The 72,089-nt window shown below is 38.0% G+C and overlaps 3 protein-coding genes and 1 long non-coding RNA gene across 8 annotated transcripts; 1 reads left to right on the plus strand and 3 right to left on the minus strand.

The window, feature by feature from the left end:
* Positions 1 to 6,120: 6,120 nt before the first annotated feature.
* Positions 6,121 to 17,076, plus strand: LOC110865096 (G-type lectin S-receptor-like serine/threonine-protein kinase At1g34300). 2 transcript variants are annotated; one of them, XM_022114301.2, is made up of 5 exons: positions 6,121 to 6,297; positions 6,547 to 7,231; position 8,224; positions 11,821 to 12,019; positions 16,775 to 17,076. In XM_022114301.2, exons 1-5 carry the CDS (start codon positions 6,162 to 6,164, stop codon positions 17,074 to 17,076), a joined length of 1,323 nt encoding a protein of 440 aa, XP_021969993.1. In that variant the 5' UTR covers positions 6,121 to 6,161. The 2 variants fall into 2 exon arrangements, with proteins under 2 accessions (XP_021969993.1, XP_035830361.1); XM_035974468.1 differs by lacking the exons at position 8,224; positions 11,821 to 12,019; positions 16,775 to 17,076 and having other exon boundaries at positions 6,121 to 6,270; positions 6,547 to 7,359.
* Positions 17,077 to 21,222: 4,146 nt separating this feature from the next.
* LOC110865097 (riboflavin biosynthesis protein PYRR, chloroplastic) lies at positions 21,223 to 24,882 on the minus strand. 4 transcript variants are annotated; one of them, XM_022114303.2, is made up of 10 exons: positions 24,465 to 24,881; positions 23,371 to 23,505; positions 23,174 to 23,273; positions 22,966 to 23,091; positions 22,550 to 22,866; positions 22,362 to 22,481; positions 22,024 to 22,269; positions 21,749 to 21,874; positions 21,603 to 21,635; positions 21,223 to 21,529 (listed from the first exon to the last, which is right to left on the minus strand). In XM_022114303.2, exons 1-10 carry the CDS (start codon positions 24,810 to 24,812, stop codon positions 21,452 to 21,454), a joined length of 1,629 nt encoding a protein of 542 aa, XP_021969995.1. In that variant the 5' UTR covers positions 24,813 to 24,881; the 3' UTR covers positions 21,223 to 21,451. The 4 variants fall into 4 exon arrangements, with proteins under 4 accessions (XP_021969995.1, XP_021969996.1, XP_021969994.1 ...); XM_022114304.2 differs by lacking the exon at positions 21,603 to 21,635; XM_022114302.2 differs by having other exon boundaries at positions 21,223 to 21,635.
* A 17,190-nt stretch (positions 24,883 to 42,072) lies between these two features.
* On the minus strand, positions 42,073 to 42,753 carry LOC110944576 (proline-rich receptor-like protein kinase PERK14). The gene has a single exon (XM_022186234.2). The coding sequence runs from the start codon at positions 42,751 to 42,753 to the stop codon at positions 42,073 to 42,075; it is 681 nt and encodes a 226-aa protein (XP_022041926.2).
* Positions 42,754 to 64,684: 21,931 nt separating this feature from the next.
* On the minus strand, positions 64,685 to 66,259 carry LOC118479744. The gene is made up of 2 exons (XR_004860376.1): positions 66,152 to 66,259; positions 64,685 to 65,173 (listed from the first exon to the last, which is right to left on the minus strand). It is a non-coding gene; the product is annotated as an uncharacterized LOC118479744 (long non-coding RNA).
* Positions 66,260 to 72,089: the final 5,830 nt, after the last annotated feature.

Consider the following 72,089-nt stretch of genomic DNA (forward strand, 5'->3'; position numbering starts at 1 on the left):
TAAGAATCTCGTGTATATGATTTGAGCGAAAATGGATGGTAGAATAAGAAGTACGTTTGATAAACAATGTATTTTGAAATCGGTATAAGTAGGTATTTTGAATAATGATAAATGATTTAGGTATAAAACATGATCGGGTTTGCATAATAAAATATTTTGAAAGAGAAGTTTTGGGTAACGGTCACCTAAGTAAGGGAATCACCCCTAACTCGTTGGTGATGTCGTTTTTTTTAAGAAAAAGGGGAGTGGAGTTAGTCGTCAAGGTAAGGAAATCACTCCAATCTTAATGATATGTCTCCACTCGTCGTTACAAGGAATATGAAATTATATTATATGAAATCTTGCATATATATAAATGTATGGAAAAGGTTCAATATGTTGTGTGCATGAAAAGAGAATATCGAAAGTATACTCGAGTTTGAAAGATTGCATCGTATAAAATAAATATTAGGAACACATGTTGATCAAAATTTGGATGGTTCCAAAACGGAACTTTGACTAACCAAAGTGGTCGAAAAGTCTTTTGAATTTGAGGAGCATGCTTTGGCCTAATAGGTAAAATATTCTCGCCGACAAGTCGGTTAACGGTATTTACCCTTCCGGTTACTACATGTCCCAAATCAATCGAAATTTCGAGACTTGGCGGGATTTATAAAAAAAAATACCAAGGAGTGGAACTAGTCGACAAGGTGCGGGTTTCACCCCTAACTTGACGATTTCGTATCCTAAGTGTGGTTGGTACTCGTCGGGTCAAAATTTAATTTCGACATGTTGACGAGGGTCCACTAGAATTTGAAATTTGAGTTTTACCATTAAGATGTGGATTTCACTCCTAGCTTAATGGCGATATCTCGTGTAAAAAAAGAATATGTAGATTGAGTGTCGTTCACCAAATTGTGGGTTTCACGCCTATTTTGGTGAATTCGTCTCGAGTGTTTACGGATTTAGAATAGTCGAGTAAAATGCATGAGGGAAAGAGTATGTTAAAGGAATAAACAACAAATATAAACTCACAATGAAGCATATTAAGAATAGCACATAATGAGTGGGACAATAAAACATGTATTAGCACATAATAAAGCAAGTATAGCATGTCAAGTGTTAACACATAAGCGAAATATATGCTTAAAAGATCAAAAGAGAATAAATAAGAGCAAATAAGGTAGCATGCAAGTAGTTTCAAGTAAAACATAAGAATAAGCCTCTAAAACTATAGACTAGGCTAAAGCATTCCTACTTTTCCTAATTCCCTATAGTTATGGCTCTGATACCAATCTGTCACACCCCAACCAATGGCGGAAACATCGGGATGAGACGAAGTGTGAAGATTGCTAGAGACATCATAACGCTATTTGTGACAATATTTAGAAAATCCAAATTTCATTTCATTTCATAACTTCAAATAGTCAACATTACAAGAAATTCAAATACAACAAGTTTAACGAAACAACATGATAACATAACAAAATTTGATACAACATATTAAACCCTAACGTCTATATGTGTATCTAGGCATCAACGCTATTTCTTTTCTTAGCATCGTCCTCATCAACCTGTAACATGTTTAAAATAATTCAATGCAAAAGCAAAGGCGAGTATACAAGTTTGGTACATACATAGCATAAGATAAAAGTGTGAACAATTCCTCATAGCAAGCATGCGATTCAAGATAAACATTAAATATGGCATGTGTCTAACATATCAAACCAAGAAAACGCAACTTGCTCATGACATAACCAAAGTTTCAGTAGAGGCGGGTCGTTAATCCTATAGCGCTACATATGTCAAGGTTTGGCTCGTACGAAGTTAATGATAAGTTCAACACATAAGAATCACCCAAATTTAAAGTATCAAGTCATCACATATACAAGCATGTTATGGGAATGTTCATGTGTTTAGACAAAAGTTCATGTGTAAGTTTCAATAGGTAAACATGTTATACCCCAAAAGTGGTAAAAGTAAAAAGTGGGAAAGTACGAGTATACTCACAAAGTTTGCATATGTTTTCCGATTATCCAATTGTTGACGAGTTGATGAGGTTAGAAGGTTGAATGTGTAGGGTTAAAGTTCATGTATGCTTAGAGTCGAGATTCGGTATTTAAAAACAGCATAAAAGTAAGATATGAGAATAGCATGTGAAAGTAATCATCTTCAACCCATAACACTTGTATGACACTTGGTAACCACAAGGGTTATGATAATATTTTCATAAGTTGAACACCCATAAGAATCACAACAAGGTTTAGGTCTTAGGTGATGTTCTACTACTTTAACATATAAACATGAGTTCAACATTAAAGGTTCGAATGAGTGTATATATATATCTAGGTTAAGTACTACATATTATTTAGTCCAATAATTCAAGTAGGAGGTAGAAGATTAGAATCTTCATTTAGGCACCTCGTGTTATCATAGATGTCATGTATGGGGTAGGAAGGACATGCTTCCATTTAGGAACCCCTTGAATGTTCACCACTTCACTTGGTGTAACAACAACCAAGGAGGGTCACGAACTAGGATTTGCACAATAACATAAACAACCTAACTATTGAGAAATCATCAAATCATGTGAGGATTGTATGTAGGACAACCCAAGTTGTTCCATAATCACTCATGTATCAAAGGCTATGTTTGACATGATTTGTGGGTTGAAACCCTAAACAAAACACAAAGTTTATGAGGTTTAATCCTCTGATTTTAAATGTCTCAACCTTGTTTTTAAGCTTAACCAACCATGGGATAATTTGTAAGCATTAGGACATAGGTATGAGATGTGTTGAACACAAGTTACATAGGTTTAAACAAGTTTTTGATGAACATAAAAACAAACAGAAAGTTTATGGACGATTTCGGGGCATTTCCAGGTCTGATTTCTCCAAGGAGAAGTCTAGGAATCGAACCCCATGATTATAAAAGCAAGTAGGAAAAAGAATCGAGTGAATCGGATAAGAATTGAGTGAGTTATGCTCATTTTCGTGAAGGGGTGTCAATCTACTCGAACCCTTGCTTTCAGCTACGGTTTGGTGGATGTTTTGTGAGTTTTTAAGGTTGCAAAAGTGGTAGGGAGGCTGGTTATAAGTGGTATTTATAGGGGGAAGGATTAGGGTTTCAATGGGTTAGGCTTTGGAAGTGTTTAGAAGGGGTTACACCTTGAAACTAGCCCACAAAACCCAACTATATGGGGCTGAATTTTGCTGAATTGGGGCTGCCATATTTCTTTATTTTTTTATTTTTTTAAAACATTATAATGAGTAATTTTGTTAATTAAGTTGTGTAATTATATGCAACAATGTTTCCCCTAACTTGTAACAAGGTGAAATATGAAATAAAACATTATTTAACTGGGTAAAAAGTGTAATGTACAAGTTTTATTTACGAAGCAAGTTCCGTATTTTACAACGATTACGATGAAAGAATGGTTATAAGAACACAATATTTCCAAAGATAGAATTTCACGTAAGGTTTCTAAATGTAGGATGTTTGAAAACGCAGGGCGTTACATAAGGCTTGGGCATGGTCTTACGCGGCCCGTGTCAAGGTTGGCTCCGGTCAACAAGTTTGCAAATATTGCATTTTAGGTCCCTGGTCCTTCTAAACTCGTTTTTAACTTGTTTTAGTGCACTTTTGGCCCTCTAACTTGACTTTTAAGGACCCCAAGTCATAAACCAACTTTGTTAAGTCCCCGGTTATTCATATGATCACCGAAAAGTCTTAAATACCAACGTTGACGCTTTTAACCCCTCGTATACGGATATTGTCATAACTTTCTCATACTTTATCGAAACCTTGTGAAATTTTTATCACTTATTCTCGTGAGTATAATTAATCATTACAAAGCTTCGGGTTTGCTAAAAGTTCTCTCAGAGGTATACTTTAAACATGTTGACACATTTAACCCCTGTAGTTTGTAATTTCTCACTTTCTTTCACAATTAGCTTCGTATGATCCATGATTTATTCGTTTAAGGGTATAAATATCATGTGGGGCTATTGTGAAGTATATTTATTCATTGTTGACATTTTGAACCCTTATATTCACATGCTTTCTTTGTTTGTCAACTTTAGTCCTTCATAAGTAATCTTTTACACGTTTAAAGCTCATGACACGTGTCGATACTTAATTGGACATAAATTTTCGAGGTGTTACAATAGCTTTATATATTAACCATCTTAAATTAAATAAAACTAAAACATTTATATGATAAACTGTTGTCTTTTAACATTTTTACACATTTCAGACCACTTTTTATTCAACTTGATTGGTTTAAAAGTTGAATAATTTATTCAAAAACATTTGTCAAGTCTGTGTGTTATAACAAAGATTAAAAAAGCTCATTACATAAAAGTTGGATTGTACAAAAAATACTTTATGTTCACTTAAAAAATAATATAAAAGATAAAAGCTAATGATTGTAATTAATAATTAAAAATAAAATAAAAATATTAGGTAATTAATACTTTGGGTAATTAATGTCAACCTTTTTTTTTCTCCTGTCCACTATTCTCTCTTCTGAAAGGTTGACTTTTGGTATATTTAACACAACCTTAAATATTTTGTATTCTACTTTTAAACCTTCAATTTCGCTAATATATGTTTTTAACCTATTTATTATCAAAAAGCTTTCTTTTTATTAGTTAACATTGTGTAAATACGTGCTTAGTCACTCTACTTAACTTTGGTAGTATATATGTTTAGCCTCTCTACTCTTATTTCTTTTAGTATTTCATCTTTTAGCCTTTTTCCCTTGCTACTATGACGAACCAACTTGGGTAATAGTGACTGTTTACTATTTGTGGACAAACGTTGCTACTACTGGACTTTAATAAAGTTACTCTATAATTCCTAAACTTAGTTAAAAGAAAATTATGTGACGCTCATATTTTTTATCCACGTATTAATGTATATTTAGATTGTGTTATGAGTAGTATGCACAAGTATCCGAAACACATGCACACATGTTATCAAACTGAGAAATATTCAGCTTACCGCCCCACAACACGAGCGGGGCACAAACCTAGTATATTAATTTATGACAAAAGATCAAATACAAATACCCTTATCATACGAAACGTACGAATATGGTGAAAAGGTAAAAAAAATGCGGTGACATATTCGTAATTATTTACTCGTAGAGTAATTATCAAAATTACCTTTTCAAATGATCTTGTAGGGTAATTTTGTAAGATGTTTTTGTAGGGTAATTTTGATCTTGTAAAGTATCATAATTACTCTATAAATGATGTTGTATGGTAATTTTAATCTTGTAAGATAAATTTGACCTTGTAGGGTAATTTTGTAGAGTATCATAATTACTCTACAAGTGTATCAAAATTACTCTGCAAGTTTCAAAATTACACTATAAGAATATTTTACAAAATAACCCTACAAGATCAAAATTACTCTACAAGAACATCTTACAAAATTACTCTACAAGATCAAAATTATCCTATAAGATCATTTGTAGAGTAATTTTGATAATTACCCTACAAGCAAATAAATACAAAAATGTCACCGTGTTTTTTGTTTTGTTTTTTCATGCCTTTCGTACGTTTTGTACGATAAGGTTGTTTGTTCGTGAACTTTTTTTTGAACGGCAAGGAACGACGTGCCAACCACCGTGACACCGGGCGCTATGACCAAGGTCGACTACTCGACCGCCGCCAGCCCCTTGGATCTCTCAGATGCGCGGAAACCCGACCTCCACCCGCTCGAAGGCACGACAGTGGAATAATTGGTAAAACCTTGCCTCCAATCTAAGACGAACCGGCGTCACCCGTATTCGCCCTTCACCTGGATGCCGCATAAAATAATAGGAAGAGTGAGAGTCAAACCTCGGTCACAAGTAAAATCAAGTCTTTCACCAACCACTCCACCCCTGCCTCATTGTCTTGTACAACTTAACTCTTAATTGGTGATGAATCCTGATGTGGTCCTCCGGATGTGGTCCAACGCGCCTTAATAAATGAATCAAAAAAGTATATGATTCTTGCCTTCTTGGCAATGCATCAATGCATGGTCTCTAATTAGTGACGACTTCACCAGAGTTGACGTGAAAGATTTAAATGACACCTTTCTTAATTAAACAACATGTATTGCTTCGAAACACTCTATAAAGAAGTTTCCTGTTTTGTAATTGTTTGCATTTCCAAGTTCTTACTATTATGTCTTATTCTCCTTCTCCTTCTCCTCTTCCTGGCGATTTATATGATAACGTAGATGATGTTTATACTCTAGATTCTTCTTCTCATGATCCTATTTGGCTCATTGTTGGTATGTTTGGTTTTATTCTATTGTTAGGTAAGTTGGATCGTACCATCAGGTAAAAAATATAGAGGGAACCATACTCATTGAGATATGTATTAATATATAATTTTAAGTAATAAATTTACATCGAGATAGATGGTAAACGGGCAACAAGCTGCGCCTCTACCCTAGCTTTTTTGAATAGCAAAACTAAGTCTTTTAAAAATTACGTCCATAGATCTCGGGGTCTTTACATTACTATACAGTATTTATAATTTAGTGATATCTCATTGATCTATGCAGTATGTTGTCTGTTCTCATCAAATGCAAACTCCACGGAAAAGAAGGCGGAGGAATTAGAGAATGATGAATCTCGGTTTAATTCCCTGGCCATGGTCCAGTTCCTTGATGACATTGAAAAGGAAAAGCCCACCCGGTTCACCTATCAACAACTAAGAATAGCTACAGATAACTTCAGCATCATGCTAGGTTCAGGGGGCTTCGGGACAGTTTACAAGGGAATCATTAGCAACAACAAGTCTGTAGCTGTGAAAGTACTAAATGGAGCCTCTAACAAGCGAATAGAGGAACAATTCATGGCAGAAGTAAGTACTATGGGAAGAACCCATCACTTTAATCTTGTTAGACTTTATGGGTTTTGCTTTGAATCCAGTTTAATAGCTCTTGTATACGAGTTCATGGTTAACGGCTCGTTGGATAATCACTTGTTTAAAGCGAACAAAGGAGATATGATGGGGTTCGACAAGCTTCATGAAATTGCGGTGGGAACTGCGAGAGGCATCGCGTACTTGCATGAAGAATGTGCTCAAAGAATAGTTCACTATGATATTAAACCAGGAAATATACTCTTGGATTCAAAATTTTGTGCAAAAGTAGCCGATTTTGGTTTGGCCAAACTTTGCAATAGGGATAAGACCCATATAACTATGACAGCAGGACGAGGTACCCCAGGCTATGCAGCTCCTGAGTGTTAGACATAAATATATTATAAGCTAGATAGTATTAATATTATTATTATTATAAGTTTTTTTTTAGTGTAAGTCAGAAAGAGCGGTTACCACCGCTCAAAGTGTTCGATGTATATATTCTGTATAACAACATTCTCGTTTTTTATCAATTCATTTTATGAACAAAACCTTCATCGTTCCCAGAAACCCTAAATTCAGAATTCTAGAAATCTAACAAAGTGGTATCAGAGCCACATCGATCGTATCCGCGAAATCACAAAGTTTGAAACAATCAAGTATGAATCAGGCACAAGGGATTCAAACGCAAATTCCCAAACTTACCGGCCAAAATTATTATCATTGGCACATTCAAATCAAAGTTTTATTCGAATCACAAGAACTGTGGAATATCATTGATGAAGGAATTAAAGAACTGGGCACAAATCCAACAGACGAAGCGACTGCAACATACCGAGAATCAGTCAAGAAGGATAAGCGGGCATTACATATTATCTATCAGTCAGTAAACGACACGATATTCGAACGAATTGCACTTGCAAAGACATCGAAAGAAGCATGGGATATCTTACACAAATCCTACAGAGGAGAAACTCGGGTAAAAACAATCAAACTTCAATCTTTACGTTGTGAATTCGATGCACTTAATATGAAAGAAGGGGAATCGATTGAAGAATATTTTAATCGAACGATAACAATAGTGAATCAGTTACGAATGAATGAAGATAATATTAGTGAACAACATGTAGTAGAGAAGATCCTGCGTAGTTTGACTCGAAATTTCGAGTCAGTAGTGATTACGATAGAGGAAACGAAAAATCTAGGGGATGTTTCGACCGAAGAATTAATGGGAATTCTTCAATCTCATGAACTGAGATTAAAGCGTTATGATGATGCTCCAATAGAACATGCATTCCAAGTCCAAAACTCTATCCAAGATAGATATACACAGACTCGGAATGAAGGAGCAGGGAGGGGACGCAGTAAAGGAAAGGGTCGAAACTGGAATTCTATTAGATGTTACGCTTGTCAAAGACTTGGACATACAACCAAGTTTTGCAAGCGTAAGGATGAGAGTGAGAAGCCTGATAATGCCTTGATACATAAAGACGGTGATATTGTTGAACATGAAGATACAATGTTCATGATCTTCAATGTGGAGGAAGCAGTCAAAGAGGATTGCTGGTATCTTGACAGCGGCTGTAGTAATCATATGACAGGAAACAGGGATCTATTTATAAATCTGGATGAATCGCTTAAGAAAGAAGTGAGAACAGGCGATGATAAACGGCTGGAAGTAATCGGTAGCGGAGAGGTGTCAGTTTCTATCAAAGGACGGACTCGGAAAATACCCAATGTATTTTACGTGAAAGGCTTAAAGCATAATCTTTTGAGCGTAGGGCAACTGATAAACAAAGGGTATACGATCTTATTTCAAAAGGATCGATGTATCATAAAAGATGCAGAAAGTGAAGTCATCGGAGAAATTAGAATGACGAGTAATAAGATGTTCCCTCTTCATCTCGACAGCGATATAAATTTTGCAATGACTATGACAACAAAAGACACGTCAATCTTGTGGCACAAAAGATATGGTCATGTGAATGTAGACACGCTAATTAACATGGAAAACAAAGGTCTTGTCTTCGGATTGCCTAAAATTATGAAACAAGAAAGCTTATGTGAGGGATGTATTTCAGGAAAGCAAACAAAGAAAACATTTCCAAGAAAAGCAATGTGGCAAGCTAGTAAACCTTTACAATTGGTGCACTCAGACATATGTGGGCCAATGAGAACTGAGTCGATAGGAGGATGCAGGTATTTTATCACCTTTATCGATGATTACACAAGGAAATCATGGGTATATTTTTTAAAGTATAAGTCAGAGGCATTGAATTATTTCAAAAGGTTCAAAGCATTAAACGAGAAACAATCAGATCACTTAATTAAAACACTAAGATCTGATCGAGGTGGAGAGTATTGCAGCAATGCATTTCAAGAGTATCTGAAAGTAAATTGTATACGGCATCAACTCACCAATAGTTATTCCCCCCAGCAAAATGGGGTAGCCGAGAGAAAGAACAGAACACTTATGGAACTGAGCAGAAGCATGATGAATGCAAAGGAGTTACCAAATTGTTATTGGGCAGAAGCCGTGGCATGTGCTACTTACATTTTAAACCGAACAGTAACAAAGACTAGGCCAAATATTACTCCCTATGAAGCTTGGAATGGGAACAAACCGAATGTGGAACACCTTAAGGTATTCGGTTGTCTGGCATATGTTCACATACCTAAGCAACGTCGTGATAAACTGGATAAGAAAACAGAAAAAACAGTTTTCGTTGGGTATAGCGAGAATAGCAAAGGTTACAAATTGTACAATCCACAATCAAATAAGATCATCATCAGTCGAGATGTAGTATTCGATGAAAACAAGAGATGGATTTTAGATTCTGAATCAGATGTCATTCCTGTTATTGTAACCGACGATGAAGAAAGCCAAACGCAAGCTCACAATGATCCTAATGATGCCCAAGAAGAAACTGTATCGACTGAACAATCACAACCGAATGTCTCAACACTCCAAGCTAATGAAGAACTGAATCCAGGAGAGAATCAGAATCAGCACAATGAAGAGTGTTTGGCAGCCGAACATGCGCATGAGCATGACATCAATTCATCATCGTCAGACTCGGAAAATGAGGTTATTCGCACCAAAAGTCTTAACAATGTATATCGAAATTCTAGAGCATTGACTGAAGAAGAAGTGCGGCAGAAATATAAAGATAATCAAGTCGTAAACTTTGTTCTCTACACAAGTGCAGACCCAACGTCCTATGAAGAAGCCAGCAAAGACTCAAGGTGGACGGAGGCAATGGACAAAGAAATAGAGTCGATTCATAAGAATCAGACTTGGGAACTTGTAGATCCTCCGATACATCAAAAACCTATTGGTGTAAAGTGGATCTACAAAACAAAGTATGATGAAAAAGGGAATGTAGACAAGTATAAGGCTAGATTAGTGGTGAAGGGATATAAGCAGAAATACGGGATAGATTATCAAGAAGTATTCGCTCCGGTAATCAGGTTTGAAACGATTAGATTAGTATTGGCTCTTGCTACTCATCATGGATGGCACCTTCACCAAATGGATGTCAAGACTGCTTTCTTGAATGGTAAATTAGAGGAGCAAGTTTATATTGAACAACCTCAAGGTTATATTCAAAAAGGAGAGGAGAAAAAGGTATGTCATCTCAAACGGGCTTTATATGGTTTAAAACAAGCCCCAAGAGCATGGTACAGTCGAATAGATGCTTATTTCATTCAAAACAAGTTTAAGAAATGCATTTATGAGCATACACTTTACATCAAGGACACGAATGAAGGAAAATTAGTAATATGTCTTTATGTAGACGACTTAATTTTAGCAAGTAGCTCAATGAGATTAATATCAGATTTCAAGGAATCAATGAAGAAGGAATTCGAAATGACAGATATGGGCTGTCTACACTATTTCCTTGGCATGGAAGTTTCCTATGAAAATGGAAATATCATCCTTTCACAGAAGAAATACATGAGAAGCCTATTAGAGAAGTTTAGAATGACATCATGCAACACAGTCTCCACACCGATGGAGTATGGATTGAAGTTATCTAAAGATGATCCGGAAGATTTTGTTGATGAGAAGGTATATCGTAGTCTAGTCGGAAGTTTAATGTATTTAACAAATACGAGACCAGACATTATGTTCGCAGTCAGCAAAATAAGTAGATTCATGGAAAATCCTAAGAAAAGTCATTGGGAAGCAGCAAAGCGCATACTGAAATATATCAAAGGGACTCAGCAGCAAGGAATTACATACTCAAAAGGAGGAAAGAAACAGCTAGTAGGATTTAGTGACAGTGACTATGCTGGGAATATCGATGATAGTAAGAGCACTTCTGGATATATTTTTCATTTAGGATCTGGTCCCGTGTCATGGCAATCAAAGAAGCAAAAGGTGGTAGCTCTATCTTCAACTGAAGAAGAGTATATGGCTTTGTCTCTAACTGGATGTCAAGCATTATGGATTAAAGGGATACTAAATGATTTGGAAGGGAAACAAGACTGCTCCATCCCAATATTTTGTGACAACAAGTCGACTATCTGCCTGGCCAGAGATCCTGTATATCATGGTAAAAGTAAGCATATTAGGGTCAAGTATCATTTTATCAGGGACTTGATCAAGAAGAGAGAAGTAGCAGTCATTTTCTGTGTAACGAAAGACCAAATGGCAGACATCATGACGAAAGCTCTACAGCCGAAGGACTTTATTCGTTTGAAAGGTCTACTGCACATGAGCTTGGAATGATCTAGCTTACGGGAGGGTGTTAGACATAAATATATTATAAGCTAGATAGTATTAATATTATTATTATTATAAGTGTTTTTTAGTGTAAGTCAGAAAGAGCGGTTACCACCGCTCAAAGTGTTCGATGTATATATTCTGTATAACAACATTCTCGTTTTTTATCAATTCATTTTATGAACAAAACCTTCATCGTTCCCAGAAACCCTAAATTCAGAATTCTGGAAATCTAACACTGAGCTCTGGACACCTCATCCCATTACACAAAAATGTGATGTTTATAGTTTCGGGATGCTACTTTTTGAGATCATCGGGAGAAGGAGAAATATGGACGTGTCTCTAGGTGAGAGCCAACAATGGTTCCCGATTTGGGCATGGGGCAAATATGAGAAAAAACAATTGAAAGATTTGATGATAGTTTGTGGGATTGAAGAGAAGGATCAACTGTAAGATAGTATAAAACCTTGGGTATTATTCATCACAATGTGTTACATATATACCGGAGTACAGCTAGATAAATAAGGCAACTAACTAAATTAGAGGAATACAAAATATACACAGATATGGCCCGATGTCGGTTGGGCATAATTGTCGGCTAACACGCCCCCGCAGTTTGAGCCGTAGGAAGACGAAGGCATAAACTGGAGCGGAATCGTTGAAACAGATGTTTTGGAAGACCTTTGGTGAAGATATCCGCATACTGATAATCGGCAGGGACGTGGAGAACTTTGACGGTGCCAAGACGAACTTTCTCTCGGACGAAATGGATATCCAGTTCAATGTGTTTTGTGCGTTGATGATTAACCGGATTTTCAGCAAGGTAGACAGCCGAGATGTTGTCACAGTAGATAAGAGAGGCATGACGAACAGGCACCTGCAATTCGAGCAAAAGATTGCGAACCCAACTGAGTTCGGCAACGGTGTTAGCAACTGCTCGGTATTCGGCCTCAGCGCTTGATCTGGAGATGGTGGATTGTCGTTTGGAGGACCAGGAGATCAAGTTTGGACCCAAGTAAACACAGTAACCGGAGGTGGATCTTCTGGAGTCGGGGCACCCGCCCCAATCGGCATCGGAGTAGGCAGTAAGAGCTGTTGAGGATGATGGTGAAAGCAGTAATCCTTGATGAAGGGTGCCCTGAATGTATCTGAGGATTCTCTTCAAAAACTGAAAGTGAGGTTCACGTGGAGCATGCATGAAGAGACAGACTTGTTGAACAACATAGGCAATGTCCGGCCTAGTGATAGTGAGGTACTGAAGCGCGCCAGCTAAGCTTCTGTATAAAGAACCATCTTCAAAAACCGAGCCACTATCGGCACTTAGTTTGGAGCCGGCTTCGACGGGGGTGCTGGCAGGTTTGCAATTTGACATCTTTGCTCGAGACAAGATGTCAGCGGCATAGGTGGATTGAGACAGTAGAACCCCGGAAGCTTGTTTGGTTACAGCAATCCCTAAAAAATGATGCAGAGATCCCAAATCAATCATTTTAAATTCAGCGGTGAGGGATTTAATAATTTGCTGTAGGAGAGTGTCACTTGAAGCAGTCAAAATAATGTCATCCACGTATAAAAGGAGATAAGCCATTTGATTCCCGCGGTGATAAATAAACAACGATGTATCACAGAGACTGCCCTTGAAACCGCACTTGAGTAAGTACCCTGCAAAACGTTGATACCAGGCTCTTGGAGCCTGCTTCAGGCCATACAAAGATTTATTTAGTTTGCAAACATGTTTAGGGTATGTAGTGGACGTGAATCCAGGCGGCTGGAACATGTAAACGGTTTCCTTCAGATTGCCATGAAGAAAAGCGTTTTTGACATCAAGTTGGTGCATGGACCAACCTCGTGAGACGGCTAGACTGAGAACTGTGCGTATGGTAGTGGGTTTAACCACTGGGCTAAATGTTTCGTCACAGTCAATGCCAACAGTTTGACTTTTTCCATTTACAACCAAACGAGCCTTGTGACGTTCGAGGGAGCCGTCGGCGTGGAACTTGTGCTTAAAAAGCCACATGCATCGAATAACAGGCGCATCTGGTGGGCGGGGGACAAGTTCCCACGTGTGATTAGCCAATAGAGCTTCATATTCGTCGACCATGGCAATCTTCCAGTTTGGGTCAGTTAGGGCAGTGAGGTGAGATTTCGGAAGGGGTGAGGGGGTGGTGGGGGTGGTCTGAGTGTGAAGTGAGAAAGGAATTTTGGGCTTGAAAATGCCAGCACGGGACCGGGTTTGCATCGGGTGGGTCGGTTGAGAAGTATTTGATGGTTGTGTGGCGGCTGGTGGAGTGGGTGGTTGGTGGTTAGGCGCTGTTGGGCTGGGTGGTTGTTGGGCTTCGGATTGGGCTGGAGGGGTGGTAAAAGGTGAGGTTTGATGTTGGGCCGATGGTAGAGGCGATGGATGTTGCTGGGCCGAGGGAGGGTGAACCGTAGGTGGAGAGGCAAACTGAGTGGGGTCGAAGAGTAACGGGTTAGGGTCGAGAAAGGAGTGATCAGGTCGTGGGGTGGAGGGGTTGGCGTGAGGAAAGACTCCCTCGTCAAAGGTTACATGACGGGAAAAAATAGTTTTTCCAGAAGCAAGGTCAAGACAACGGTACCCACGGTAGTTGGCCGGGTAGCCGAGGAAAAGGCACGGAGAGGCACGGTGGGTAAGTTTATTTGGGCGGGTGGCAGAAGTGTTAGGGTAGCAGAGGCTTCCAAACACTCGGAGGTGGTCATAGGAAGGTTCCCGAAGGTACAAAAGAGAAAGAGGGGTGCGATTTTGATGAGTTTTAGTGGGTAAAATGTTGTGGAGGTAAGAGGCAGTGTGGAGCGCCTCAACCCAATAGGATGAGGGGAGAGATGCATGAGTGAGAAGGGTGAACATGATTTCGTTTAAACGACGAATCATGCGCTCTGCTTTGCCATTCTGTTGGGAAGTGTGAGGACAAGAAAAACGGAGTTGAATGCCATTCTGAGAGGTGAAGGTATGAAAATTAGTGTTGTCAAATTCGCCGCCCATGTCACACTGAATAGCTTGAATGGGTAGACGGAACTGAGTGGACACAAACTGGTGAAAGTGGGTGATTTTAGAAAACGTTTCAGATTTAAAACGAAGTGGGTAAACCCAAGTGTATTGGGTAAAGTCGTCAATTATAACTAAATAATATTTGTAACTAGCATGACTCAAAACAGGAGAAGTCCACAAATCACAATGTAATAAAGAGAAATGACATAAAGTTTGAGTAACAGAATCGAAAAATGGTAATCGTTTATGCTTGGATAATTGACAAGCATGGCAAAGAGATGAAGCCCTTTGCTTATTACAAGAAATAAAATTGTTTAAACGAAGATAATCCATAGTGGGTTGCCCCGGGTGACCGAGGCGATGGTGCCAAAAAAACGAGTCTTGAGTGGCGGCAAAGCAAGCGGTAGCGGAAGCATTGGGTGTGAGCGGGTACAGGTCACTCGTACTGTTGTGACGGCTCAGGATCGTGCCATCCTTGAAATCCTTCACAGAAAAACCATATGGGTCAAATTCAATAGATGTGTTATTGTCAATATTGAACTGTCGGACAGAAATAAGGTTTTTCACTATATTGGGGTTAAAAAGGATGTTTTTAAGGTATAAAGGTTTAGAGGCAAAATTAAGGGTGGAATTTCCCGAACCCAAAACTGGAAGTTTATTGCCATTGCCAACAATTATTGACGCTATTGGTGCACATGTAGAAAACAAGTCAATATTATTTTGAGATAAAGAAATATGAGAAGAAGCACCTGTATCGAAGTTCCATTGCGAGTCATCATTGCCTGAGTCCACAGAGAGAGCATGAACCGCATCAGCGAGCTGTGTGGGTTCAAGAGGGTCTACCTCAGTAAGATTAGCCTGTGCCGACCTTTGATTGCCGCGGTGTTGTTGGTTATTGGGTGGGGCCGAGGGGTAGTAAGGTGGGGACCAAGCTTGGGTTGGGTAAGGGCAAGGTGGAGGTGTCCAATATGGAGGAGCCCAAAAAGGGGGGGTAAAAGGGTGGCTGTTGGTTGTTGGATGGGAAAGGAGGTGAGGGACTGTAGGAGCGGTTGGAGGAGTTGCGAGGTGGGGCTTAGGGGTTTCGGTTGTGGTAATGGTTTGGGCCACGGTTGGAATTATTACGGGAGTTTGAGCGGTAATTGTTTCGGTTATTGGGTGGGCCACGGTTGGAGTGATAGGTGGGTGGGTATTGGGCCGAAAAGGTGTGTGGGTCAGAGTTCTGTTGGGGCTGTTGTGGGTCGGCAGTGGGGGTTTTAGAGGGTGGGATGGCAGCGGCTATGGCGGGAGTATGAGTGACAGCATCTCGGGTTTTTATTCGACCGGCTTCGGAGATTAGTTGTTCAATTGCATCCTCCCAAGTAGGTAACGAATTGTTCAAAATGGACGAGATGGTGTCATACTCCTTGGGTAGGCCCTTGACTAGATGAAGGACACGTTGTTGGTCGTTCATGGGAAAGTCAAGGGCGTTAAGTTGGTCGGTTAAATCACGTATTTTTTGACAATACGCTTCAAGGTTCGGCATGGAGGCAAGGGTGGTATTAGCTAATTCATGTTGAAGGGCCTGTGACCGTGGACCTTTGTTGTTAACAAAAAGGCGTTTGACACGGAGCCAAGCTTCATGGGCGGTGGACTCATCGGTTAAGACCCGAACAAGAAGAGCGTCCGAGAGAGTGCCATAGATCCATTGTAAGACAATGGAGTCGATGTTCTCCCATTCGGCAAAGTCGGGTGTGTCTTTTCCGGGTGACGGTGTACCGTCTATGTGGCACAGCACCTTGTACCCTTTGGCGTGAAGCGTAAACAACTTGACCCATGATGCATAAGATACGTTGGTGCCATCTAAAACGCGAACTTTGTGCTGAATATTACTTACCGTATACACGGGATGGAGAGGCTTGTGCACGGCGGCATCCGAGGATGCAGATGTACCTTCTTTATCAGTCATGACAGTTGACTGTGAGTGACAAAGGGCTGTTCGAAAACGGCAGTAGAAGGAAGGACGGCAGGGTGTTCGAGAACAAACCCTAGGGTGATACCATGTAAGATAGTATAAAACCTTGGGTATTATTCATCACAATGTGTTACATATATACCGGAGTACAGCTAGATAAATAAGGCAACTAACTAAATTAGAGGAATACAAAATATACACAGATATGGCCCGATGTCGGTTGGGCATAATTGTCGGCTAACATCAACAAGTGGTGGAGAGGATGCTAAAGGTGGCTCTTTGTTGTGTTCAATATAGGCCGGAGGCTAGGCCGGTGATGAGCATCATCGTTAGGATGTTGGAAGGTGTGTTAGACGTCCCTGAGCCTTTAAATCCTTTTACATATTTGTTTTCAGGGGCTGATGAACCTAATGATTCTTTGGCTCGAATGGCGTGGAATGTGGGTGGTTCAGACTGGTCTTCGTCTGAAGTTGTAACAAGATCGGTTGGAGTCATGGAGACACCACTTATGAAGAAATATGAGATTACAATGGCATCTGAATAAACCCTGAATAAACATGACATTAAGTTGAGATGGCAAACCTACTTCCACAATCTTTTCAACCATGGCAGGGCATACCAACAAGATAGCAGCAATCCCAGGATTCAAAGGCGACAACAGAATAATTGCTACTGCAGGAGGATCACACATGACGAGGTGAGGATGGCACTTATGAAGATGGGAAGAGGAAAGGCAGTGGGTTTGGACAACATACCGATTGAGGTGTGGAAGTGTTTGGGGGAAGAAGGAGTCCAATGGTTAACACTTTTGTTCAATTGTATTTTCAAGACTGGAAAAATGCCAGATCAGTGGAGGAGTAGTGTCGTGGTGCCTTTATACAAGAATAAAGGAGACGTTCAATGTTGTGGGAACTACAGAGGAATCAAACTGCTAAGTCACACTATGAAGCTCTGGGAGAGGGTAATTGAAACTAGAATTAGAAGAGAAACTCAGGTTTCAGTAAACCAATTTGGATTCATGAAAGGGAGGTCAACTACAGAAGCGATACATATTCTAAGGAGGTTGATGGAAAAATATAGAGCGAAGAAGCAAGATTTACATATGGTGTTTATCGACCTAGAAAAGGCATATGACACTGTCCCACGACAACTGATTTGGGATAGTTTGGAGGGTCGAGGTCTACCGGGGAAATATATAGACATAATCAAGGATACATACGATAGAACGGAAACTAGTGTCCGCGCGCCTGTAGGAGACATAAACTTCTTTCCTGTGGAGGTAGGACTCCACCAGGGGTCTGCGTTGAGCCCTTTTCTTTTTGCGGTTGTCTTGGATGAGCTATCCAACTTGATTCAGAAGACAGTCCCGTGGTGCATGCTTTTTGCTGACGATATTGTGTTGATTGCAGAGACTAAACAGTGCCTGAACGCGAGGGTAGAGGAGTGGCGAGTAGCCTTAGAGGGCAAGGGCCTAAGGATTAGTCGATCTAAGACGGAGTATCTACACTGTGATTTCAGTGGTGTAGCCGATGACGATGACACCCAAATCACCATTGAGGATCAATTGGTTCCGCATGTAACTAGATTTAAGTACCTGGGGTCGTTTGTACAAAGAGATGGTGACATAGATAGTGATGTAACCCATCGCATACAGGCTGGCTGGTGTAGATGGAGGGCAGCCAGTGGGGTATTGTGCGATAGGAGGTTCCCAACTAAATTAAAGGGGAAATTTTATAGGGTAGCAGTCAGGCCCGCTATGCTATATGGAACAGACTGTTGGGCTATCAAGAAGACACAAGCGCGCAAGATGGAGGTAGCAGAGATGAGGATGCTGAGGTGGATGTGTGGACACACGAGGTTAGATCGGATAAGAAATGAGGTTTTTAGAGAAAGATTAGGAGTGGCTAGTATATCGGAGAAGATTAAGGAGGGGAGATTGAGATGGTTTGGGCATGTGAAGCGGAGGGAAACGACGGCACCAGTTAGAGTAGTGGAAACTCTTACTGTCGAGGGGAGGAGAGGAAGAGGCAGACCCAAACTGACATGGGATGAGCAGGTTAGGCATGATTTAGTAGAGTTGCATCTCTCTGAGGACATGGTCCAAGATAGGACTTCGTGGAGGCGTAGGATTAGGGTTAAGGACTTCTAGAAGATATTGCACTAAGGTCTTAGGTGTATTTTAAGGAGATAGGTTTCTCTTACTCTTTAAGGGACTTTTCCGCTGATTGCCTTCTTGTGTTTATGCCAAATGATATTGTATGCATGCTATTACACATGATTTACGTTATATTGTGTCACTCGGATCAATTTCTTGGTACGAGGGACTTCTTATTTCTATATGCTTTGATGTGGTGTGTTGGTTTGTTGTTCATTTTCGAGCCGAGGGTCTCTCCGGAAGCAGCCTCTCTATCCCTATGGATAGAGGCAAGGTCTGCCTACATCCCACCCTCCCCAGACCCTATAAGTAGCTTCGCTATTTGTGGGATTTACTAGGTATGGTTGTTGTTGTTGTTGTTGTTGAAATAACAGCAAAACATCATATATTGTTTTGAAAATATTAATGTTTCTCATGGGTAAGTTGTATTTAGGATTGTAAGTGCAGTGCAAACTACTCTCTATTTGAATATATTATATTTTCTTTCGGATGATAAAGTATCAGTAGCATTTTTGGAGTTTCTGTGCAGTTTACATCTAGTTACACTTAACAAGTTAAGATGAATCCGAGCGGTGCGGCGGGATGTTGATTACAAATGTATTTGGTATATCACTATATCATATTCTAAAAGTTTTACGTTTTTTATAATTTCTTTTACAAATTTTATAATTTCTTGATTAGACTATAATATATTACGTTCACACTGATTGTACATAATTCATAAAAAATACCAAAACGATATCATAGTACATTCATCCCCACATCTCTCACAATAATCTCGTAGGGGAGTTCATCGGCTTGGTTTTAATCGGTTCCGATTTGGTAATCGATCTAAACCGAATATTGAACACCCCTACGACTAGGCATTAGACTTGCATTGATGAAGTGTGTTGTGAAGTCATTTTTATGATTCTATGATGTAGAAAGATTTCTCTATAGATGTTTTACGACTACGTTCAACAGAGGCTACGAACGCTCCCTTCTCTCCTCCTTGTCGACGCCCTTGTATACAGACATCCCATCCCTCCCTCTCTGCTCTACATCAGCTACACATCATTCACATCGGTCTACAGACCACTACAAATGGCCCAGTTGTGGACGGCCTAACAACGTATCTTAAAGTATAATTAACAATATACCCCTATGGTTCATTTTCATTTTTATTCAATGTAAATGTAATATTGTGCTAAACAATAATCGATTTGTATATCATTCCAGTGAAAGGTAAAGAGTTGATAAATATGCATCTCAACAACACAAACAAAAATTGATAAAATACAGAAAACATCTAATCTAACTTCTAATATAGGATTCCAAAGAATGACACGTAGCAATACCATCTCCTCCTTCAAACAATATAATAACTAAAAAAATTGTTCAGAAGTAACCTTGCCTGGTCCTTCATGCAAATGGAAATCAAGCATAACCATTGTCAATGGTTTGAAGCGCTAAGTACTTGCAGAATTGGTGGTTAAAGACGAACCAATGTTTTCCATTTGCATACATAGTTACATACATGTATTTCTAACCTTTTTCTATTCTATTTTCTTCACATTTTGCCAGATTCTTAAGCTAACTATTGTAGTCAGTCATGTGACTTGGTTAGTGTTTTGGAGTTTTCCCTCAAAATCATAGGGTTTATGTTCTTTGTTTGTTTAGGTAATAAGTTCGTATTAGAATGGTGGATTGTTTGTTAACACACTATGCATGTATCCGTACGTATACTACCCTGTACAAAGCCTACAAACAACTCAATCAAGTGATGTGGATGTGGCCATGTTGATGTAATAAAGTTACCACAACTGATGGAGTTAGATCCTGACGGACCTCCAAATTATACTAGCATCTTTCCAAGAACAATATTAATATCTCGTCATTGCAATCATTTTTTAACAAAGAGGTAAATTTATGTCACATTTGATCTTATAGATTGATTTAGGTATTACAAGCCAACAAAGAAGTAGATTTATAGTCGCCCAAACAAGAATAAAACTTTAAACACCCTGGATCATCTAAACACACCTTATCAACAAGCACTATAATCACCCCTGGACCATGTCTTAGTCAAACTTTGAGTTCAGTAAAAACTCTATCAACTCATCTAACACACACCTTATGAACTTAAATGTTGTTTATTGCAAATAAAAGATAATATTTTTACCTTCCACGGCCGGAGTTTGCACCAAAAAGCAAAGATTGAAAACCATTTTCATTGATTCGGCTGAATCAGGCTGTCGGTTAGGTCGATTGGGGACGACTGCAGGTGTCGGATGTTGGTGGTTGCAGCCGATTGGAGTGGAGAAAAGAGAAACTTGGTGGGTAAGGTATGTTATCTAAAATTTGATGTTTTAAACATGTCGTGAATTAGAACAAGTAGGTTTTTAATATATATGTGCTTATATATATAATTGCTTATAAAGACGAGCATAATTGTTTGATTCGTACACAATGCGGTGGGGAAATCCTAGTTTAAAAAATCAATTAGTAAATAAGAAGTGGAATACTATTTACTAGTTATGATTAAAAATGTGTTAATTGTATCTGAACTGCAAACAAGTATTCAAGTATAACATCTGTTTTCGTATACATTATTCATCGGTGTAAATACAATGCAAAAGAAAATACTAACTTATGTTAACAACACAAGAAACAACACCAATTTAAATGTTTATATTGTTGAAATTCTCAATACCCTGCAGTATCTCAAGCTTATGTGTGTCATCATCACCTAGAAACTCAGATCTTAACTTCATAAGTAACCGCCCTAAATAGTTGAGACCTTCACCATCACGGCCCCTACCCCAGAAGAGATCATGAGGCGAAGCTTCGACCAATATAGAACCTGACGTTGATAAAAGCATTGAATTCAAGTGTGGGTAAATTGAGAATTTGCATTTTAATGCTTTATACATCACCTCTCTTTTCATGCTTTCCCAATCAGCCCTTACCTGCATGCATGCCCAATGTGTTCTATTAGTTGACTTTTTGTTATCCACTAATAGTGTTCGTATGAAATTGTCGAAAAACTCGGATAGCATCGTTAACTAAGTGAAGGGTATACCATATCTGGGTGCTCCCTTTGTGTTCTCCTTCCCATCTGCGCCGCTTCTTCAGGACTTTTGGCTGAACGTATTACTTCAATGTAATTTCTTGCATTAGGATTGCATGACCCCACAAACTTTTGTGCCTGCATTTTGTGGGAAAATTATATCTCAGATCACACCATATGGATCATAACTAGAGTCTAGATGTTTTGACTTGTTACCCAAACTGTATGACCCGCCCATTTTACCTCACATCATAATGTGGGAAGCTACAACCAGTTCAAAAAATCACCTGATAATAGTGCTGTACACTTGACCAAGTGACACAGTCACCATTCTCATCAGGTAATCTGATTGGATGAGATGAAAAGTTGGAGAAACTCCCATATGGGTCCCATGTCTTGTAGAAGAATATGATTGGTGAATCATAAGGAGATAAAGATGGATCAATGGCCAAGGTTTCATCAACCGACGGAATCACAGGCGTCATATCAGGAATAGGTTGCAGATAACCACTTATAAGCACATCAGATCCTATCTACCATTGTAGTCAACATGATGCGAAAAATTAGATTTTTGAATGTATACTTTATAATTATAACTTATTGATCAAGTATATTTTTTACGAACCTGCTCATAAGAAACATCAATCAACTCCAAAGCCTGTGTCATTTCAACCATTCCAAGCTCCCCAACAGGCGAAGGCGCATTCTTTCCACCAATTATTTTCGGAGCAACAAAAGCATGCACCTGCATAAACAAACCTTGTATTTTTAGGTGGTTTGCAATCAGAAACACAAACACAAACACAAACAGACCTTATGTATGACACCAGCTGAAATAGCGGATGCAGATAATGCCCCGCCACATTCCCATAGAATTGAAAGATATCCAAGATCATAAAGGTAATCCATCACATCTTTGGGATTCAGGCTATCAAACTCCACTACTTCAACACCTTTTGATGCAAGAAACTTCTGGAAACTTCTTCTTGCACCTCTCTGAGTGGCGACTATTGTCGGTGCTTCTCTGACATCCCAAAGATTTGCAACCTCAGGAAGATCAAGAGTTTGTGACATGACAATTCTCATAGGTAAATGTCCACCTGATCCATGTCTTGGAGTTAACCGTGGATCTGTATTTACATATGAAGCAAGGTTCAGTAAAAAAAAATGAATCCATAGTCTGCAGAAATTATACAGTTAGCAGACAATAAAGACATAAAGTTGCATACTATCTTTGCGTACGGTACTTCCTCCGACAATAACTGCATCACTTCTACCGCGTAACTCAAAAACATGAGATCTTGATTTTGTGCTACTTATCCATGTTGAGTGCCCACTAGTAGCAGCTATTTTTCCTATCAGAATATGAAATAAACAACGGATACTTTTAGCTTAAGATAAAATTCAATATAATTATAAGTGCATCATGATACTAACCATCAAGGGTCATTGCATACTTGAGAACAGAGAATGGGACTCGACAAGCTGATCTATATAGCAGAGGAGCATTGACAACGAGACATGATTTTAGAGCGTCCTAGAAAAGTATAAAATATAGTTAACTAACAGATGCATACTAAAATATCACATGTTTCAACCTGAACCAGTTTTGCCAACTACAATTCAGAGCATACCTGGATGGAGATACTTGGAATATCTTCCCCAAGAACATCAACCTGCAGTCCTTGAGTTCTTAATGTTTGAATAGCTTTTCCCCGAAGATGTTGTAAAGGATGTCTGATCCCGACAACAACTCTAGTGATTCCTGCCTAAGGATTAAGCCTCAGTTGCATGTACATTTGAAGTCAATTTTCTCATTAAATTAACTTCATTTGATAATAAAATAATCCACACAAACCTATTATTTGTTGGGGAAATTTCAGAAACCGGATGATCAGAGAGCCGTGTAATCACTCTCAGATCAAATTATTTCGGTGGTTCACCCGAATAATTCAATCGGATACAACTCTGATTTTGAGAAATTGAACCAGTGTATGTTGTTTTGTGGGAAAATGATGAACCAGTAGATTGTAACCAAAAACTGTCTACGAAATTGGTTTTTGGGGTTGTAACTGCCTCATGGCAGTTGCCTCTATTTTTCAGACAAACAATAGCCAAAAAACTGTCGTCTTTTATCATTTCGAAAATGATAAAAATTCCAGAAAATAAAAATTTCTGATACAGTTTCATTAAGGCAATTTAATGAAAATAAAATTTTTCCAAGCTGACCCCAGCCAGGGGCTCTGCCCCTTGGAACCCGCAAGGGGCTGCCGCCCCTTGGACCCTGCTCCCAGGGGCGCTGCCCCCGGACCCCCGCCAAGGGGGCGCTGCCCCCGGACCCCCGCCAAGGGGGCGTTGTCCCCTTGGAACCCCCGTAGTGTACTTCGAATAATAACTCAAACAAACGTGCACTCCCGCACCTCCTAACTTGCTTGATGTGTATTATTATTCGCTTTGATCACCAAGTCAATCCCCGATTACACTAAAATATCTAACATTATTATTATTCTATGCAGTTAATATTGGTGATATATCGGTTATATCAGTCATATTGGTCCCCTAGTTAAATATCGGTGTCAAATATCCGTCACAATATCGTTACCGATAATATCATTATCAGCGATATTGACCAATATTTGTCAATATTTGACCGATATTTTACCGCATTACTACATAGTTATTATTATTATTATTCAAATAAATTAAGTAATTAAACAAACGCAAAAACCTTTATAAAAGCAGAAACAGCAGTAAAATCGCCATGACAGTCTCCAGGTTCCATATTAACATACGCAGTGGCGCCACGGCAGTACTCTCCGGCGGCCTCAACCGCCTGAACCTCCGCAGGCTTCGTACCTTGCGCGTAAAGGTAACCTTCTCCGACGACGTTTCTGGCGGTTGCTATGACGCAACCGAAGTTAGGGTGTGGCGAGGTGAAACAGGCGGACTTATCAGATAAATCGGCGGCGCGTTTGACGTAGGAGGCGTCGAGCGCGTGGTGATGGTTGTAGGTGCAGTTGATGATGGAGGTTGGGTGGCGCGTGAATGAGGGAGTGAACCACATTGCCGTCGTCATGGCGGATTAGAGGTTCTGTGGCGATCGGAGGGAATGTCATAAGCATGCCCTTTTATTTATGTTTATTTTTTTAAGGTTTTAACGGCTAAAATGACATGAATCATGCCTTTTAAAAAGTTTAACTACATACATATTTATGTTTATATTTTAGGGTTTTCTAACGGCTGAAAAGTCATGAATCATGCCTTTTAAAAAGTTTAATTTAGTATTTACTTTTATATTTTAGTGTTTTTTTAACAATTAGATATAAAACTACTTTATTTTGAAACCAACTTATGAAAATTATGTCGAGATTAGGGGTATTTAAAAAACTCGTGACTCGCAACTCGCTCGAAAAAAGCTCGAAGAAAGCTCGACTGTTAACGAGCCAACTCGGCTCGTGAGCTGGCTCGATAAGGTTTACATCCTTCATTTTTTTTGTCCCACATCGCTTAGAAAACAAAAACTAAGGGAGTATTTCCCCTATAAAAGAAGGTAACGATATTGTATAAAGTAAATTAACTATTTATACTTGCATATTTAGTCATATGGTTAAATTAAATGGCAATGATGACCCTTAATCTATGAAGAAATTCATTTTTATTGGTTTTTAAGTTTTGTGGTTTTTTATTAGTTCGAGCTAGATCGAGTCGAGCCGAGCTAGCTCGAGTTCTAATCGAGTCAAACTCAAGCCTCAAATCTCAGCTCGATTCGAAATTCGAGCTCGAGCCAAGCCAGCTTGAATCGAGTTCGAGCTCGAGCTGGGTCTAGCTCGGCTCGTTTACAGCCCTAATCTTTACTACCTTATATAGCATAATATGTGGGTAAAATTGTAATTTACTCTTCGCTTTAAAACGCTTAATACTAATTTTGCTTTGTAGAGTACAAGTGTTATATACAATAATTTATAATTTATCGAGCCAAACTCGAGCTTTAGAAACAAAGCTCGAGCTTGAGCTTTCGTAAGTTAAATTAAACGAGCTTGGCCTCGGCTCGTTTGCACCCCTAGTAAAGATACAGATAACCTAATTTAATTATTTAAATTTGTCATAACCTAATATATCTTTAACTATATGTAATATTTAACATTTAGAAAAAACAAATGCCTGGTTTTGTTTATTATTTTTATATCTCGGGCTGACACTCGTCACCTTCAGACGTATTTTCTATAGTTTACCCTTTTGGTTTTAAAGTAAAAGATATATGGATGGGATTAGAGGTGCACAAAATCGAATTTTTTTATCTGGTTTCAAGTATGGATCTTGGTACTGGTATGACCGGGTATGCAAAAATCGAATATTGACCATAACCGGGTCGGGTTCAGGTATTGACTTGAAAAACCATACATTGTGTCACCGGTTTCCTGATAGGGTATGACACCAGGAACCCTATACCCGAATATTTTAAGACCCTATATTCGGGTATACAAAAACCTTATTTTCTAGTATAGATCGGAGTTTTTAAGGGACTGATCATCTTTTTTTTTTTCCGAGTTCATTTTTTACATGAAAATATGATAAATATAAATAAATAACATAAAAGTGCATGTCTATTAGAAAGTAAAAAATATTACAAAGATACAAATTTTAAAAAACATATAAACATATATTTATAAATCAGGCCTTGAAAATATCTAGTTCGGGTATGGATAAAACCCAATTCTGGTATGGACTCGTAACTAGTTACCAGCTATGGATCGGGTACATGTTTTTGTATAGTATTGAAACTAGATTAGAACCCCGTGTATTACACGGGTTGAATAAATGTAATTTTATATATTAAATAATAAAAAGTTATATCTTTATGAATCCCGTATATTGTACGGGTTAAACAAAAGTAATTTTATATATCAAATAATAAAAAATAGTTATATCTTTAAAAACCATGTGTATTACACAGATTAAATAAATGTAATTTTGTATACTAAATACTAAAACGTCGTATCTTTAAAAACCCCGTGTATAGTCGGGTTGAATAAATCTACCAAATAATAAAAATATTACATCCTTAAAAACCCCATATGTTACACGTGTTGAATAGATCTAAAGAAGAGTTATATCTTTAAAAACCATGTGTATTACACATATTAAATAAATGTAATTTTGTATATTAAATATTAAAAACGTTGTATCTTTAAAAAACTCGTGTACAGTCGGGTTGAAAAATCTACCAAATAATAAAAATAATTGTATCCTTAAAACCCCGTGTATTACACGTGTTGAATAAATCTAATTTTACATAGCAAATGATAAAAAGTTATATCTTTAAAAGCTTTGTGTATTACACGTGTTATAGAAATGTAACTTTGTATAGTAAATAATAAAAAAAAGTTATATTTTTAAAAACCCCGCGTTTTACACGAGTTGAATAAATATAACTTTGTATACCAATTAATAAAAAAGTTATATTTTTAATTAATTAGGATAACATTTAATATTAATTTATTATTTATATATTTAATATAAGATAAGTAGGAAAAGAGAGGTAGTTGTTTTAAAAATATATTAAATTAATAATTAAGATTTAATGATAATATTTTATTAAAGTATGATAAGATTTAATATTAATTTATTATTTATTTAGTTAGTTAATATAAGATAAGTATAGATTTGAGAATCTATCTACTATAATAAAAGAAACCAATAAAGGGACACTTGTCGTTATTCTAGACCATCTTTAATTGTAGATAATTATTATTTAATTTAAATTATTAAATATTAATTAAATTAATATAAATCTTATCAACTCTAAATCCTTGGCATAAATAAATACTTAATATTCGTATTTTCTTTCTTATCTAAAAATTACATTATCCAAAAATATTTCATAATCAAGGATTATGTATTCTTTTGTTATCATTTACTTTTTTTAAAATCCAATTAATTATTATCATATAAGATCTAACCGCATTAAATATAAGCAATTATTATATTAAAACTACATCTAAAACATATAACTAAATTATGATTTTGGTCCCTGTGGTTATATCACTTTTACCCTTTTAGCCTAAAAAAGAATTTTTTAACATCTAAGCCCCTAACGTCTTTTTTTCTAACCCTTTTGGCCCTTAACATCTTTTTTTCTAACCCTTTTGGCCCTTAACATCTTTTTTTCTAACCCTTTTGGCGCCTAACATTTAATGAATGAGGTTAGTGTTAGGGGCCAAAAGGGTTAAAAAAAAAGACGTTGGGGGCTCAGATGTTTAAAAAATTCTTTTTTTTAGGCTAAGAGGGTAAAAGTGATACAACCATAGAGGCCAAAATCGTAATTCTCATCTAAATATTAACATCATATTAATTTATCCAAAGTTATATTAAAATTAAGAGTAAATTATGATTTTGGCCCTTGTGGTTATATCATTTTTACCCTTTTAGCCCAAAAAGAAATTTTTTAATATCTAAGCCCCCAACGTCTTTTTTTTTTCTAACCATTTTGACCTCCAACGTCTTTTTTCCTAACCCTTTGGCCCCTAGATGTTGAAAGATTCTTTTTTGGACTAAAAGGGTAAAAGTGATATAACCACAGGGGCCAAAATCATAATTTACAATAAAATAATATAAAATTGAAATATATGTCATTTGCATACATTATGAACAAAACCTATTAATACAAAATGTTATTACGATAATATTTGACAGTAGATAATCGTAAAGTCTTATATAAACTAAAAACTTTTCTTCTTCTTGGTGCATCAAACGTAAAACTGTGTTATAAACATGACATAAAGTAGTTAAACGAGTTGTATTCATTTTTAATACATGTGTTACACGCGTCGTTAGAGACCTGTTAAACCTGACAAGACACGATTTGCCAGCCCTACTAAAAAGCATTGTATCACTTAACAGTAGATAAATATGCATATTATTTATTGTTAATGTTATTATTATTAAACTATGAAAAATTATATTAAACAACATATTAATTAAACCAAAAATTTAAAATAGTATTAACCTAATTTAAAAAATAATAAAAAATCCATTTTGATTTAGAAAGATTTTTTTTAACCATAGATAAACCCGTGTAATACACAAGTTTTTTAAAGATATAATATTTTTTATTATTTGCTTTATAAAATTAGATTTATTCAACCCGTACAATACATGGAGTTTTTTTTTTAAACATAACTTTTTTATTATTTAGTATATAAAATTACATTTCTTCCACCTGGGAATACACAGGTTTTTTTTACATATAACTTTTTTATTGTTTGGTATATAAAATTACATTTATTCAACCTATACAATACACGAGGTTCTTAAAGACATAATTTTTTTATTATTTAATATATAAAATTATATTTGCTCAACACGTATAATAAATGAGGTGTTTAAAAATATATTATTTTTTATTTAGTATATAAAATTACATTTATTAAACCCGTGTAATACACGGGGTTCTAACCTATATATGAATGACACGTGTCCAAAACTTGGTTTCTTTTATTATAGTAGATAGATGTATACCCTATGTGTATCCTATAGGTAGTGTCGAGGACGGGTACCCATTATCCGGGTATGAAAAATATCGGGTTTCAAGATTTTTTTATCGGGTTCGGGGTATTTTTTGCACCACTAGATGGGATGAAATCAAATGAATTAAAAGTTCATTTTCTAATCCATTTAAGTTGACATGATATTTCTAGCCCATGGACAAGAAAAAGAAGCCAGGCCCAAAAACAATATTTTAGTAGCCAAGAAACAAAAGAAAACGAGGGCAACGTATTTGAGGGTGGTAGACTGGTAGTTTGAACTTTGAACCACATTAGTTTTAATAAAAAAAATACCTTTAGTTTTTGATCATAAATTTTATTGGTTTTTATACTTTAAATGTGTTCTTAATATTGATTAAAACGTTGAATTGTGTGGGATTATTGATCATAGCATGTTGAGAAACCCCTATGTGTTGATAGCTTCATTATTACGCTGCATTCCTTCGCAGCTCTAAGGCAATTGACTAGGAATGATGGTTGATGAATTTAAGGTTTTAATCGTTAAAATGTGCTTCCATAGACATAAGTTTGGAAGAACCATTGTTACTATATCATTTAGGGTTGTAATCGAACAGAACGAGTGTTCGTTCGCTAAGGGAATTAACATGTCGCGAACTGTTCACTACGCATACGAAACATAAATTTATGTTCTTGTTCGTTTGTTAAGCAAATTTAGTTGTTCACGAATAGTTCATGAACATTGATCTTGAACACAAATGAACACATACAAATAAAAATAAACGTAAAGAATATTTAACTTGAAAATAAAAAATTAAAACATTGTTAACCTTAAACTTTATACATAAAAACATTAGGGATGAGTTCATTTCAACTTTATACATAAGTAGTTTAAAGGCGAATTGGTTTTAAATAATCTCAAATTTCTCAATTTGACCGATGATAATCCCAACTCAGTTATTTGCCGATAATAATCTGAACTGGTCCACTTTTGGCCGATAATAGTCCGCCGTTAAAATAGCTTAACGGAGTTAAGTTTTTTTCCAAATTACAAACCGATGTTTTAGGGGTTTTGATCAGAACGAGGATACGATTCGATTTATGTAAAACTTACCTCGAAACGGTGGTCCAAACAACTTGATTTTTGTTAATTGGAAGTTTATACACTCGCATTGAAGAACTGTTTTCATCATTTGGGGCAGTATTTCGAGGTCAATTTTACATAAATCAACTCGTATCCTCGTTCTAATCAAAATCCCTAAAACATTGGTTTGTAATTCGGAAAAAAAAACTTAACTCCGTTAAGCTATTTTTAACGCAGACTATTATCGGCCAAAAGTGGACCAGTTCGGATTATTATCGGCAACTAATTGAGTTAGGATTATTATCGGAAAAATTGAGAAAGTTGGGATTATTTAAAACTAATTTGCCTAGTTTAAATACAACCATCAAATAATAAAACAAAACACAAGAAATCTACTACAACCACCAAGCGATGAATCAAGTTTAACTAACTTAGACATGATTATTCCAAGTTTAACTAACTTAGACATAATTATCCCAAAAAATGTGTTGCATGTCCAAACTTTAGCTAACTTAGAAAAAAAAACAAGGTTTCAAGTTCTCAATATGTTTAGATAAAAAGTTTATTATTTATTATTTTTTAATATAATCAAACGAACACGAACAAACGCAACCGAATATATTACCAAACGTTCATGAACACGGTCGAACGAACGAGACCTTTGTTCTTTCGTTCGCTAAGCTAACCGAACATAACTTTTTGTTCGTGTCCGTTCGTTAAGCTAATCGAACGAACATAAACGAACTGCCCGCCGAACGGTTCACGAACTGTTCGCTGATCGTTCGGTTTGTTTACAACCCTAATATCAGTATTTATTTGAGTTGTGGTCTATTTGATAAGTTTTTATTCAAATACTGTTGGAAAATCAAGCCTTCGATCAAACGGTATTGAACGAACTTATTCGACTTTTTATTATAAACAATGAAAGCACATACAAATTACAATGAACCTAACCATCTATTTATATTAAACTTAAATTTAACCCTAACACAACTCAAACACTATTAAGTAAATAAATAAACTCCTAGATAAACCTTATTAACTCAAACCAACAATTATCTATAAATAAATAATTCACCAAGAATTATCTATAACCCGTTTAATATTTTTCTTCCGAATTCAATATTAACGTCTTCATTGTCCCCTTTAATCTTGAATTAGACCCGTTTCTTCACATCCGCATCATTATCGACAACTTCAATCCCTTAAACAAATTTGACATCCCTCCTCCTGGGTCACCAGAAATACACCGTTCTTGACCACCGATCAAAGAAAAAACAAGCTCCAAGCTTCTACCATTTTCTTCTTCCCTTGCAAGACATGACAAGATTCAAAGTACCCCATTTTGACGAATCTTTTTCCGTTTGTCTACTCGCAAGTCCGATCTCTTACTTCTGCCAAAAGAACAACCTACACCGTTACTCCGTTCTTATTCTCGGTAGGAAGGACCGGGTCTTGATGTTACCTGGATTGAAAGTTACTAATGCTATATAGTTTATCACCACTTAAACGAACTGAACTGATCACCTGTCATCACTGTCGTCCCAATGGCACTTCCCCGTGACACCCACTGATCCGAACCACCATTCACTTTAGTTTATGTAAAACAGGTTGAACCCTTCTTTGATTGTGTTTTAGCACCCTGTCTGACTCCTCCTTGATAACCCCCCTCAATATCAATTACCAACAAAGACAACAACCCACCGATTGATCATCTTGCGGTAGATAAAATAGCATCATCTATAGGATAAGGTTACAAAGCTCCTAACTATCATGCTTTAAGGGTTAATCTGTTGAAACAGTTGGGCTAATAATAGATTCATATAGAAGTGACTGGGTTGAAAGTGGTTGCACGACTATGAGTGATGGGTGGCAAGATATTAGGCATCGAGAATTGATTAATTTCTTAGTTTATTGTGAGAAGGGAATTTCATTTCTTAAATCTTTAGACGCATCTGATATTGAGAGCAATACTGTGAATTTGTGTAATTTGTTTGCTGAAGTTGCGGAAATGGTTGTGGTTAAGAATGTAGTTCAGATAGTTACTGACAATGCTGCTAATTATAAGGCAGCTGGTAAAAACTGTCACACCCCAACCGATGGCGGAATCATCGGGGCATGGCACTGAGCGAAACAGATTGTCCAGAAGTTTCCACAACAACTATCATTACTATTGAGTTTAAATAACACGTCCCATACCGTATCCCAAATAGTAAAATAAATTATTACAGATAACAACTAGTCAAATATTATGTTCCGACAACTCAGATTCAAATTTAAATAAAAAAATTGTTCAATTGCCTCTAGAGACTCGATCTGCAAGATCTACAGACAACTATGCTCTAGACGCTTATTCTAAGCTCGCCTTCCTAGCAGATAAGCATCCTAATTTCCTGTCACATACGTTAAAATAAAGTCAATACATAAAATGTAAAGGTGAGCATACAAGTTTGATAATAGCATATAGAGTTCGAAATAGTTTACGCATAACCAGCACGTACACAGAGGAAAACGAAGCATGTTAATTATCGATACCAATGACTGCGGGTTGACTGCCCGAGGCAGTTCGCAATACATGATTACCACCGTAATCCATGCAAGTAATTGTCCTTAACAACCCCCGTGTGAACGGGTGCTGAGTCCAAACTATAGTACTATCGTCGTTAAGGCAGGTAGATAGCATTCCACATGTAAACATAACAACAAGCATTCATTTAGTCACGTAATACATGCAAAACGATTAGCGTTTTAATGTCACACCCCAATATTCCACGTATTACCGGTGGGCCCGGCGGGGAGTATCGTGACGTGGTTGATATCATCATTGTCAACACACACAATAATATAGCACAGCGGAAGGCTGGGTAAATAAACTATTACAAACCATACCGTCTGTCGCTGTTCGAGTACATGAATAATACAGACTGGAATGTAATAAGATCCACAGGCGGATCATAATGTACAAAGAAACAAAAACTACAGACTTCGGGTATCTATTGGATTTGCAAGATCCTCTATAACACCCTATAGCTCCAGCCTATTTCGTGAAGTACCTGTCAATCAGTCTTTAGGAAAATACGTCAGTATACACTGGTAAATACAATTTAACTGACACGTTTTGAAAACATTTAAGAAAATTGATTTAAGTGCTCATGGCACAAATCATTTATAACTTGGGACAATCTTTATTAAGATCCTGTATACAGTTTTACATGTTTGTCATACATGTGGGGCCGGTTTGGAAGCCGGACATGATTAACAGACTCACCACTTTAAAACCCACAAAGGAGTTATCCCCAACATGTGGGTTATTTAGCATTTGCATCTATCAGGTGTATGCCTACACCCCGTGCATAGGTCGTGGCCATTTTCAAATGAAATGAGCCGAGGATATCCAGGACACGGTCGTATTAACCCCCAATGCTTATGTTATCAAACAAAACAGATTAAAACGGGTTATGCGGATTTATTAAATCACAATCCGACAAAATAATCCCATACCCGACCAAGCGGTATTAATATACCGTATCCCAAGCCCGTATAGGGAAAATAAGTTAAAAGTATTTACCTGGTGGTAGCAGTAAATTCCAAAGGTTCTTGAAAGGCACTTTTTACCGGAAGCTATTAATCTGTATAGAAGGTTCAATTAGCCTATTAGGATGCTAACGGGTCTTTAATTAAGTCAAGGACTTAGACCGGCTAGCTAGAAGGAAACCTTACGGATCTAAACGCTAGATTAAGCGGAGACCGGGATAGAATGTGATTTAGACCCGACAAGCTTGGATACTTGTATAATATGGGTAAACTAAACATATTCTGGAAAATGAGGATTTAATGATAAGGTTAAGCCCGTTTCGGCTATTTTACGTAAACTAGTCACGTAAACCGATCCGAACGCGTAAAATGCGTAACGGGTAACCGAATAGATTATATACAGCTCTTAATCATTATTATGCTCAAAATATGTTAATATATATGTAATATATTAACATTTATGCCTAAAAGCAATTTAAACCAAAATAAGTCCCATAAGGGTATTTTGGTAATTTTAATGCCCATAAAAGAGTTTATTTATAAAACTGAGTTCCAGGTCTGATTATATTAGTAAAAACATGTACTTTAATGAGTTACATGAGTAGGATACTTAATATATGAAAAATATACCTTTTATTACCAATTATGCACTATAGGGGTATTTTGGTAATTTTACATAGGCTTATAAAGGTTAAAACAGGTTTCTGAGTTTAAAAACTTTAGCTTACTGTAATATTATATAAATTAGCTTAAAATATCAGTAGGTAATGAGTTTTATATGTCAAATCTAGTTTTGACCCATACTAAGTGCTATAATTGCATAAAATGCGATTTAAAGGGCTATTATGGTAAAAATAGGAAATCTGAGATTTTGGTCAGTTTATAAAGTTCAAAATGTTATATTTATCATACAAAATCAGTAGCAAAAGTTTGGCATTAAAATGTTATGTAAAACTCATTTTATGGATGAAAAGGGTAAAATCGGTAATTACCGAAATTAGGCTATAATCCTATGTTATGCTCAGCCTAAAAATAAATAAAAATCTTTAAAAATCCCAAAATATTATTTAACATCAGTAGGTAAAAAGTTTGGTGTCAAAAATCGGGTTTAGATAGGCTTTATGCTAATTGCGCCTTTTAAATACTAAAAAGTTCCTTAATTACGCTATTGAGCATAACTCTCATTCCAGACTTCAAACTGATGTCAAATTTTCGGAACATATCTAAATATCAGTAGCAAAGGTTTTAGTTCATTCACATTGCTAAAAATCTTGGTTTTATGCAAAAAGGGCGTTTTAGGCACTAATGAGCATAATTACGATCAAGAGCATATATTACAAACGATTAGGCACCATGCAATATAACTTCATAGGGTTATACTGCAATGTAATGTGGTCCTAATTGAAGCTTAAAACATGGAAGAATTAAGCTTGAATGGGTCAGAACTGAAAGTCAAAGCAAAAGTCAAGCTTTTGTGACTTTCGGTTATAAACTGCCCTTAGACTATTAATTGTCGGATTAGGACTGATAAAACATGATTAAATATTAATTACCAAGTCATTAGAATGTTAAAATATAATTTAGAACCTCTGGTTTATTAATTTTAATCAAATTTGCAATTTCAGTCCAGTTTGACTTTTTGTCAAACTACTTTGACCCGACAATTAACTGGTCAAACGAGATAATTAGGAGACACCCTTTTAAGGGTTAATCACCTATACTAATGTGGTTTCATAACCACTTTCAATTTGATCAGTGGTTAAGCCACATGTAATTAAAACGAAAGTCAAACTGATTTTACTAAAAGTTTGACTTTATAGTAATTAAGCTAAATTAAACAACTAAACAAGTAATTAGAAGCTTACTAATGGTCCTAGCAATCTTTTCTACACTTGTTACTGATGAGAGCTTCAGAGCAAGTCCCTTAGTGAGTTTGTTGCAAATGTGTTTATGAACACAAGACCAAGCTTTCTTATATAGTGATTTCCATGGATTTAGATAACTTCCAGGTGTTTTAGGAGGCCCTGGGATCATCCCAGGTGTCCTATCTAATGTAATAAACCGACATATAGACCTCCAGATCGATATAACCAAGAATAAGGCGGTGGAACAGATTAACCCACACCTGGCAGCAGGTTTCTGTATCTGGCAGTCTCTCGCGGGCCGCGTAAGCCATAGAGAAGGCTTACGCGGGCCGCCTGGACCAGCTTAACTGGCAAAACAAGTTTCCTTGTTGGCAGATTCAGTCCCTGGACGTTTTTAACCCTTTTTAACTTCGTTGTTGACATATGAGGCCCTTGTAGTTAGTATATTAAGACTCCATGATAAATAAACTAACTTCGTTAGGCTTGGGTTTGTTAAATTTCTTCATGAAAGCAAGTTTCATCAAGTTGACGCTTTTAACCCAAAGTTTGAAAAACATGCTTAACGATCTCGGAATTACGTGAAATTTTTACCACATATTCTCGGGAGCATATTTGAATATTTCAAAGCCTCGGTTTCATTAAAAGGTCACTCAGAGGTCAGAATTGACATATTGACACTTTCAACCTTTGTAATTTATAATCTCTTGATTATTTTCACAAACGGCTTCTTATATCCAATCGATCACCCATTTAAGAATATTTTCTTCACGTGTGGTCATTCAGAGGCCCAAGTTTGGCATGTTGACACTTTTAGTCCTTTCGTTTGCATATTTTCACTCGTTGTCAGCTTTAGTCCCTTAAACTCAATCTTTTGCATAATCAGAGTTTAGGACACGTGTCTATGTATAATTGGACACGTTTTTACGTGGTGTTACATCCTCACCCCCTTAAAAGAAATCTCGACCCCGAGATTTACTAGAATAAGTGAGGGTACTTCTGTCTCATAGTGGACTCGACTTCCCACGTATACTCGGGACCTCTACGAGCGTCCCATTTAACCTTTACTATAGGTACATACTTTCTTCGGAGCTTTTTGACTTGTCGATCCTCGATCGATATGGGTCTCTCAATGAACCTCAAGCTTTTATCCACTTGCACGTCTTTATGAGACATAGCTAAAGATTCATCGGCTAAACATTTCTTGAGATTACAAACGTGGAACACGTCATGAATTCCACTCAACTCCTCTGGAAAGTTTAGCTTATAAGCTACACTGCCGACACATTCGATGATCTCGAATGGTCCAATATATCTAGGGCTCAACTTGCCCTTTTTACCAAAGCGCATCACACCTTTCCAGGGTGGCACTTTCAATAGAACTTTATCGCCTATTTCAAACTTTAGAGGTTTCCGCCTCTTATCAGCATAACTTTTCTGCCTGTCCCTGGCAGCTTTTAGGCTATCGCGAACCTGGACAATCTTGTCCGTTGTCTCAAGGACTATATCAGGTCCTGATATCTGAGCTTCTCCCACTTCTGCCCAAGAGACAGGCGTTCTGCATTTCCGACCATATAATGCCTCAAAAGGCGCAGCCTGAATGCTGGTATAATAACCATTGTTATAGGAGAACTCAATCAATGGCAGGTGGTCATCCCAACTACCACCCAAATCAATAACACATGCACGAAGCATGTCTTCCAAAGTTTGAATAGTACGCTCACTCTGACCATCAGTCTGAGGATGGTAAGCAGTACTAAAATTTAAACGTGTGCCCAAAGATTATTGGAAACTTTTCCAAAAATGAGAGGTGTATCTAGTATCTCTATCAGAGATAATAGTCACCGGTACTCCATGAAGAGCTACAATCTTATCAACATACAACTGGGCTAACTTATCGGAGCTATGAGTCTCCTTGATGGGTAAGAAATGAGCTGACTTCGTCAGTCTATCAACTATAACCCATATAGTGTCATTTCCGTGCCTTGTTTTAGGTAACTTGGTTATAAAATCCATGGTTACCATTTCCCATTTCCAAGTGGGAAGTTCCGGCTGTTGTAGAAGACCTGACGGCTTTTGATGTTCAGCCTTAATCTGGGCACATGTCAGGCACTTAGCTACATGGGTGGCAATAGATTTCTTCAACCCTATCCGCCAATAATTTGCCTTTAAGTCTTGATACATCTTGTCACCTCCCGGGTGAACCGAATATTTAGAATTGTGGGCTTCCTGAAGGATCACATTCCGAAGTCCTCCTTGAATAGGAACCCAAATTCTACCGTTCATTCTAAGAATTCCATCCTTTCCAGGTGTTAACTGTTCAGCAGTTACACCTAACTTTTCATTTGGAAGATTAACTTCCAATACAACATCTTTTTGTGCAGCCAACAGCCTTTCATTCAAATTATTCTTCAACTCAATGCTCTTGGCATTGATTCTAATCGGTTTAACTCTTTCCTTTCGGCTTAGAGCATCCGCAACCATATTTTCCTTACCTGGATGGTAGTGAATCTCGCAATCATAATCATTTAAGGTTTCCATCCAACGGCGTTATCTCATATTGAGCTCTTTTTGACTGAACATATGTTGGAGACTTTTGTGATCCAAATAGATCACACATTTAGTTCCATATAAATAATGTCTCCACAACTTTAGTGCGAATACTACAGCGCCCAGTTCTAAATCATGGGTGGTGTAGTTCTTTTCATGTACCTTTAACTGTCGAGATGCGTAGGCAATTACATTGCCCCGCTGCATAAGTACACACCCCATGCCGGTGTGTGAAGCATCACAGTAAACAACAAAATCTTCAACTCCTTCCGGTAGTGATAATACCGGAGCATTGCTTAATCTTTGCTTCAGGATCTCAAAGGATTCCTGCTGCTTTGGACCCCAGTCAAACTTTACATTCTTACGGGTCAAAGAGGTTAATGGTGCAGCTATTCTTGAGAAGTTCTCAATGAACCTTCTATAATATCCTGCTAAACCCAGAAAGCTGCGAATTTCCGTAGGTGTCTTAGGTATTTCCCAATTCATAACAGCTTCCACTTTGGCAGGATCTACTTGGATACCTTGTTCACTGACAACATGTCCAAGGAACTGGACCTTATGCAGCCAACATTCACACTTGGAGAATTTGGAATACAACTTCTCTTGTCGAAGTAGTCCTAAGATACACCGAAGGTACTTTTCATGTTCCACTTGGCTACGGGAGTAAATAAGTATGTCGTCTATAAAGACAATGACAAACTTATCCAAATACGGCTTGCAGACTCTATTCATGAGATCCATTAATGCTGCAGGCGCATTAGTGAGCCCAAAAGGCATCACTAAGAACTCGAAATGTCCATACCTCGTTCTAAATGCTGTCTTCGGAACATCTTCAGTTCGAACCTTGAGTTGATGATACCTAGATCTCAAATCAATCTTTGAGAATAACTTGCTCCTTGGAGTTGATCAAACAAGTCATCGATCCTGGGTAAAGGATAACGATTCTTGATCGTTACCTTATTCAGTTCACGATAATCAATGCATAGGCGCAACGATCCGTCCTTCTTTTTCACAAACAAGATTGGAGCTCCCCAAGGCGAAGAGCTGGGCTGAATGAAACCCTTTTCGGCTTTTCCAACAAATCATCCAGTTGAGTTCTGAGCACTTTCATTTCCGTAGGCGCTAGACAATACGGAGCTCGTGCAATAGGCGCAGATCCAGGGAGGATGTCTATCCTGAATTCTACTTGCCTCTCAGGAGGTAATCCAGGTAATTCGTCAGGAAAGACATCTGGATACTCTGAAATGATTGGAATATCTTCAATCTTCGGCTTCGAGTCATTGACAGTCACTTGACACATCCGCCCTTCAAACACTGAGATACCTTAAGGATAGACATATTGCTGGGCAAACAATACTGTGTGTCTCCTTGGATAGTGACTGATTCACCGGAGGGGGTTTTGATAATGATAAGCTTTTTATCACAGGCAATTTGGGCTTGGTTATGCGACAACCAATCCATGCCTAAAACTATATCAAAACCAGCCAATTTTATTGGCAGGAGGGACAGCGGGATAGAATGGTTCTTAATGGATATGGAACATCCATCAAGAAGAGTTGAAGCTAATTCTAAGGTACCATCAGCAAGTTCTACCTCATACTTTATGTCTAGAGTCTTAATAGGTAAATTCAACAACTTACAAAACTTATGATCTACAAAAGACTTATCAGCACTGGAATCAAATAAGACTCTAGCATAAATATTATTGATGAGGAAGGTACCTGTTATGACATTATCATCGGTCACTGCTTCCCGTGCCTGCATCTGAAACACCCTGGCATTGTTTTTCTTAGCCTCCTCAGGCTTCTTCGCATTCTTGGGGCAATTGGTCTTGATGTGCCCCTTTTCATTGCAACCGTAACAGGTTGCATCCTTAATATTCTGGCACTCGACAGACTTGTGCCCCATCTTCTTACAAATCCCACATGGTTTAGCCTGTGGGTCTCGGTTGCACTTGCCAAAATGCCTTTTGTGGCAAGTCTTGCACCTGGGCCTATCGCCTGATTGCCCTTTCTTGGAACCAGAGTTCCCCTTTCCCTTCTTATTCGACTGGGAGGACTGATCATCCACTCTCTTCCTCTTTCCTTCATCTGTAGTCTTCTTCGCCCTACTCCTCACAATATCCAAAGTGAAGGATAAAGATAGATCCATAGCGGATCTATAGGTGGTTGGCTTTGAAGCCTTAACATTTCCCTTAATTTCAGGGGCCAGACCACCAATAAAATGCGCAATGCGCTTGGGCTCAGGTGTGACTAGATACGGTACAAGTCTCGACATGGAATTGAAACTAGTCACATAGGACCTACAGTCCAGATCCTTCATCACAAGGGTGAGGAAATCAGTTTCTACACGCTCGACTTCATGTTGAGGACCATAAGCATCCTTAACCAGATCAACAAATTTCTCCCACGAGAGATTATACAGATGAACTTTCCCGGTGGACTGTACTAACGCTTTCCACCATGTAAGGGCATCGCCCTTAAAAGATTGGGAGACAAACATGACCACGTCCTCTTTAGCACAACCGCTAATATCTATCACCGTTTCCATCTCATCTGACCACTTCATACAGTCTATCGCCCCTTTTTCTCCTGTAAAGTCTCTTGGCTTACAGGAGACAAAATATTTGTAGGTACAACCCTTGGTGTGCCTAAGGGTAGGCTCAAGAACAACCTGCTTCTTGGGTACACTACCCTGGTTAGACGAGTGCAGGGACTCACTTTTCCTGTGAGTATGTGGTTGAGAATGGGTTCTCGAAATAGTTTGAGACCGAACAACACTCGGCTCCTTAAACTTTGCCTCTACCGCTTGAGAAACTGCAGCGATGATTAAAGCTTGCAGTTCGGCACCAGTAATATTGATTCTGGTGTTGCCTTCTGCTGGATGACTATTTGCTTCCTCTGAGCCAGTCATTTCTGAATGCTATAATATAGACAATAATAATATTTTAAATTACATATAGATTCATCGCATTGATGATCCAATGGCCATGGTATTATTACACCATTTAGACCATTTCAAATCATAATTAAAAGTTAATAGAATACATTATTCTATACATTTTTAGACAAGGAAAAATAGAATTTTCACAACTGCCAATGTCATAAAAGCATTTTTATTTATCATTAAACTCGTTTCGAAGGACATTAAAATAGCTTAGAAAGCTTGTCACAAGAACAAGTTAAGATCTAACTAACGATCTTAAAGATCAGTGATCTTTTAAGGTTTGAACGAAGTTCGTCGCCTTTTTGACAAGAAGTTTATAGATTGAACTTTCATTGTCATTTTTACGCCTTTGCTTAAAAGCATGCATCTCAAATGGATGTCTTGGCGTATACATCATATAGATGTTTACTAGCCATGATTCGCATTGATCATTTTGGCTTTATGTGACTTGGGAAGATCCAAGTACCCTTTGGAAGCTTGTGTGGTTTCTCGTACCGCACAGGTGGGAATGTTAACATGTTTTCAGATGTTAACAGAGATTTGCTATCTTAAAAGGTTGTACCATCATAGCCAATTAATACTTTGGCTAGGTTATACCTCTAAGAATTTCTTTGGCAGATCAATTATAAATTGAAAAGAGATAACAGGGTGTAATAAAATACACAATTAAAAACCAAAGTTGAAACTTCATTAAGAGAAAACAAATACAACTGCCCTAAACGGGACTTAGGAAAAGACAAACTACCCGCGCAGGGGCATACAGAAAGGAAAATAAGTCTACGCAGGGACTTGATACAAAACTAAACAAATGTCCACGCAGGGACACGATTACAACAAACAAGAAAATAGAACAATCCTCTACTTCTTCTTCCCTTTGATAAGGTTCGCAAGGCCTTTCATGAAACTAGTATGCCTTTCCTTGTTCTTCCTAGCGTTGTTTTCAACCTTATCTAGCCTCTCCAGAATTTCTTGAGTTTGTTGCTGTTGCTGTAGCTGCTGGGGAGGAGGTGGCTGGTACGACGGGTACTGGTAACCCTGAACCGGGTATCCAGCTGGATGCATAGGAGGGTAAGTAGAAGGATAAAGGTGGTGATACTGCGCAGCCGTAAGGTACGGGTCTTGAGATACATAGTCCAAGGGGTACCCCGATGGGTTCTCATAAGGATTGTACCCGGAAGGACCTGGGTACGTCGGAATTGGGTTATCAAAACCCACAGGCGGCTGAGGTAGTGCATAAGAAGCTTGCGGAGGATTAGCCTCCGGTGCCGCGTTTGAGGGCCCACCCATCTGGGGGTCCTCTGGAATAGGGGGATAGGAACTCGAACCATGAGGAGAACTGAAATGGGGTCCTCCTCTCACGGGCATGCGTGCGTTCCTCCTTCGCCTCGGAGGCTCGGGAGGTGGCTGCAGTGGCTGCTGTGGTGGCTCCTCTACTGGGAGTGGTGGTGGTGAGACAGCTTGGAGTTGAGGTTCTTCCAAAGGTGGTTGGGCTGGAGAGCTATGGTAAGATGGGGTAAAGAGCCAATCATATGTAGCCATTTTCTCCTGGAAGGAGTCGGGCCCACGGTATGGGGATCCCTGAAACGGAGACCCACCAGATATGCTAATAGGGTGGCCGGGGTTCCTGTTTGCATCTCCGGGTCGGGGTCATCATCCATTTCCATTTCCTGAGAGAAATGGTCCTCAGGGCCCAATGGGTTGTAGCCAAGAAAATCGTTAACATAATCGGCTGGGTTGAACTGTCCCGGGGAGTAGGGGGAGTCAGAATGATGAAATGAATGGGAATGCAAAGAGTTATGAGACGGGTAAGACTCATGCGAATGGTGAGATTGTTGAGAGTGGTGAGAGTGTTCGGGCTCGTTTGGAGCAAACGGTCTGAAAGACGGATGAAAAGAAGGCGAAGAGCTTAGCGAGACTGAGTGTCTTGCCGGCTCGTAAGGTTGACCCCACATATCGTGAGAGTTGGAGGAGGATAGGGACGCCGATGGAGTTTGTCTGTGTGATGGTCCAACTGATGACGGTCCTCCACGCATGGGACCCTTGCCTCGTCCTCTTACTCTTGGAGGCATGTTGGTAAATTTCCTGTTGAAACAAGAAAACAAAAAAATAAAACAAAACATAATAATCAGCAAAGGAAAAGTAAAGATGCATCCTTGGTCATTTGCCTAGACTCGAGAGTCTAAGGAATGTGCTTATTGTGTCATTGAGATTAAACACAAAAGGTTAGTGTTTAATTCACTCAATGTTGGCTCTGATACCAACCTGTCACACCCCAATACTCCACGTATTACCGGTGGGCCCGGCGGGGAGTATCGTGACGTAGTTGATATCATCATTGTCAACACACACAATAATATAGCACAGCGGAAGGCTGGGTAAATAACTATTACAAACCATACTGTCTGTCGTTGTTCGAGTACATGAATAATACAGACTGGAATGTAATAAGATCCACAGGCGGATCATAAAGTACAAAGAAACAAAAACTACAGACTTCGGGTATCTATTGGATTTGCAAGATCCTCTATAACACCCTATAGCTCCAGCCTATTTCGTGAAGTACCTGTCAATCAGTCTTTAGGAAAAAACGTCAGCATACACTGGTAAATACAATTTAACTGACACGTTAAGAAAACATTTAAGAAAATTGATTTAAGTGCTCATGGCACAAATCATTTATAACTTGGGACAATCTTTATTAAGATCCTGTATACAGTTTTACATGTTTGTCATACATGTGGGGCCGGTTTGGAAGCCGGACATGATTAACAGACTCACCACTTTAAAACCCACAAAGGAGTTATCCCCAACATGTGGGTTATTTAGCATTTGCATCTGTCGGGTGTATGCCTACACCCCGTGCATAGGTCGTGGCCATTTTCAAATGAAATGAGCCGAGGATATCCAGGACACGGTCGTATTAACCCCCAATGCTTATGTTATCAAACAAAACAGATTAAAACGGGTTATGCGGATTTATTAAATCACAATCCGACAAAATAATCCCATACCCGACCAAGCGGTATTAATATACCGTATCCCAAGCCCGTATAGGGAAAATAAGTTAAAAGTATTTACCTGGTGATAGCAGTAAATTCCAAAGGTTCTTGAAAGGCACTTTTTACCGGAGGCTATTAATCTGTATAGAAGGTTTAATTAGCCTATTAGGATGCTAACGGGTCTTTAATTAAGTCAAGGACTTAGACCGGCTAGCTAGAAGGAAACCTTACGGATCTAAACGCTAGATTAAGCGGAGACCGGGATAGAATGTGATTTAGACCCGACAAGCTTGGATACTTGTATAATATGGGTAAACTAAACATATTCTGGAAAATGAGGATTTAATGATAAGGTTAAGCCCGTTTCGGCTATTTTACGTAAACTAGTCACGTAAACCGATCCGCACGCGTAAAATGCGTAACGGGTAACCGAATAGATTATATACAGCTCTTATTCATTATTATGCTCAAAATATGTTAATATATCAGTAATATATTAACATTTATGCCTAAAAGCAATTTAAACCAAAATAAGTCCCATAGAGTATTTTGGTAATTTTAATGCCCATAAAAGAGTTTATTTATAAAACTGAGTTCCAGGTCTGATTATATTAGTAAAAACATGTACTTTAATGAGTTACATGAGTAGGATACTTAATATATGAAAAATATACCTTTTATTACCAATTATGCTCTATAGGGGTATTTTGGTAATTTTACATAGGCTTATAAAGGTTAAAACAGGTTTCTGAGTTTAAAAACTTTAGCTTACTGTAATATTATATAAATTAGCTTAAAATATCAGTAGGTAATGAGTTTTATATGTCAAATCTAGTTTTGACCCATACTAAGTGCTATAATTGCTTAAAATGCGATTTAAAGGGCTATTATGGTAAAAATAGGAAATCTGAGATTTTGGTCAGTTTATAAAGTTCAAAATGTTATATTTATAATACAAAATCAGTAGCAAAAGTTTGGCATTAAAATGTTATGTAAAACTCATTTTATGGATGAAAAGGGTAAAATCGGTAATTACCGAAATTAGGCTATAATCCTATGTTATGCTCAGCCTAAAAATAAATAAAAATCTTTAAAAATCCCAAAATATTATTTAACATCAGTAGGTAAAAAGTTTGGTGTCAAAAATCGGGTTTAGATAGGCTTTATGCTAATTGCGCCTTTTAAATACTAAAAAGTTCCTTAATTACGCTATTGAGCATAACTCCCATTCTAGACTTCAAACTGATGTCAAATTTTCGGAACATGTCTAAATATCAGTAGCAAAGGTTTTAGTTCATTCACATTGCTAAAAATCTTGGTTTTATGCAAAAAGGGCGTTTTAGGCACTAATGAGCATAATTACGATCAATAGCATATATTACAAACGATTAGGCACCATGCAATATAACTTCAGAGGGTTATACTGCAATGTAATGTGGTCCTAATTGAAGCTTAAAACATGGAAGAATTAAGCTTGAATGGGTCAGAACTGAAAGTTAAAGCAAAAGTTAAGCTTTTGTGACTTTCGGTTATAAACTGCCCCTAGACTATTTATTGTCGGATTAGGACTGATAAAACATGATTAAATATTAATTACCAAGTCATTAGAATGTTAAAATATAATTTAGAACCTCTGGTTTATTAATTTTAATCAAATTTGCAATTTCAGTCCAGTTTGACTTTTTGTCAAACTACTTTGACCCGACAATTAACTGGTCAAACGAGATAATTAGGTGACACCCTTTTAAGGGTTAATCACCTATACGAATGTGGTTTCATAACCACTTTCAATTTGATCAGTGGTTAAGCCACATGTAATTAAAACGAAAGTCAAACTGATTTTACTAAAAGTTTGACTTTATAGTAATTAAGCTAAATTAAACAACTAAACAAGTAATTAGAAGCTTACTAATGGTCCTAGCAATCTTTTCTACACTTGTTACTGATGAGAGCTCCAGAGCAAGTCCCTTAGTGAGTTTGTTGCAAATGTGTTTATGAACACAAGACCAAGCTTTCTTATATAGTGATTTCCATGGATTTATATCACTTTCAGGTGTTTTTGGAGGCCCTAGGATCATCCCAGGTGTCCTATCTAATGTAATAAACCGACATATAGACCTCCAGATCGATATAACCAAGAATAAGGCGGTGGAACAGATTAACCCGCACCTGGCAGCAGGTTTCTGTATCTGGCAGTCTCTCGCGGGCCGCGTAAGCCATAGAGAAGGCTTACGCGGGCCGCCTGGACCAGCTTAACTGGCAAAACAAGTTTCCTTGTTGGCAGATTCAGTCCCTGAACGTTTTTAACCCTTTTTAACTTCGTTGTTGACATATGAGGCCCTTGTAGTTAGTATATTAAGACTCCATGATAAATAAACTAACTTCGTTAGGCTTGGGGTTGTTAAATTTCTTCATGAAAGCAAGTTTCATCAAGTTGACGCTTTTATTTCAAAGTTTGAAAAACATGCTTAACGATCTCGGAATTACGTGAAATTTTTACCACATATTCTCGGGAGCATATTTGAATATTTCGAAGCCTCGGTTTCGTTAAATGGTCACTCAGAGGTCAGAATTGACATATTGACACTTTCAGCCCTTGTAATTTATAATCTCTTGATTATTTTCACAAACGGCTTCTTATATCTAATCGATCACCCATTTAAGAATATTTTCTTCACGTGTGGTCATTCAGAGGCCCAAGTTTGGCATGTTGACACTTTTAGTCCTTTCGTTTGCATATTTTGACTCGTTGTCAACTTTAGTCCCTTAAACTCAATCTTTTGCATAATCAGAGTTTAGGACACGTGTCTATGTATAATTGGACACGTTTTTACGTTGTGTTACATTTAAATAGTTGAGTAGTGTGTTCGATTGTGGTTTAGAAAAGTAACGTATGTAACACCCAAAATTGTTAAAGCAAAAAGGGGTCGAGTATACTCACATCGATTGATGGATTGAAGGGAGCGCTTGAGAGTAGGGTTGGCCTGAATAGTTCGATAGCATAGCGATGAGTAACGTGTAAAACGAAAACAAGTGTTGGTGGGTCGAACAGCCTGGTCGATCGAACGGTAGGTGCGATCAGACGGGTTCTTCGTTCGGTTTGACAGTTCGTTCGGACAGTCTGTTCGGTCGGCCGGTAGGTTCGATCGGTTGGACTGTTCGAGTGGATTGTTCCTTCCTTTTGAGTAGGATGTGTTTGTGTATGATGGCTTGTCCTTTTGAAGTATTTGAGAACATGGAAGTATCCTTACCTTTCAGGTCGATCGATCGAACGGGCCGTTCGATCGGCCGGCTTAACCGATCGGTTAGGTACTTTAGTAATAGGTCCTCAGCAGGATGTCACCTGATCGGACAGCATGTTCGATCGGGTGGCACTCCAATACGTCGAACGAGTTGAAAATCGATCAAGTGTTGAAGCATAGTATCTCATGATCCGAAGAGTAATTCAACCCAAACCGTAGTTCGATCGAACAACACTTCGTTCAATACTAGACTTCATGAAATTGCTAAAGTGTGGGGCCATGTGCTAGCCGATCGGCTGGCCTGGTCGATCGGCTGACATGTCCGATCGGTTGGGCTGTTCGTTCGAACAGCCTGTCCGATCGGTCAGCATCCTGACCTGGTCGACCTGTCGTCTAACACTTGGCTGTTCTGATGGTTTGACGTGATATCGAAGTATTTTGACAACGAGTTGAACCATGGAACCTTCGTTCTTACTTGTTTTCCTTGATTGGACAGGAATCACCCAAGTCCGGTCGGTGAATGGTTCGGAACAGAGTTTATGTTTTAACCCGAAATTGGTGAACCTCGTAGATAGAATCCGAATCTTGAACCACACAACTAGTAGAATGATTAGTGAGTTGGCTCAAGCTCCGTTTCTACCGGTTTGAAGGCATTGAGTGTAAAAGAGTTGAAAGATCCTTCTTTCAATCCTTTACACCGTGTAATGTTTAGATCTATAACAGATCTTTGTTTATTTATGTGGAAATCGGCTAGATCCAAGTGATTCTTGGTGGATTGAAGCCAAAACATGAAGTTCTTCAAGAACCCATGATGACATCATCTTAGAATACTTAGATCTTGATGATTTCATAGTTAAAAGTTAAGATTTGAAAGATAGAAGGGTGTAGGAGTGTGTATTGATCAAGAAAGTACAAGATTTAGGATGAAATCTTACCGGAATCGAGAGAAATCTGAGAAAAGAAGGGGAGCACGAGCTAGTCGGTCAAAGAGTTTCCAAAAGTGGAAAGAGTGACAATGACAGGGCTACTTATAAGCTTCCCAAAGAGGAAAGGGCTGGCCGATCGGCCAGGCATCCCGATCGGACAGCCTGCTCGATCGGACAGTTCGTCCGATCGGCTGGGCCGTTTGATCGGCTAGGAGCCTGATCGATCATCCGCCTGTTTCGAGCCTTCGGTGCGTCGATTTCTAATATTTCGATTTCGATTGAAGACGAATACGATAGAGTTTCCTATTCAAATTACTTTTAATCCCAACCACTATATCTACATACAAGCATCTACATCTTGCACTGTCTCTTCTCCACCAATTATCATGATTCGATTTCGATTGAGTTCGAGTTTCGATTCGATTGAGCATCACACATAACATAAAAATAAACACGCATAAGTAACACATAAGGCACACACACACACGTATAATGTCACCAAAATTCATACAATTCAAGTTTCGAGTTTGATGATGATTCGATTAGCTTGATTATTGATTGATTGACTTTATCGCATTGTTACTTCCTACTATTCACAGTCGTAAAACGTTTCGCGTTGATAAACATTCGATTCATTCGATTACTTTGATTAACAACACTTACTCCACATAATACAACTAATAAAAACATGAAATAAACTAAATTCAGTCAAAGGAGTCAATCTTGACTTGGACTTTGACTTTGACTTTGACATTCGAAAACACGGGGTGTTACAGCCTCCCCTTGTTTAGGAAATTTCGTCCCGGAATTAGGCTGAGAGCTGCACAACACCGTGAATGATTTCACCAATTTCTCCGCTTCAGATCTTCATTTAAACAACTGCGGGTACTTAGCCTTCATGTCGCTTTCGAGTTCCCAAGTGAACTCCGCGCCTCGTTTTCCTTCCCATCGGACTTTCACGATAGGGATGCACGAGCGTCTGAGTTGCTTGGTTTGGCGATCCATGATTTCAACAGGCTTTTCCACGAAGTGTAGCGTTTCGTTTACCTGAAGGTCATCGAGAGGTACAATCAGATCATGGTCGGCTAGACACTTTCGGAGGTTCGACACATGGAAAGTTGGGTGGACGTTACTAAGTTCCTCTAGTAGTTCGAGTCTGTAGGCGACTTTTCCGATTCGTTCCAGAATCTTAAAAGGTCCAACATATCGAGGCGCTAGTTTCCCTTTCTTGCCGAATCTGACCACACCCTTCCAAGGTGATACCTTTAGGAGTACGTAGTCGCCAACGTCAAATTCAAGGGGCTTGCGTCTTCTATCGGCGTAACTTTTCTGTCTATCCCTGGTTTTCGACAAGTTGTCTCGAGTCTAGAGGATTTTGTCAGTCGTTTCTTGTAGTAGCTCGGGACCGGTTAGTTGCGAATGACCGATCTCGTGCCACACAATAGGTGAACGACATCTTCTTCCGTATAAGGCCTCGAATGGTGCCATTTGTATGCTAGCATGATAGCTATTGTTGTACGAGAATTCGAATAACGGTAGGTATTTGTTCCAACTACCACCGAAGTCTATGACACACGCGCGGAGCATGTCTTCAAGAGTACGGATCGTTCTTTCAGTCTGTCCGTCGGTTTGAGGATGGAATACGGTACTTAGGTTAAGCGACGTACCGAGAGCTGCTTGAAACGTTTCCCACAATCGCGAGGTAAACCGAGCATCACGGTCAGAGATGATGTCACAAGGCGTATCATGATTACAAATGATCTCGTCGGTGTAGATTCGGGCTAGTCGTTCTACCTTGTAGTCTTCCCGTATTGGCAAGAAGTGGGCTGATTTGGTCAGACGATCAACTATAACCCAAATGCTGTCGTGACCTGATGGCGTGGGCGGAAGTTTGGTTATGAAATCCATAGCTATACTCTCCCACTTCCATATCGGAATTGGCGGTTGTTCGAGTAAGCCAGAAGGTCGTTGATGTTCAGCCTTAACTCTCGCACAAGTCAGGCAACTTCCAACATAGAGGGCGATATCCCTTTTCATTCCCGGCCACCAGTACTTGTAACGAAGATCCTGGTACATTTTATCGGCAACAGGATGAATAGAGTATCGGGATTTGTGGGCTTCGTCCATTAGAATCTTTCGCAAATCGGTCCGCTTAGGGACCCAAATTCGATCTAGATAGTAGAAGATCCCATTTGATTTGCTTACAAGCTGAGCTCCATCGTGATAGATTCTCTCTTTCTTCAAAGTGCGTTCGTTAAAACAAGCATGTTGGGCTTCGCGGATGAGGGTTTCGAGATCATGCTAGGCTTGGGTATTGCGAATACTGAGCAAATAACCCCGTCTGCTGAGCGCGTCGACAACATCATTTGCTTTGCCTAGGTGATAACGAATTTCACAGTCGTAATCGTTAAGAAGTTCTACCCATCGGTGTTGACGCATGTTAAGTTCTTTTTGACTAAAGATGTGTTGTAAACTCCTGTGATCGGTGAAGATCGTACACTTGGTACCATACAGGTAGTGTCGCCAAATCTTCAATGCAAAAACGACTGTGCTTAGCTTGACATCATGGGTTGTATAATTCTTCTCGTGGATTTTGAGCTAACGAGATGCGTAAGCTATAACCTTGTCCCGCTGCATGAGAACGCAGCCAAGACCAAGGTTGGAAGCATCACAATAGACAATGAAATCGTTGTTTCCGTCGGGCAACGTGAGAATAGGAGCATTGCAAAGCATATGCTTGAGGGTTTGAAAGGCAGACTCTTGTTCGATTCCCCAAACAAAAGGCTTGTCCTTATGGGCAAGGGCGGTAAGCGGCACAACGATTTTAGAGAATCCTTCGATAAATCATCGATAATAGCCCGCTAGTCCGAGGAAAGAACGGACTTCAGACGGGTTCTTAGGCGTAATCCAGCTCTTAAGTGCTTCAATCTTCGCGGGATCGACATGAATACCTTGACTATTAATGATGTGACCCAGAAACTGAACCTCCCGTAACCAGAATTCGCACTTGGAGAACTTGGCATAGAGTTGATTCCCCTGGAGTAGTTCAAGAACCAAATGTAGATGTTGCGCGTTTTCCGCTTTTGACTTAGAATAAATCAAGACATCGTCGATGAACACGATGACGAAACGGTCTAGAAATGGCTTACACACGCGATTCATCAGATCCATGAAAACCGCGGGTGCGTTGGTTAAACCAATAGTTGAGTAGTGTGTTTGATTGTGGTTTAGATAAGTAACGTATGTAATACCCAAAAGTGCTAAAGCAAAAAGGGGTCGAGTATACTCACAGCGATTGATGGATTGAAGGGAGCGCTTGAGAGTAGGGTTGGCCTGAATAGTCCGATAGCATAGCGATGAGTAACGCGTAAAACGAAAACAAGTGTTGGTGGGTCGAACAGCCTGGTCGATCGAACGGTAGGTTCGATCGGACGGGTTGTTCGTTCGGTTTGACAGTCTGTTCGGACATTCTGTTCGGTCGGCCGGTAGGTTCGATCGGTTGGACTGTTCGAGTGGATTGTTCCTTCCTTTCGAGTAGGATGTGTTTGTGTATGATGGCTTGTCCTTTTGAAGTTTTCGTTGTAGTATTTGAGAACATGGAAGTATCCTTACCTTTCAGGTCGATCGATCGAACGGGCCATTCGATCGGCCGGCTTAACCGATCGGTTAGGTACTTTAGTAATAGGTCCTCAACAGGATGTCACCTGATCGGACAGCATGTTCGATCGGGTGGCACTCCAATACGTCGAACGAGTTGAAAATCGATCAAGTGTTGAAGTATAGTATCTCATGATCCGAAGAGTAATTCAACCCAAACCGTAGTTCGATCGAACAACACTTCGTTCAATACTAGACTTCATGAAATTGCTAAAGTGTGGGGCCATGTGCTAGCCGATCGGCTGGCCTGGTCGATCGGCTGACATATCCGATCGGTTGGGCTATTCGTTCGAACAGCCTGTCCGATCGGTCAGCATCCTGACCTGGTCGGCTTGTCGTCTAACACTTGGCTGTTCTGATGGTTTAATGTGATATCGAAGTATTTTGACAACGAGTTGAACCATGGAACCTTCGTTCTTACTTGTTTTCCTTGCTCGGACAGGAATCACCCAAGTCCGGTCGGTGAATGGTTCGGAACAAAGTTTATGTTTTAACCCGAAATTGGTGAACCTCGTAGATAGAATCCGAATCTTGAACCACACAACTAGTAGAATGATTAGTGAGTTGGCTCAAGCTCCGTTTTTACCGGTTTGAAGGCATTGAGTGTAAAAGAGTTGAAAGAAAGTTGGAAGATCCTTTTTTCAATCCTTTACACCGTGTAATGTTTAGATCTATAACAGATCTTTGTTTATTTATGTGGAAATCGGTTGGATCCAAGTGATTCTTGGTGGATTGAAGCCAAAACATGAAGTTCTTCAAGAACCCATGATGACATCATCCTAGAATACTTAGATCTTGATGATTTCACAGTTAAAAGTTAAGATTTGAATAATAGAAGGGTGTAGGAGTGTGTATTTATCAAGAAAGTACAAGATTTAGGATGAAATCTTACCGGAATCGAGAGAAATCTGAGAAAAGAAGGGGAGCACGAGCTGGTCGGTCAGAGAATTTCCAAAAGTGGAAAGAGTGACAATGACAGGGCTACTTATAGGCTTCCCAAAGAGGAAAGGGCTGGCCGATCGGCCAGGCATCCCGATCGGACAACCTGCTCGATCGGACAGTCCGTCCGATCGGCTGGGCCGTTCGATCGGCTAGGAGCCTGATCGATCATCTGCCTGTTTCGAGCGTTTGGTGCGTCGATTTCTGATATTTCGATTTCGATTGACGACGAATACGATAGAGTTTCCTATTCAAATTACTTTAATCCCAACCACTATATCTACATATACAAGCATCTACATCTTGCACTGTCTCTTCTCCACCAATTATCATGATTCGATTTCGATTGAGTTCGATTGAGTTCGAGTTTCGATTCTATTGAGCACCACACATAACATAAAAATAAACACTCACAAGTAACACATAAGGCACACACACACGTATAATGTCATCAAAATTCATACAATTCGAGTTTCGAGTTTGATGATGATTCGATTAGCTTGATTATTGATTGATTGACTTTATCGCATTGTTACTTCCTACTATTCACATTCGTAAAACGTTTCGCGTCGATAAACATTCGATTCATTCAGTTACTTTGATTAACAACACTTACTCCACATAATACAACTAATAAAAACATGAAATAAACTAAATTCAGTCAAACGAGTCAATCTTGACTTGGACTTTGACTTTGACATTCGAAAACACGGGGTGTTACAAAAATGTTATGTGAAAAATATCCTTCAGTTACTTGGACACCTTGTGCAGCTCACTGTCTTAATCTTGTGTTAAAGGATGTTTCAGAGTTGGATAATGTTGCAAAGTTGGTCAAACTTGCATCTAGGTTACTGTTTTTATTTATAATCACAAGATACCATTGAATTGGTTAAGAAAAAGAAAGGGTTGGACAAAAATCATTCGTCCAGGTCCTACCCGGTTTGGTACGACTTTCATTGCATTAAAAAGTTTGGTAGATCATAAAAATGACTTGCAAGCTCTTGTGATATCTAACGAATTTAAAAAGACGTCAAAACTGGGGAATGCAATTGAATGTAAAGAAGTTGTGATGAATAGAAATTTTTTGAGTAATTGTTTGATTACTGTGACAATAATGGCTCCTTTGTTGAGGATTTTGCGTTTGTGTGATATGGACGAAAAACCTTCTTTGCCATATTTTGAGGGGAGGAATCAGGCAGATAAGGGAGTTAAGGCAATATTTAAGGGAAAGGAACATTTGTATAAGCCATATACAGATATAATCGATACTCGATGGAAAAAGATGTCATGTTCTAGTATTCATTGTGTGATATATTGGTTAAATCTAGCTTTTCAGTAAGCCAAAGAAAATCTTTATAAAGGTAAAGAAGTTATCAAAGGTGTACTCCGATTGAGAAGAATTTTTCGGGTGATGATGTTATAGATATTACAACGGCTTCAGGAAAGTTTCATGATGGCAAAGAATGTTTTGGTAGAAGTAGTGCCGTTGCTTCTCGTAAAGCAATTCAACCCGGTCATGTTATTATTAACAATATTAGTTTTTTATTTGTTATTGTTTTGATAAATATTTTCTTTTGTAGCCGAATGGTGGAGATTATTTGGTGGAGACTATCCGTTAATGCAAAATTTTGCCGTTCGAATATTAAGTCAAACCGCATCTTCCTCCGGCTGTGAACGTAATTGGAGTGTCTTTGAAAGGATTCACACGAAAAAAAGAAATCGGCTGGAACATAAAAGACTAAATGATCTTGTGTTTGTTCATTACAACTTGCGTTTACAAAATAGGTACGATATCTTGAATTCTTTAAAATGTTTATTACATCGTAATTTACTTTATAAGTGTTGACATTTGGGTAGTTGTTTTTGTAGACTCAAATATGCTAAAAGATCCTATGACTTGGTTGATTGTGAAAGTTTTAGTCATGCAGAATTTTGTGTTGAGTGTGAATCCACTTGAGCAAGTGGACATCAGAAAATCCTTCTGATCAAAACAGGATAAGAAGATAAAGGGCTGAGATGATCCAATCTTCTCTGTGACCCATTATTCATTGATCTTGTATTTGACTTTCTTCTTTCATCTGATCTCTATATAAGAGATTGTTTTGTATCTGTAATACTTGTACCAAACTTAATAAAAATACTCCTAGTTACCAAGAGTGGATGTAGCTTAGAACAAGACCGAACCACTATAAATTTTTTTGTTCTAAATAGAGTGTGTGTGTGAGTTCTGAGTTGTGATTCTGTTCGTGTTTGAGCCGTATCGATCCTCAACAACTGGTATCAGAGCTCAGGCTCGTGTTATTGAACCGAACAGAAACCGAACAGAAACAGAGGTGTAAAAGATACTGACCTGTGAAATCGGAACTGGGGTTCTGATCAGAGATGTTCAGCCGCCTCCGCCACTCGTCAACCGCTGGCAGTTCCGCCGTCGCCAGAACCGCTGCCGCTCTCTCCGCCGCCGCTGTCTAGGGTTCCGATTGAACCCAGTTTGGCTCTTGTGTGACACACGAACAGGAGAGAAGAAGAAGTTGACCGGTGAAATCGAAACTAGGGTTTCCGATTGAAGACCAGAAACAACAACACACCAGCTGTCACCTACTCTGCGCCGCCTCCCACCCACCTGCGGCTCTCTTCGCCGTCGTAAGCACCGCCGCCTCCGTCACCTGCCTGTTCTCTTGGGAGATCGCAGGAAGAAAGAAAAGAATCAGAGGTTTTTTTTGGTGGAATTGGGGAAGAAAAGCAAGTGAACGTGTTTTATTTCTGGTGAAGAAAATTGAGTTTCTCAATTTTAACAGAATGGCCCCTCAACTTTGACAAACATCCATCACAAGCCACTGCTACTTGTTCATTGCCATTTAAAGCTTGAAACAGATAAGTTATTTGTTTCTGATTATTGCTTCCGCTAGTATAAGTATCCTTTAGCAGTATAAACTCGTTTAGTTTGTAGCAAATTGATAATTATTTGTTAAAAAATGGCAGAAGATAGTAAAATCAAGATTGACAAGTTCGATGGTAGTGATTATGGATTTTGGAAAATGCAAATTGAGGATTTATTATATCAGAAAAGTTTGCATTTGCCTATGTCGGGTGAACAACCAGATGACATGTATGATGAAGAATGGAAGTTGTTGGATAGACAAGCTTTGGGTGTGGTTAGGCTTTGTTTGGCAAAGAGTGTTGCTTACAACATTGTCAATGAAACAACCACATATGGTGTATTGAAAGCTTTGTCCAACATGTATGAAAAACCATCCGCTTCAAACAAAGTATTCCTCATCCGACAATTGGTTAACACCAAGATGAAGGAAGGCATGTCGGTTACCGCTCACATAAATGAGTTTAACTCGATTATCTCTCGTTTAGCCTCAGTTGAAATAAAGTTTAAAGATGAAGTACAAGCGCTACTCCTTTTATCATCATTACCCGACAGTTGGTCAGGCACAGTCATAGCTGTTAGTAGTGCATCCGGCACTACCAAACTCACTTCCGAGAGTATTCGTGACTTGATAGTAAATGAAGATATCAGACGGAGAAGCAATGGTGAGACTTCTAATTCTAGTTCTTTATTGCATAGAAAGTAGAGGAAGAAGAAACGAAAGAGGACACAGTCGAGGCAGGTCCAAGTCCAGAAGAAGGGGACAATCAAAGAACAGAAAAGATGTTGATTGTTGGAATTGCAAAGAAAAAGGTCACTATAGAAGCCAATGTACAAAACCCGCTTCAAAGAAAGAAGTAAACAGTGTATCCTCGGAAAATTTAGGTGATGTTCTCATCTGTTCTGTTGACGATTCAGTTGAATCTTGCATTATGGATTCGGGTGCTTCTTTCCATGCTATCTCATGCCCAGATATGGTTAAGAATCTATGAACAGGTAACTTTGGTAAAGTTCGTTTAGCAGATGATCAAATGCTTGATATCACAGGTATCAGAGATGTAGACTTGAAGACCTCATTAGGAACTATATGGATATTGAAAAATGTCAGGGTTATTCCTAATTTGAGGAGAAAGTTGATTTCAGTTGGTAAACTAGATGATGAAGGGTTTAATGTTCACTTTGGGGGTGGACAATGGAAAGTGATCAAAGGCAATTTAGTGATTGCCAAAGGAAAGAAGCAAGGTACTCTATACATGGCAGAAGTTTCTGCTGAAGGTGTTCATGCAATGTCCACCGGTCCGAGTCCATCAAATTTATGGCACAACCGACTCGGACACATGAGCGAAAAGGGATTGAAGATGTTGGCTCAGAAAGGTAAATTTCCAGACTTGAAGAAAGTGGAAACTGAATTCTGTGAACCTTGTGTTCTTGGAAAACAAAAGAGGGTTACTTTTGTGAAGACAGGGAGGACACCGAAAGCTCAGAAGTTAGAGCTTGTTCACTCGGATGTATATGGACCAACCTCAGTTTTATCTCTAGGAGGCTCAAGATATTATGTTACTTTCATCGATGATTCAACACGCAAGGTATGCGTATATTTTCTTAAGCATAAATCTGCCGTATTTGATGCTTTTAAGATATGGAAATCTTCTGTTGAAAATGAAACTAACTTGAAGGTAAAGTGCTTAAAGTCTGATAATGGTGGTGAATACATAAGCAAGAAGTTCAATGACTATTGCGCCAAGGAAGGGATAAAGATGATCAGAATAGTTCCCGGAACTCCTCAGCAGAATGGTGTAGATGAGAGAATGAATAGAACTCTAAATGAGAGGGCTAGAAGCATGAGGCTAAATGCGAGGATGCCCAAGACATTCTGGTCCGATGCAGTTAGCACTGCAACCTACTTGATCAACCGTTCACCAACCGGTCCCTTAGATTTCAAATTGCCTGAAGAAATGTGGCAAGGAAAGGAGGTAAGTCTCAAACACTTACGAGTCTTTGGTTGTAGTGCTTACGATTTGTTAGAAGCTGGTGACAGGGATAAGTTAGACTCAAAATCCAAGAAGTGCACATTCATTGGTTATGGGTCAGAACAAATGGGTTACAGGCTTTGGGATAATGAAGGCAGAAAAGTAATCAGAAGCAAGAATGTCGTCTTCAATGAAAACGAATTGTATAAAGACAGAAACACCAAAGGACCAGAAGTTCAGAAAGACTATGTTGAATTTGAAAGTGGTGAAACAAGAAAAGAAGCTTCAGTCGACATTCCAGAAAATGGGAATGAGTCAATCGATAGTGGGAGCTCAGGGGATGATTCTAGTAATGATTCTGCAGAAGAAGAAGAAGAAGAAGAAGAAGAGGTCGCTCCTCAAATTCTAGAACCTCAGTTTCAACCAAGAAGATCCTCCAGAGTCGTTAGACCACCAGACAGATATTCACCATCTGTCAATAACATACTTTTGACGGAAAATGGTGAACCCCAGTGTTACTCAGAAGCGCCATGGGGTTGAAAGATTCATTGCAGTGGGAGTTAGTAATGAAAGATGAGATGAAGTCGCTTGAGAAGAACAAGACCTGACACTTAACAAAACTTCCATCTGGGAAGAAGGCTCTTCAGAACAAGTGGGTTTTCAGGGTTAAAGATGAACATGATGGTACCAAACGGTACAAAGCAAGATTAGTGGTCAAGGGATTTCAGCAGAAAGAGGGAATTGATTTCAATGAAATATTTTCTCCAGTGGTGAAAATGACTACCATCAGAGTTGTTCTCAGTATTGTAGCAGCAGAAGGTTTGCATCTATAGCAGCTAGATATCAAGACAGCTTTTCAACATGGTGACCTAGAAGAAGATATCTACATGACACAACCAGAAGGTTTTTAGGTTAAAGGCAAAGAAAACTTGGTGTGTAAGTTGAAGAAGAGTTTGTATGGTCTGAAACAAGCACCCAGACAATGGTATTTAAGGTTTGATAATTTCATGGGAAGAGGCGGATACAAGAGATGTGACAATGACCATTGTTGTTACATCAAGAGGTTTAAGGGTTCTTATATTATTCTACTACTATATGTGGATGATATGTTGATTGCAGGTTCAGACATGACAGAGATCAAGAAGCTGACGAAGCAGATGTCTGAAGAGTTTGAGATGAAAGACTTGGGAGTTGCAAACCAAATACTTGGGATGAGTATTTTCAGAAACAAAGAAGATGGTTCTTTGACACTCTCTCAAGAGAAGTACATTGAGAAAGTGTTAGAAAGATTCAGCCTTAAAGATGCCAAGATTCGAAGCACACCTTTGGGAAGTCACTTTAAGCTTTCTAAAGTTCAGTCACCCAGATCAGATGAAGACAAAGCAGAAATGGCTAAAGTTCCGTATGCATCGGTAGTTGGTAGCCTCATGTATGCAATGGTATGCACGGGACCAGATATAGCTCATGCAGTGGGAGTTGTTAGTCGGTTTATGTCCAATCCAGGGAGAGAACATTGGGAAGCAGTTAAATGGCTGCTAAGATATTTGAAGGGGACTTCAAAAGTGGCATTACAATTTAAGGGGAAAGATGTTATTCTGAATGGTTTTGCGGATGCTGACCTTGGTGGTTGTAAAGAATCTTACAAAAGCACCACCGGATATGTCTTTACAGTGGGAGGCACTGCAGTAAGCTGGATGTCCAGACTGCAGAAAAGTGTTGCCCTTTCAACCACAGAAGCAGAGTATATGGCAGTTGCTGAAGCAAGCAAAGAGCTTATATGGTTGAAGAATTTTCTCAAAGTGCTCGGCAAGGAACAAGTTGATTGTGCACTATTCTGTGACAATCAAAGTGCAATTCATCTTGCAAAGAATCCTGTCTTCCATTCGAAGACAAAGCAGCTGAGATATCACTTCATCAGAGAGCAAGTTAGTGAAGGCACTATGAAGTTGAAGAAGATCAAAGGAAGTGAAAATCCATCTGATATGTTGACTAAGGTTGTCACCTTAGAGAAGTTGAAGCTTTGCATAGCTTCAACTGGCCTTTAGGTTAATTGAAGAGAAGGCCGGGTAACTAGGAATGTGATAAGATCAAAGTTTTACAGAGATACTGATGCACAGTTGAAGCACATGTGAAGATTATTCCGTGGCTTCAAGTGGGAGATTGTTGAGTGTGAATCCGCTTGAGCAAGTGGACATCAGAAAATCCTTCTGATCAAAACAGGATAAGAAGATAAAGGGCTGAGATGATCCAATCTTCTCTGTGACCCATTATTCACTGATCTTGTATTTGACTTTCTTCTTTTATCTGATCTCTATATAAGAGATTGTTTTGTATCTGTAATACTTGTACCGCGCTTAATAAAAATACTCCTAGTTACCGAGAGTGGATGTAGGTCAAAACCAGACCGAACCACTATAAATCTTTGTGTTCTAAATAGAGTGTGTGTGTGTGAGTTCTGTGTTGTGATTCGTGTTTGACCCGTATCGATCCCCAACATTTTGGGTGGTTGAAGAAGAGCCGATAGGAGAACTTCATAACGATGATATAGATAACATGTTTAGTGAGGAAGATCATGAGCCGGTTTCTCAAACACAAGGTTACTTATTATATATGTCACTTATCTTACGTAAGTTTAATATATTATGATTATTTGCAACTAAAACTTCTTATTTAATATTGTAGAAACGAAAATAGTTATGCTTTAGTTGATGAGGATGGTGACGATAGTGAATTTCATATTTTAAGCGACCGGGAACTTGATGCATTCAACACTCCAATGGCTTAAACATATCATACACTTTCATTTAAAAGAACTTTGTTGGAAAACTGAATACTTTTGAATTATCTTTTTTTTTTTTTTTTTTTTTGATATGGATTAACTTTTGGATTGTCTTTAATTTGTTATAATGCACTTTGGATTATTTTTTTGAGTTAAAGTTGCAATTTATGAAATTATAGAGTTAACTAGTCAAGCCGGTTGAACCATCAGGTACAACCCGGTTCAATCGGTTAAACCAATTTTAAGCCCAATCCGGAACGATTAAAATAACGGTTTTTAAAACCTTGGATATTGTTGATGTTATGTAAATCAAGCGTGACCTTTATTAGACAATTGGTCAACTCTTGAAAAAACCTAAACCGAATACTTTACTTGTTTTTCATCTTTATAACCTCTTAAGAGCTATCTTATGTTTACTTTTTCAGTTGAGTAAATTACGATTTTTACCCTTGTGGTTATATCAGTTTTACCCATTTAACCCAAGAAGAATCTTTTAACATCTGAGCCCCCAATGTCTTTTTTTCTAACCTTTTTGGCCCCTAATATTAACCCCATCCATTTACTTTTAGGGGCCAAAAGAGTTAGAAAAAAAGGCGTTGGGGGCCAAAAGGGTTAGAAAAAAAGACGTTGGGGGTTCAAATGTTAAAAGATTCCTTTTTGGGCTAAAAGAGTAAAAATGATATAACCACAGAGGCCAAAATCGTAATTTACATTTCCAAATATAGCTTAATAACTCTCAATCCTCAATCATTAGGATTTTATTTTGTAATCAGAAATATTCATGTTGAATATGATACCCATATACAACATCTAATATGAGGTAATTTGTTAAGCCCAAAATTTCACCTTCCTAAATGTGATATTATCAAACTATAATTTAACAAAAATCGGGCATGACCCGTCCATAAAACGAACATACCCCTGTTTTAAACATAAACAAACTAGATACAATTCTACAATTCGTTCAAAAAAAAAAAAATACTACTAAAAACCAATACAACAAATTTTGGATCGAAAACATTTGAACAAACTAGCGGAAGCGTTTGGTATCGCATAACATGAACACGCGCTCGCTCCGATTCTCCAAGTCGCCAAAATTAAGGATTTACCTACATTCAACAACAAAGCTTTAAAATGTTAGTCATTATACTTGTTTGCTTATAAAACCGTCATTTTAGTTCCATTCGTGTACGTACTTTCATTTCTCTTACGCATTCGATTACCCAATTAAATGGGTATGACATATACTCTCATACAACTAACCTGTTAGTAGATGGTGACGACCAAACATATAATATTGTATAAACTAAAACGTCCATAGCATATTCTAACCGCTTAAGTTACTTCAACCCGATTATCCTTCCAACATTCAATCATTTCATTACTATATCAACACTTCGAAAGTCCGACATTCATAAACCTGCACTTTCAAACATACTTGATAATAACTTGGTTAGCAAACCCGTAATCTCAACATATTCAAGTACTACATCTTCGTAAAAAGGTCGCCAACTATTTATATGCATCTATTTAACTACAACACAATATACGCCTTTCGCATAATTATGTACATACGTATATATATATATATATCTTCTATACACATCACGCGTACTAGTTTATATGACTTAAACTCACCATGACTCCAATTGTTCATACTTACATACCATCCTATTCTCTTAACTTAATTAACACACCTCCCTAGTCATCATTACATACATCTATCATACTCTTATATAAATTACATGAGGCTTAGACTTGGGTGTACAACTTATAATCGTCAAGGGAACACTCGAAATCATGTTTGGGAGGCCCACCGTAGTCCACAGATAATATACCGAAGCCTACGATGCATAAATCACATAACTAATATTTTTTTCACAGAACCTTCACCCGGCCGTGTCATCTCACCACCCGACCGTGTCAGCTCTGCACTCTTCCTAACCATTAATTCTTACCGAAACGGACATAACTCTCTCATTTTTCATCCGTTTTGCGTCACGTTTCTTCCTACATGATTGTAAATTAACATTCTATCATGTGGACTTGAAATCCAACATCCGAGTTAAGGAATTTCTTAACTTGTACATGATCGGCTTATTATTCATCTACGAATTATTCGACCCGTTCATGCATTCATCAAAATAATCTATTGATTTGACCTCAACTTCATATGAACTTAATAATTAAACATTATACTACTTAAACAAACTAAGAAGTGATTATGGAAATCACTTACCTCGTGCGTCCAAGTTTGTGCATAACTTCCTCATTTCCTCTTAATCCGATAGCCTTCCATACTTGAGTCCATGTCAATTTTGGTTTCCTATCCTTTCAAATCATTATACCCATTTCATAGTTAGCACGCATGATCATTCATATCACATCCATTTTCAACTCTTAGCTACATAAACTTTTAATAGTCAAACTTTATCACACATAAAACATGAACTGACAATCACGTCGTTCAACATTTATTTAGTCAAACTTATTATCATAGATACGTACACAACATAACTCCGACATCATTACTTATTAATAAACTATTCGTTTCACATTCGTACACATTCACTTTTGATTACTATAAATCAAGCGCATTAAATACATGGTGAGCATCACACCATTTAAACACAAAGTACAAGTCCCTAATGCATGATTTTACCAAATCATTCATTCAAACCCGAATTTTCGTATGGACTCCATTTAAAGCATACTTCACATATTATCTTGTTAACGACTACACCATAAACACTTTCTATACATACCTACCCACAACTTTCATACAATTTCACAAATTTGTTCTCTTAGGCATTTCATCAAACACCTTGTAAGCATCATAATCATGGTATTCGGTACAAGACTATAAGGCACATTCTTATTAGTTTATCATCATACAACATTCATATTCATTCGGATTTACATAACTACTCCATCCTACATAAATTTTATTCATCATTCATGTATCACATCAAGCTCATAATCAAAGTTCTAGTTATATGATCTCATTCCATCATCCTACAATTACTAGCTTCTTAACAAGCGGGTTTTTGCTAAAATCACAACAACCATCCCAATTCAAACATAATTTCTGCTATAATTCTTATCCTAATCCTTGATACTAACCAAATTTCACGAATCCTATGCCATGCATTCATGCTTGGGTTAAGACCCACTTCATACAATTTAGAAAATCACAAAATTGAACTTACCACTTCAAAGAACAGGTGTAGGAGCTTAGAATTTGATGATTATTCTTTCGATTTCCTTAAGATTTGTAGTAATTCTTGTGGATTTTGTGAAGTTAGGGTTTCACCCCTCCTTGCTCCTCTCTGTCGATCGTCCAGAACCCCACACACGAGTTCTGTGTGGGTTTTAATCATTTAACATTTTATTATCTAAACTTTTCGGCATTTACATCTTTAGTCCCTCCATATTTACCACTTAATTAACTTAAATTACTACCCTTTTATCATAACATTTTAACTTATGTCTAGCAAATATTTTTGGGGTGTTACAAGTCTACCCCCCTTAAAGAAGGTTTCGTCCCCGAAACCTTTCTCATTCCAACCGGACCAATTGTACACCCACTCTTTTATCTTTTCATTCACAATGCTTACTACCACAGGGATGCATTCGAGATCTTGGCAAGAGTTTCATTCATTCGTAAACGTCTTTGTACGCGTTGTCCCTCCGTTCTTAAATCAAGTAAGTTACTTTCATATTCGCATTAAAGTCAGAATCTGATCCCGAGCTCTTATTAGTGTCGTCTTGACTTTATAATGCTAGCTCCTAGCACATATCATCACTAGCGCTTCATTCATCAAATTTATTCCAAGTGTATACAGTTATTAATCATACAAACTAAGTCTATGGCTTGTTTCTAACATCCTATTTAAGCATATTACATTCGTATATTTACTAATGAAAATAAATCGGTTTATTTCATACTGCTCATACATCCCATGCTATCTTTCATGTTGTTCACCACGAGCCATCCAAACATTCAATTTCTATCATTACTTTTGTTTACCTTTTAAACTCATAGGGGGGGGGGGGTTTCAATACATTATCATATGCATACTATAATCATTCAAAGACTTATTATTTAAATCAAAGTCACCCTTCTTCAACTTACTTATCCGTACTTAATTCGAAGACTAAGTATTATTTCCATGGTTACTATTGTTATACGTGCCATGCGTATCTTTCCTACAATATCTTGTTCAAATGAACATGGCCAACAAGCCGAGCATCAAAGTTAGCATTTCTTAACGATACTTGTCATCTCTTATATTCTATCAGAATTTCCACAGTTATGAGCATTCAGGTTCAATACCACTCGACGATCATTACGAACATTTAGAAGTTCACTTCACATTTTTCATTACGGTTTTGTATACACATATTCTATTCTGACGCATCCCTCTCTAGTCGAGTCATAACCTCATACTAAAGTTACAACCCTTTTTATACGTACCTGACGGAAGTAAATTCCATTGATTCATTATCCATACTTTACGGTAATCATTCCTTTCCGGTTAGTGACATTGCGCGTCTATTCATCAAGTTTACCTATGAGTATAAAACTTAACAACCAAAACATTAGCTACCAAGTTCAAATGGCGATCGCCATCTGACCCGTATGACCCATTTGTCCTTTCGACCATTCTTGTACAAAACGCATTTGCATAAATATATTCATATATATATGTATATATGTGTATATATATATATATAGAAGTTCAAGCATAAACTGAATCATATCACTTAAGGAACATTTATTTGTTTGGTACGTAATTACTTCACATTCGAATATCTTCATTCTTATCATTCCTTTGTTCATTTGCTTTACATTTACTTATATGACTTGTTTGACGCAATCATGGTCAAACTATTGACTCTTCTTATGTAGACTAGTTTTCGCCTTTTTATACCTTAAGTCTGCTTCGCGGATTTGAACATTGCATTCATGCCTTTCATTTCTTGAATCCGTCTCGCGGATTCAAGCATTGCATCCATATCTTTCATTCTTTGAATCCGTCTCCCGGATTCAAGCATTGCATTCGTATCTTTCATTCCTTGAATCCGTCTCGATGATTCAAGCATTGCATTCATATCTTTCATTCCTTGAATCCGTCTCGCGGATTCAAGCATTGCATTCATACATTGTTGGTCCGTCCTTCTTATGGATTCAACATTTTATTCTTATCACTTGCACTTTTTACTCTTACGTAGTACTCTCAATCTCCCGAGAGTCTTACTACTCATTTCACCCGTACGCCCACCTGCTACCCAATTCTAACGGACATACATGTAACAATTATCGCGGTCTCACGAACGTCATACGTTTCTTGTGTACTGGCCAGGTACACAATCCACGTACTAGTTTCGTGTCTTCGCGTAATCGCCACATTATGCCCGAAGAATTAAGTTTCGGCACGTGTTACATTTTTAAAACTCCTTTACCATGTCGTTGTTATATTCATTTAGATTTTTCTTTCACTTGCCTAATTATACTATTTCATAGATCAACGCGTTGAGTATACGTACCAGGGGTCAATTCGTCTTATTACTTGCCTTGATGCCGGTCCTAGACCGCATTCACGGATCATTCCTTCCGAACAATTGCGCTTACCCTTCACATAAGCCGCGTGCTCTTGGCCTTATAAATAGCATATAAATAAATGATTAGCATATTCCGTCTATCTTATCCACTAATCGTGGTCACATATATCGTACTAGGCCTTATATAGATCTTACACGAACATTCATTAAGCTTTTAGACAATTTAGAAACTCAAAGTACGAAAACAAGGCCTTTACAAGTTTCTTTCCATCGTAACCACTAACTGTGGTTAGATACATCTTATTAGGCATTATTTGGACCCTACATAAACATTCGAATGGGCCTTCGGACAACCCGGTAACTCGAAACGCGAAAATAATACTAAAATAAAATTTTCAGCAGATTATTACTCCACAAGCCGTCGGCGACGGCCTTACACCCGTCGGCGACGGGTCCTGGAATGTGGCGTCGGCCACTTTGCCCGTCGGCAGACACTTAGGGCGTCGGGACTAAGGGGGCGTCGGCGACGGCCAGGAGCCCGTCGGCGACGGCCTCCCGTTTGCTGAAACGCTGCTGAATTTCTTTTGAGTGTTCCGACCATTTACCGAGTCCGTTTTCAGCTACACGGGTCCCGGGACTTCTTATTTTACACGCCTTATCACCCATAACCTACTTGAACCTTAAAACTTATACCGTAACACACTATACATAATTATATTAATCAAAAATTTAAAATTTTACCTCATTGGCGATCTCGGAGCGAGCACACTTTTGCACGAGCCATCGGTTTGAGTTCAAGCACTGATACTCTTGCTCGAATCCCTCAAACCTAGGCTCTGATACCAACTTGTTACGCCCAAAATTTCACCTTCCTAAATGTGATATTATCAAACTATAATTTAACAAAAATCGGGCATGACCTGTCCATAAACGAACATACCCCTGTTTTAAACATAAACAAACTAGATACAATTCTACAATTCGTTCAAAAAAAAAAAAATACTACTAAAAACCAATACAACAAATTTTGGATCGAAAACATTTGAACAAACTAGCGGAAGCATTTGGTATCGCATAACATGAACACGCGCTCGCTCCGATTCTCCAAGTCGCCAAAATTGAGGATTTACCAACATTCAACAACAAAGCTTTAAAACGTTAGTCATTATACTTGTTTGCTTATAAAACCGTCATTTTAGTTCCATTCGTGTACGTACTTTCATTTCTCTTACGCATTCGATTACCCAATTAAATGGGTATGACATATTGTTACACCCTAATTCATATTTGACAAAAAGTCGCAGCGGAAACCCATGCCATAAAATTTCTTTCATTATTAACGTCATGACTTACTTGAAAGTACGTTTTAATATGTATCTTTTACAAAAAAATAAAGCATAAGCCCTAATTACTAATAATACATATTCAGTTATTCCCGTACAATCTAGCTTTGACTCCCTCTTCAAGCTCTATTCCTCGTGATAACCACCCGTGATTCGTACAACCTGCACTCACCACATACATTCATCACATTAGTATACAATACATAAACAAGACTCAATATATGTACACTTTCCATTCAGCTTTCTCTCTAACTTTAAGCATATCATTAGCGTATCCATTCCCTTGTGAGTCTTCAATAATGTACCTGCGTAAATCTTCGTTTTCCAGGTACATGATTAATATTATTAACACTTAACGTATCCAAAATCATACTTACATATACTCTTGCATACATCCATACCTCAATACATACATGCCTGCACTCATACGTATTGACGGGTGGTCCATAGGACAACCCTTAAAAGGCTTAATATAACGCACATTCTACATTTTATCCGGTTATTTGCTTGAATTAGGTAATCACAAGATGTTGATGATGCAGGTGTTAAAGTGTGCAAGATGCGGGTTTTAGGAGGTACGGATGGATACTAGAAGTTGCGGGACTTAAAAAGAGCGAAAGAATGGAAAGATGGAGAAATCATGGAAGGAAATAAAGCTCAGGACCGTAAGCTACGCCACCGGGCCGTAGCTTACGGCCCCCATCCAATGACCAAATAAGCTGCCGTAAGACAGGAGGAGCCAGGCGTAAAGATCCAATGCTAGCCGTAAGCTACGGCTGGGGGCCGTAGCTTACGGCCCCATGTTGACTTTTGTTCCCACTGACTGCCGTAGCTTACGGCTCCGACTGATCTCAAATCGTAACCTATGACATTTAATGCCATTTTGATGGATTTTGATGGTGCTTATCATGATAGTTTCGGTTACAAAGATGGAAAAACGTGGGGGAAGCATAAAGGGGGAACTTGGGAGCTCTAAATCATCATCTCTTAGATATCAAAACATCTTGACAACTATCTTTCACTTAAAAATCATCTAGCTTCATTAGTGCTTGTTGGTGAAACTTGTGAACACTATTTTCCTTCCAATTTCTTGCATTATGTTTGTTAAAGCCATGAGTGGCTAGATATTTGGATGATTATCTTGTGTTGAAGGTTTGCATGAGACTTTTGTTGTCACACCCCAACCGATGGCGGAAACATCGGGATGAGCCGTACAAATTGCTCAAAACAACATAACACTAAATGTGACAATAATTTATTTAATTCATTTCATAAACGCTAGGGTGAAATACATAGTTCCAAACAAGACAACATATTGTTCAACAATAATTCAAATGTTATGTGGGTTTCTAGAGTTCCTCCTAGCTTGATTCTTGAATCTTGTACTTTCAATCTGCAATATGTATTAAAATAATGTCAACAAAAAAACATGTTGGCGAGTATACAAGTTTTCATACATAGCATAGTACGCGTTTAAAATGTTGCTCATATCCAAATGTGAAATACAATATCATATTGACAGTATACTCGAAACGATGTTACTCTACGTGTCCAAACCAAAGTTTAACGCAATTAAAGTGCCTACCCAAAAGAGTATGGGTGGTTTTAACATAGATTAACCTAACAATACCCGTTAATATAACGGGAGGGGTGTTTCTCAACCTATAGCGCTACCATTGTTAGGGGAGGCTTGTACGAAGTTAATGAACACATAGTCATTAGGTGTTTACAGTAGCATAACATGTCTAACATGATTAAAATGTATCACATAGTGTAATGGATAGAGTGTGCATAAAATGTTTGATGTGATTGTGATGTTTGATAAGGAATACATATTGCACCCAAAAAGTGTAAAACGAAAATGGGTCATGTATACTCACCTTGGAGTGCGTTGCGTATTTCTTGTAAAGAGAATATGAGGATTGTTCCAAGTGTCGTTGCACAAGAGGTTTACCCTATTAATTTTGAGTATTTGTTAAATATTGGGAATTTAGGGTTTATTTAAATAACAAGGCATGAAATAATATCAACAATCTTAAATAATAATCATATGTTTTATATTGTTATATTTAAAAAAAATATATGACAAATAATATTACTGATTTTACCAAAATATTATAAATATTACTACTAAAATGTTGGATTATATAACTAGTAATTATGATATATATATATATATATAATTAAATAAGATAGTGATTAATAATTAGAATAATAAATCTGATTTATACATAATATAATATTGCTAATCTACATAAAGTGATAAATCTATTTATATAATAATTCACATTAATATATATATATATATATATATATATATATATATAACATGAAAATTCTAATTATTATAAAATAATAATTCTAAATTTTTAAAGTATCAATTCTGTTCTAATAATTTAATAATTCCAATTTAATGAAAATAAAGATATAAATTCTGAATAAATAAAAATTCTGATTTTAAATGTTAAAAAATAAAAATTCTGATGTAATTAGAAATTAAATGATAATTCAGATTTAATTAAGTAAATAATAACAATTTCGGATTAGAATATAAATTCTGAAAAATAAATAATATATATTCTGAAATTTATAAATAAACCTGATTTAATAAATAATATTTCAGATTTAAAATATAAAAATAATTCTGATTTAAATAATATAAATTCTAATAATGATAATACTAAAATTCTAATAATGATAATGATTATAAAAATTCTAATAATGATAATAATATTAAACTAAAAATAATAAATATTGTACTTATTTGATTTAACCCAAACTTTCTAGTAAACTACCGAATTAGCGTACGAATTCCCAATTTCCGTACGGTTTAGGGTAATCTCTTGGCAACGATGAATTTAAGAGCTGAGATTTAGATGGAATTTCACTGTTTTTACGTGCTTAACATAGTTTCAACGTGTTTCAACGTGTAATAACATAACATAGTATTTAAACAAGTATATGATCAAAATAATGCACTTTTTCATCACGATTCAAGTCTCGAAGTGAAATTGGGAATAAATGAGAGTACAATTGTCTAAAGTAGGACAGTACAAGTCAACAAGCTATAAATAGAAAGTTCAAAAACGCGAGGCGTTACATTTGTGTTTTTATTTCATATTTCTAGAATAACAATTTCCTTCTATTAATTGTTATGATGCATGATTGATTGTCAGTAACTTGTTGATCTTTATATTGAACTAATTAGAAACCATACGTTCTTGGTGCCGTTGGCAATCGAGATATCATGGGTATAGTTAGGTTTGGGTAAGGGTTGATTGATCATCGGGTGACAACCTCACGTTCTCGGAATCTGAGTACTTAGTCCCCTTTCATCACTGCAATTGGTTATGCATGAACTATGTCTGTGTAGTTCTTTCTAGTTGAATGTTGACACAAAAGTTGAAACAAACTGGATACTCAAGATAGTCATTTGTCTCTCAATTGTTTACATCCAAATTTTCATTTTGCAAATTAGTTAATTAATCTTAGTTTTTAAAACCAAACAAATCAAACCAACTCTTGAATTTTATTTTTCTTGCAATTAGTTTAATTTAGTTAACTTAGAGAAGCATTGCAAATAGCACATTTTCCACAAACTCCCTGTGTTCGATACCCACTTGCCACTATTTACATAGTTGTTCTTGGGATTAAATTTGCGTGACCACGACATCACGTCAAATTTTGGCGCCGTTGCCGGGGAGTAGTGCGCAACGTGTGTTATTTTTGTTCTTGTTTTGAGTTTGTTATTTTTCTGGTTTACGCTGGGTGTGTTAGTGTGCAGGTATTTACAGGTGCATGCGTACTAGGAGTTCTCACAAGCTATCACCATTGGCGTTTGATCCGGAAATCGAGCGAACTTTGCGAGCAAACAGAATTTTGCTAAGGGAAAATACAATCAGCAGTTCACCAACAACACCAATTACACCAATTCGATACATGGATCCACCACCACCCACTACGGGTGAATCCACCTCGTCATTTATACCAACATCCACTCAACCCTCACCAAATACTACCATTCCACCAAATACTACCGAACCCACCATACTTCAAAATGTTACACCAACCAACACCACACAGCCCATTACTACCCAAGAAGAACCAACCGTCACATTTAACCCTTCCACTACTATACCACCATTATCCCATTTTTTCCCGGGTGCGGGTCCGTCATATTCGAGCCATACTATAGCACCAATTTCGTCTATTGTCCATGCTACACCGTATCGACCATCAAATCAATCGGGTTTCCAATATTCGACAATTCCATTTGGGCAATCATCGGGAATTCAAGGAGCTGGCGTACAATCTGGTTATGTGGGTAGTGCATTTGACTATGCACAACAGGCTTATGACCCGTATTGGGCCCATTCGGGGGATATGGGTCAAATCATTCAACAAAGGCGGCCACCCACATTCGGTGATTGGAGTGAACAAAACCAAGTGCTATTTGATCAACAAACATTTATGGGTGCTAGTGTGGAAAGGGCTATTAAAAGAAGTTACGATAGAAATGAGCAATGGAACCGTGCTCATAGATATGCCCGTGAAGAAGAAACAAACAACCGTTACTTGGA

Source organism: Helianthus annuus, chromosome 6 (genome assembly GCF_002127325.2).
Source record: "Helianthus annuus cultivar XRQ/B chromosome 6, HanXRQr2.0-SUNRISE, whole genome shotgun sequence".
NCBI lineage: Eukaryota > Viridiplantae > Streptophyta > Magnoliopsida > Asterales > Asteraceae > Helianthus > Helianthus annuus.

Bases quoted from the DNA above. Each gene is read 5' to 3' on its own strand.
- LOC110865096 (XM_022114301.2), top strand. From the start codon at position 6,162: ATGTCTTATTCTCCTTCTCCTTCTCCTCTTCCTGGCGATTTATATGAT. The intron at 6,298-6,546 runs GTAAGTTGGATC...TGATCTATGCAG, and splicing joins TGGTTTTATTCTATTGTTAG to TATGTTGTCTGTTCTCATCA. The intron at 12,020-16,774 runs ATCAACTGTAAG...TTGTCGGCTAAC, and splicing joins TTGTGGGATTGAAGAGAAGG to ATCAACAAGTGGTGGAGAGG.
- LOC110865097 (XM_022114302.2), bottom strand. From the start codon at position 24,812: ATGACGACGGCAATGTGGTTCACTCCCTCATTCACGCGCCACCCAACC. The intron at 23,506-24,464 runs GTTTTTGCGTTT...CTTAATCCTTAG, and splicing joins CTGTTTCTGCTTTTATAAAG to GCAGGAATCACTAGAGTTGT. The intron at 21,636-21,748 runs GTATACCCTTCA...GCATGCATGCAG, and splicing joins AAAGGGAGCACCCAGATATG to GTAAGGGCTGATTGGGAAAG.
- LOC110944576 (XM_022186234.2), bottom strand. From the start codon at position 42,753: ATGGCTACATATGATTGGCTCTTTACCCCATCTTACCATAGCTCTCCA.